This window comes from Mesoplodon densirostris, chromosome 4 (assembly GCF_025265405.1).
Source record: "Mesoplodon densirostris isolate mMesDen1 chromosome 4, mMesDen1 primary haplotype, whole genome shotgun sequence".
In the NCBI taxonomy this organism is placed as follows: domain Eukaryota; kingdom Metazoa; phylum Chordata; class Mammalia; order Artiodactyla; family Ziphiidae; genus Mesoplodon; species Mesoplodon densirostris.
This window is the reverse complement of record NC_082664.1, coordinates 152145189-152217277: the sequence shown is the minus strand read 5'-3', so window position 1 is coordinate 152217277 and position 72089 is coordinate 152145189. Positions and strand designations below refer to the sequence as shown.

At 43.9% G+C, this 72089-nt stretch overlaps 2 protein-coding genes across 2 annotated transcripts; both read left to right on the top strand.

Annotated features, from left to right (window-relative positions):
- The first annotated feature begins 26406 nt into the window (after positions 1-26406).
- Positions 26407-28014, top strand: ANKRD34C (ankyrin repeat domain 34C). The gene has a single exon (XM_060095377.1). The coding sequence runs from the start codon at positions 26407-26409 to the stop codon at positions 28012-28014; it is 1608 nt and encodes a 535-aa protein (XP_059951360.1).
- Positions 28015-40879: 12865 nt separating this feature from the next.
- On the top strand, positions 40880-52971 carry TMED3 (transmembrane p24 trafficking protein 3). The gene is given in 3 exon segments (XM_060097496.1): positions 40880-41443; positions 43552-43800; positions 52111-52971. Coding segments are annotated over 3 exon segments (1050 nt in total). The 3' UTR covers positions 52348-52971.
- Positions 52972-72089: the final 19118 nt, after the last annotated feature.

Below are 72089 nucleotides of genomic sequence, written 5' to 3'. Positions count from 1 at the left end.
CACCCGTCAATGGGCAATCGGATTGCTTCCAGTTTGGGGCTATTATGGATAACACTGCTATGAACATTCACATATGTATCTATGTATGAACATATACTTTTATTTCTATTGGCTAGATTCCTAGAAATGGAATCGCCGGTTGTCCTCATTCATTTCTACAATGGCATCAAACCCCATGGCATACTTATTCAACCAGTAACTTATTCAAGGAGTCCTCTATTGATGGACATTTGTGTTGTTTCAGTTTTCCTTTTTGCTATTGCAAAAACAGTGCTACAGGGCCTCCCTGGTGGCGCAAGTGGTTAAGAGTCCGCCTGCCGATGCAGGGGATATGGGTTCGTGCCCCGGTCTGGGAGGATCCCATATGCCGCGGAGCGGCTGGGCCCGTGAGCCATGGCCGCTGGGCCTGCGCATCCGGAGCCTGTGCTCCGCAATGGGAGAGGCCACAGCAGTGAGAGGCCCGCATACCGGAAAAAAAAAAAAAAAAAAACAGTGCTACAATAAATAGCCCGTGCATGTGTAATTTATTCCATTTGCCAGTGTATCTTTTTGATCGATTCTTAGACATGCGTTTGCTGGGTCAAATGGCAATCACATATGCAGTTTGGCTAGATATTGCCAAGTTCCCCTCACAGGGACTGTGTCATTTTTCATCCCTACCAACAGTCTGTGAGAGTTGTTTTCCATAGCCCTGCTGGCAGCCTGTATTATTCAACTCTTGTATTTTCATCAGTATGTGTAAAAGATGTTATCTCAGCATAGTTTTTAATTAGGAATGCTCTTTCTAATGTGTCATTTCATTCATTCGTTTATTCATTCATCCATGCCATACCACAAAGAGGCAATGCCCCATAGGTTGCTCTAATTGCTATTCTTATTGTCATAGATGTCAAGTAGAGCTCAGAACAAGGCAGGAAATATTCCTGCTACCCTGGAGCTTACATTCCGATAAGGAAAGGAAAATAATACAGCTAATTAATATGAACATGTTCACACAGTGGTAAGTACTCTGATGAGAACTGAAAGAGTGACAGATCGGCGGATGACATCCATTCGTTCAATTGCTGAGTCATACCTACAGTGTGTGGGGCTCCAGGTGAAGTGCTAGAGCTTTCCAGGTCAAGGTGCAGCCAGAGTCTTTTGTGAAGGTGATGGGGGTAAGTGTGTACGCTGCCTTAGGTCATGTCATATAGAGCAGTCGGCACAAGCTGACCCTCTTCTACTGGGCCCTGGGGACACAGAGAGGAGCAGAGGTGGTCTCTGTTCACAGTCTAGTGGAGGAGAAAGACATGGAACCAAGCCATTCCAGAAGAAAAATGCCTTAATAGTGCAGTGGGAGCATATGAGGAGATTCCAGAAAATTCCTCAGGGTGGTTGAGGCTCAGGGAAGGTCATGCACGGCCTCTGAAGATGAGTGAGGGGGTCTGGCAGCCTTGCAGGGAGAGGGCATGTCGGCTGCCCTGGGCACGGAGCGCTGCCCCCGTGGTGGAACTGTGAGGTCATGAGGGTCTCAATCGATTAGGCAGCGTCTGAGGGGCGGGACAGCAGCCATCAAGTGTTCTTCTCTTAGAGTTCTTAGCACTTCCCTGTTTTTTTGTTTGGTTTTAATTGGGGTACAGTTGCTTTACAAGGTTGTGCTAGCTCCTGCTGCACCGCAAAGCGAACCAGCCATATATGTACACATATCCCCTCCCTTTTGGATTTCCCTCCATCCAGGTCACCACAGAGCACTGAGTAGGGTTCCCCATGCTATACAGTAGGTCCTCACTAGTTACCTATTTCATACCCAGGGGCGTATATACATTAATCCCAATCTCCCAATTCATCCCACCCCAACATCCCCCCTTTGGTGTCCACATGTTTGTTCTCTACATCTATGTCTCTATTTCTGCTTTGCAAATACGTTCATCTGTACCATTTTTCTAGATTCCACATATATGTGTTAATATACGATATTTGTTTTTCTCTTTCTGACTTACTTCACTCTGTATGACAGTCTCTAGGTCCATCCACATCTCTACAAATAACTCAGTTTCGTTCCTTTTTAAGGCTGAGTAATATTCCATTGTATATATGTGCCACATCTTCTTTATCCATTCATCTGTCCATGGACATTTAGGTTACTTCCATGACCTGGCTATTGTAAACAGTGCTGCAATGAACACTGGGGTGCATGTATATTTTTGAATTATGGTTTTCTCAGGGTATATGCCCAGGAGTGGGATTCCTGGGTTATATGGTAGTTCAGTAGGAGGGGTTTGGGCCGGGTGCTGCATTCTTGACCTGGGCCATTGCCCTTCCCTCCCGTTTAGAAATCAGTGAGAGATGATCCCTGGTCCCTGTGCCCCTGCTGCTGAGATAGTTCTCCTAGCCCAGCTTCAGCCACTTTACCCCCATCCTTACTGAGCCTGCTTCCAGAAAACAGGCCTCACTGACCAAGCCCAGTACCTCCCACTGCCACTGAATTTCTGTCTGACATGTGGCAGAGTTTCCCAAAGTGGTTTTCCAGAACCCCTGCATCAGAGTAACCTTGGATACTGCTGGTTAAAAAGTTAATTCCTAGGGCTTCCCTGGTGGCGCAGTCGTTGAGAGTCCGCCTGCTGATGCAGGGGACGCGGGTTCGTGCCCCAGTCTGGGAGGATCCCACATGCCGCGGAGCAGCTGGGCCCGTGAGCCATGGCTGCTGAGCCTGTGTGTCCGGAGCCTGTGCTCTGCAACGGGATAGGCCACAACAGGGAGAGGCCTGCACAAAAAAAAAAAAAAAAAAAAAAAAGTTAATTCCTGAGCCCTGCACAGGATATATAGAGTCAGAATATTTGGGCGCAGAGATGGACATTTTCAATCAGCTCTCCAGGTTGTCCCTGTGTACACCAAAGTCTGAATGTCACTTTTCTAGGGTAGTGGTTCTCATCTGGGGAACTTGTTAGAAATGCAAGTTCTCTGGCCTTGTCCATGCCACCTGCATCGGGAACTCTGAGGGTGGGCTGGGCAGGCTGTGTTTTGACAAGCCTTGGGGTGATTCTGATGCATGCTCAAGTGTGAGAACCACTGGATTAAGGCAAGGGTCCTCCACCAAGGCTGCATGTTAGAATCACATTAGAGAAGTCCCAAGGAGCATCTAAAATTCCTGCTGCTCAGGCCCCAGCTCCCAGGGATCCTGGTTTAGGTGACCTGAGGTGGAGTCTGAGCATTTGTAAGCTCCTCAGGTGAGTTGAATGTGCAGCCAGCAATGAGAACTACTGGTCCAGGACAGTGGTTCTCTGGGCACAGTTTTGCGTATCACGGGATGCTTGGCAAAATCTGGAGACATTATTGGTTGTCACAGCATGGGCATGCCACGGGCATCTAGCGGGAAGAGATCAGGGATGCTGCTAAACATCCTACAATGCACAGGATAGCTCCCACAACACCTGGGCTAAAACGTCAGTAAGGCCAAAGTTGAGGCATCCTGTTCTAGGAAAACAGTCATACCCAAGAATCTTAGCTCCCAGACTTAGTCCCACCCTTCCCCGCAATAAGATATATATTTGCAGAGTATTTTTTTATTCTCAGAAACAAAAGACACTCCTTAGAGCTTAATTCTCACCTACATGACAACTAATACAGATATGCTTATACACACTAACATTCGTAAAAAGGCATCCCCGATACACATGTAGATGCATGCAGAAAGATACATGTACGTGTTTGTCTGCATAGATGCCCACACTCATATTTACTGAACCACAGACATGGAGCCATACCCCCTACGGTAACTCACAGTCCTTAAAGTACACACACACATATACACACTCACACACTGACAACCCCATTCGTTAAGTGCAAGGGCCCTAGTGTCACCCAGAGTTCTCGTGTTCTCCCCATCCCCATTCTTGCTCTGCTTTGCCTGAATGGCCTAGGTATTGACACGGTGGAGACTCCACATGCCAAGGTCATGGTTGCATGTCCTTGGGGTGGCAGATAATCAGGCGGGGTGGAAGGAGAGCCTGTAGCGAGCATGGTGCTTGGGTGTAGCACGAGGGGACAGTGAGACGGGACTTGGGGTCCCAGCCGCTCCAGGAACCTGAGAGAGATGAGGGCAGGGAGAGGAAAGGAGTCAAGACTGATGCTCAGGGAACTCCAGGGGGAGAAAGGGAGGAAGGGAGGACGAGGGGGAGGGTGGACCTGAGCCAAGGCGCCCGATGGAGCACACTGCCATCGCTGTCTGCTTCTGCTGTCTCCTCAGCGCCTACTCAGATTCAGGCAGAAATATTTGCTAAGGGTCCACTCAATGTTTCTTTAGACACTCATGCATACCTTAAAGGATGGTAGTGGAAAGCACGTGGGTCTTTGAAGACAGGTAAAGCAGATCTGAATCCCAGGCCTGCCACTTGCATGGATAAGTTTCCCAAACTCTCTAATCCTTTTTATGTATTTATTTATTTATTTTTGGCTGCGTTGGGTCTTCGTTGTGGGCTTTCTCTAGTTGCGGAGAGCGGGGGCTACTCTTCGTTGCGGTGCGTGGGCTTCTCATTGCGGGGGCTTCTCTTGTTGCGGAGCACGGGCTCTAGGCACGTGGGCTCAGTAGTTGTTGCTCGCGGGCTCTAGAGCGCATGCTCAGTAGTTGTGGCGCACGGGCTTAGTTGCTCTGCCGCACGTGGGATCTTCCTGGACCAGGGATCGAACCCATGTCCCCTGCATTGGCAGGCGGATTCTTAACCACTGCGCCACCAGAGAAGCCCTAAATTTTTTTTTTTATTGAAGTATATTTGATTTACAATGTTGTGTCAAACTCTCTGATCCTTGGGTTTCTTAGGTGAAAAGTGGGGATGACAATACCTACTCCAAATGGCTTTGTAAAGATTAAATTGCATGATACGTATACATTTCTTACAAAGTGCCTAGCATAGGGTAAGCCCTTAAGAGTACTAGATCCTTTCTCTTACCCTCCATCTCCTCCAGGTATTTTTTGTTTTTTATTGAAGTATAGTTGATTTACAATGTTGTGTTAATTTCTGCTGTACAGCAAAGTGACTCAGTTATACACATATATACATTTAAAAATATTCTTTTCCATTATGATTTATCCAGGATAGTGGATATAGTTCCCTGTGCTACACAGTAGGACCTTGTTGTTTATTCATGCTATATGTAATAGTTTGCATCTACTAACCCCAAACTTCCAGTCCATCCCTCCCTATACCCCACCGCTTTGGCAACCACAAGTCTGTTCTCTATGTCTGTGAGCCTGTTTCTGTTCCTCCAGCTACTTTGGACTCATTCATATATGTCTATTTCCTAGAATAAAAGCCTCATCATGCCTTATTGAACTGGAAAACATTTCCAGAAACATGATAAGTGAGTTAAAGGATATGATCGTTTTGATGACCTTGCAGATTACTGTCAATTGCTTTTCAAATACTATTTCTGGATATTTTTTTCCAACGGACGTCTCTCAAAGAGATGAAAAACTTATGTATGAAGGTGTTCATTTCGGTGCTATTTATAAGAACATCATTATACAACAGAAGGATAATAACTGACTTAATCCTGTTAGGAATAAGGCAGAATGTAGTCAAATAAGCAATTAATGGTTAAACCACTTGTGAATGGTACTACTTCTTGATAGATTATTGATCAGCTGTTGAAATAATAAAAACAATTACTAAATAGTAAAATTAAAAACTCTACCTGACAAAATGAAAAGAGAAAGCTTGAAATAGATTATCAATAGATTCTCAACAATTGTTACAATGTTTTAATACACACACATTCAAATACAACTTTAGATAATACTTTAAAATGAAGCTTGGCAAACTTTTTCTGTAAAGGGCCAGATAGGAAATATTTTAGGCTTTACAGGCCAGATGGTCTCTATCACAATTACTCAGTACTGCCCCTGTAGTGTGAAAGCAGCCATAGACAGACAGTATGTGAATGAATGAGCATGGCTGCGTTCTAATAAAACTTTATTTACAAAAACAGGTTGCAGGCTGGATTTGGCCCACGGGTCAGTTTGCAAACCCCTGTGTTAAAGGGAAAAGAGGGACTTACCTGGCGGTCCAGTGGTTAAGACTTTGCCTTCCAGTGAAGGGGGTGCATGTTCTATCCCTGGTCGGGGAGCTAAGATCCCACATGCCTTGTGGCCAAAAAACCAAAAACATAAAACAGAAGCAGTATTGTAACCAATTCAATAAAGACTTAAAAAAAATGGTTCACATTGAAAAAAATCTTAAAAAAAAATAAAGGGAAAAGAACTGTGTTGTAAATATATGAGAATATTTTTCTTTCTAAATTTCCCTTTATAACCTTACTATATGACCATCTTTTAAAAGTTTAAGAAAAAGGTGGACATATAATATAAAAATGGGCAAAAGTCCTGACCTGATGATTCACAGAAGGAATACCAGAGTACCATAAACACAGGAAAAATGAAGTATTCACCACTTTTGAAATATGAAATGGAACTTTTAAGAACCCCAAAATACTTAGTGCTCACAGAAGTGTAGAGAGCTAGCCATGTTATTACAGTACCAGTTGGAAAGTCAAATGGCAACCCTTCTCTAGTCAGAAAGGCATTAATATGCCAAGAGTCTGCCACCGTTCAAAGCCAAAACTTCAGAAAATATAAGTAATGAGGGGCAATTCATCCAACCAACTATGAAAACAAAACGTAAAGTTTGAATAATGAAATTAATGTGGAACATAGGAGAGAGAGAGAACAATGGAAAAGGAGAAAATGTTCAGAAATAAACACCAAAGTATGTGGGAATTAATTATATCTTATAGGTGGCATTTCTGATCAGAGAGAAAAATATTAGGACAACTGGACAGCCATTTGGAAAGAAAAACTGGATCCCTACCTCACACCTTCCCCCCAATTAATTCTATATGAAAGATTTAAAGGAAAAAAAAAACTATAAATGTACCTTTAAAAATTGGGCAGTTTTTTTAAAAGAGCAAACTCAGAGAGAGGAAGGCCTTTTAAAGTATGCTGCAGAAACCATAAACAATATGACTGTGGGATAATATTTTTCTTAAAATTTTTTTTCAGACTTAGGGCTTCACTGGTGGCGCAGTGGTTGACAGTCCGCCTGCCGATGCAGGGCACACAGGTTCGTGCCCCGGTCTGGGAAGATCCCACATGCCACGGAGCGGCTGGGCCTGTGAGCCATGGCCGCTGAGCTTGCACGTCCGGAGCCTGTGTTCCGCAACGGGAGAGGCCACAACAGTGAGAGGCCCGCATATCACAAAAAAAAAAAAAAAAAAAAAAAAAGAATTTTTTTTCAGACTTACTGAACCAGAGAATTATAAAAAATTTGATAACACACTGTGTTGGGGAGGGTGTGGGAAAACATGTCCTCTTATGCTCTGCTGTATTGAAATGTAGTGATATCTAGCTAAATAAAAAAGCACATACCCTCTGACTCAGCAATAATTTCACTCCTAAATATTTACTTTATAAATATAATTACACATTTAAATGAAATATATAAAAGGTCATTATGTCTTTCAATACTTCTTGTAACAGCAGAAGATTGGAAACAAAAGCTTAAATGTCCATCAACAAGGGAGTTAAAAATAATATTGTATACGTTACATGTATTCATACAAGTGAAAACTGTGAAAATTATGTCATTATGAAGAATGACAATGCTCTTTCCTTACTGATATGGAAATATTGTAAGACATTTGGTTAAGTGAAAAAGGCATGGTGGAAAATTGTGTTCATATCATGCTAAAATTTTATGGGAGAGAAAAGGAAAACGTATACTTATAAAAGTGTAGACGGTTTCTGGAAGGATATATGAATAACTTGTAAAAGAGGATGTATCTGGGGAGAAGAGACAGGTGGCTAGGTGGATGAAAGGGAAATAAACTTAGTTTTCATTGTATACCCTTTTTAAAGTTCTTTAAATTTATAATAAAACATTACCTATTTAAAATGTAGATTTTCTAATAATATTTAAAGACTCAGGGAAATATTTTTCTCAACAGCACCCCCTATTTTTCCACTTGGATGGCTAAGAACCATCTAAAACGCAACATGTCCAAATCTGCACTCCAGATTCCGCCCAGAATCTGCTCCATCTGCCATTCGCCTCACATCAGTTAATGGCAACTCTATTCTTGTAGTCATTTAGGCTGAAAATCACGGAACTATCAACGACTTCGCTCTCTCACATCCTACATCCAAACTCTGGCCACACTCGGTTTCTTGTTATTCCTAGAAAATGCCAAGCACCATCCAGTCTTTGGGCCGTTGTACTGGCTGTGCTGTCCCCGCTGGAGGGCTCCTCCTCGCAACCTGCATGCTTCACGCCCTCTCTTCGCTCAAGGCTGTGTCCATAAATCACCTCACTGAACTGAGAAGGAACCAGCCCTCTACCCAGCACTCCTGACCCACTTTACTTAAAAAAGTTACAGGGTATCCATGACCTTATGGCATAATGTACAACTTCCTTTTATATTTGTTGTCTATCTCTTACTAATTGACTAAGCTTCATGAGCGCATGAATTTTTGCCTATTTTGTTCATTGATGTATCCTTCGTAAGCCCACAAAACTATTCAGTAAGCCCACAAAACTATTCGCTGAATGAACGAATTCATTAATGTAAAATTTACAGAGCACAATATAAAATTGCACCTACAGTATAATGAGTTTTGTAGAAAAATGTATTTAAAATATTTAAAGATTTTTTTAAAAAGATGTTACATTATGGGCCTTTGCATATTTTGCAATATTTTTTCCTCCTGTTGCTCATGAAAGAGTATTCTGTCATTGATTGCTTGGCTTCTTCTCCTCCAATTTCTGGGGGAAGGAATGTATCTGCTTAGCTCAGATTCTTCCAGGTAGAATTGGGGAAATGGGCAGAAAGAAAAGATGAACTGCAAGAAGTGAAACAAGTTTAACTAATTTAATATTGGGAATGGAAGCAGAGTCTCTGAGAGGAAAAAGAGAAATTTGAAAAAGGTGAGGAAGGGAAAAAGGGAAGAGAAACCCCTTGATGTTGGGCTTTATGAGAGATTTTTGCTGGTCGGTGAGAGTGAGGGCTAAGGAGTTTTGGGGAAGCTGCAGGGTGTGGGAGGTGACAAGAGGATGGAAATGGGAAAGAAAATTTTAAGAAGTGTTTCTATTGATTATAAATGAGATTCCCTTTGATTTTCTTTAAGAATCTCTGGTGAAGATCTCAATGGCTTTTTAAAAAAAATAAATTTATTTATTTATTTTTGGCTGTGTTGGGTCTTCGTTGCTGTGTACAAGCTTTCTTTAGTTGTGGTGAGTGGGGGCTACCCTTCGTTGCGGTGCGCGGGCTTCTCATTGTCGTGGCTTCTCATTGTGGAGCACGGGCTCTAGGCGCGCAGGCTTCAGTAGTTGTGGCTTGCGGGCTCTAGAGCTCAGGCTCAGTAGTTGTGGCGCACGGGCTTAGTTGCTCCGTGGCATGTTGGATCTTCTCAGGCCAGGGCTCGAACCCATGTCCCTTGCATTGGCAGGCAGATTTTTTTTTTTTTTTTTTTTTTTCTGTACGCGGGCCTCTCACTGTTGTGGCCTCTCCCGTTGCGGAGCACAGGCTCCGACGCACAGGCTCAGCGGCCATGGCTCACAGGCCCAGCTGCTCCCCGCGGCATGTGGGATCTTCCCGGACCGGGGCACGAACCCGTGTGCCCTGCATCGGCAGGCGGACTCTCAACCACTGCGCCATCAGGGAAGCCCCTGGCAGGCAGATTCTTAACCACTGCGCCACCAGGGAAGCCCTCAATGGCTTTTGATTACTTGCTGGCACTGGACCACATAAATTCTTGGCTTTTTTAGGGAGAAAGACATATATGGCAATATCGTAAAAAGGAATGAAATTGTGTCATTTGCAGAAACGTGGATGGACCTAGAGAATATCATACAGAGTGAAGTAAGTCAAAAAGAGAAAAACAAATATCGCATGTTAATGAATATATGTGGAATCTAGAAAAATGGTACAGATGAACTTACTTGCAAAGCAGAAATAGAGACACAGATGTAGAGAACAAACGTATGCATACCAAGGGGGAAGGGAGTGGGGTGGGATGACCTGGGAGATTGGGATTGACACATATACACTACTATGTTTAATAGCTACTGTATAGCACAGGGAACTACTCGGTGCCCTGTGGTGACCTAAATGGGAAGGAAATCCAAAAATGAGTGGATATGTGTATATGTATAGCTGATTCACTTTGCTGTACAGAAGAAACTGACACAGCAGTGTAAAGCAACTATACTCCAATAAAATATATATATATATATATATATATATATATATATATATATATGGCAACATTATAAATGGTTTGTTCAGGGTGGTGGCTTTCTGTATTATTTTAATTTTCTTCTTTATATTTGTCTGTACCTTTCACATTTTCCTCCACTATAAATGTATTCCTTTTATAGTATAGAAGGACATGATTTAACATTTTTCTTTACCCTTCATCCTTCAAAGAGTCTCTGTAGCAGTCAGTAGCTGCCTGAGGCATCTGTCCTTTGCCTGCCTATTTTTAGGCAGGCTCCTGGACCAGGAAAGTGAGCCTGCTGTGCTGCAGCCAGAGTCTTCTCCTGACCATGGCTCTGGCCCTCTTCCCTCTGACTCTCACATGACTCACATCCTGGCTGGCTCTGTTCTGTGCTTGTCTCAGCTCCCCAGTACCCTCCGCAGCTGGCTGCTTTGGGTGGGGTCCTTTGTCTTAGCTCTGGCCCTTTGGACTGGAAACTGAAGCCGATCTACCTTCATCTCTCCCGAATATGGGGGTTTGGTTAATAGCTGTACCCATCTGACTCCTGTACATGAAATCTTTGGTTTTTTAATTTTAAATTTTATAACATTTCATCATGATACTCAGCAGGGGCTACTCTTCCACATCATAAGAGTGGTGGCGTTGGGCTGCCACCTAGGGTCCCAGTTGTTCTGGTTTGCCCAGGACTGAGAGGGTTCTTGGGACAATGGCCTTTTCAGTGCTGAAACTGTGAAAGTCCCGGGCAAATCAGGATGAGTTGGTGACTGCTGTCATCACAGGCACCAATAGGCTTTATCGCCACTGTCTTAGTTGACTTCTGAGGTTAGCCGTGAGGACCCTCTCCTCACTCTGATACAAGTATGTTCTCTCCACAACAGGTGAAGACCATGCCCACTTCTCTCCCCAATCATGGCAGGAATCAGATTAAAATGCAGGAACTTTCCTCCACATCTGTTGCTCTAAAGGGACTGACAAAAGTGTCAAAGCAGGAGAAGGGGCTCCACACCTGCCCACGCCACCAGCGGAGAAACACAACCCAAAGGAAACATAGCTGAGGGGGCTCCAAAGGGTCTTCTACTCAGATACTGTTCCTGGTACAAACAATACAGCTCTTCCTTGGGGTTCTGCAGACAAGAGCTGTACCTCTACAAACAGGTCAGCTCAGTGCTCCCAGTTCCTGGAAATTTGCATATCATGAATCTCCTTTGAGAGATAAGAAGGGTTTTCAGACAAAATTATTTTAAAAACACAAGGCTCTCACAGGACCCAAAAGCACAAACTCACAGCTTCTAACTAGGTTAGCTAAACAAGGACACTCCTTGGAGGGAACTGCCAGCACAGACTCTATTTTAGGCATTTCAGGGGAACACTGGTGATCATGACTTACGCTGGATAGAGTGGCTATTTAGGGACATTTATTTTTGCTGAAATATTTGCTGAGTATTTTTATAAAACACTTCAAATCTGAAAAGATAAAAACAATTTCTGTAGGAGACTTTAGAAGAGGGTGGGAAGGAAGATGCTGATCATAACACTGTAGCATTTATGTTGTGACACTTTCTGATACATTCAATACCATTTCTTTAGAGTGAAGCTAAAGAACCAGAACAGAGGTGACAGCATAAACTTGGCATGAAACAAATGTTGTGAGCTTGGTGCCTCTGTTGGTTTTTCCACAGCTTTCATTTTCCCAAAGGGAGAGGATAATAACTGAAGTTCCAAGGAGGCAGTGACTCCTTCTGTTGGGAGGAAATGGGCGGTTGGGAATTGTGGATGCATTCAGATTTTGGGATCTGGTTTTCAGGCAACTTGCCGGGGATGGGTTCCAGCCACCCAGACCATTGTCATCGTGCCTCCTCCAGGTGCACTTTCACCCCTGCTTCTCAGAAAGAGTTAGGGAGTCTTGGAGGAATGGGTATATCTGAGAGCCTTAGTCCTGCTTCCATATTAACATCATCTGGAGATCTTTTAAAACCATTCATGGGCTTCCCTGGTGGAGCAGTTGTTGAGAGTCCGCCTGCCAATGCAGGGGACACGGGTTCGTGCCCCGGTCCGGGAAGATCCCTACATGCCGCGGAGCGGCTGGGCCCGTGAGCCATGGCCGCTAAGCCTGCGCGTCCGGAGCCTGTGCTCCGCAATGGGAGAGGCCACAGCAGTGAGAGGCCCGTGTATCGCAAAAAAAAAAATTCATGCTTGTGTTCTCCTCCATTCAAGTAAACAACTTCTGAGGGTGGGACCCAGGTATGGATACTTTTTTTTTTTTAATACTCCAGGTAAATTCTAATGGACAGCCTGCATGAGAACCACTGCTGAAATTCAATGCTGTTCAAACTTTAATGAAATAATCACAAGCTAGGTAGGTGGATAGATAGATTGAATGATAAATAGTTGGATAGACGGGAGATGCGAGAGGGAGAGAGAGAAACAAATATATAACCCATATGAATAATAGACGAATAATAGTGATTATCTGTGGATAGGGAAATTATGAACAACTTTATTTACTTTATGTCTATTTTCTAATCAACTGTGAATCACCAACACCAACAGAAAAATGATTAGAAGATATAATGAGTAATTTTACAGAAAGACAATAAGCATTAAAAAAAATCAACTTGACTAGTAATAAAAAAATACAAATTAAAACAATGAACTGATACATTTTAAAATGATCCTACTGGCACATTTCTTTAATAATGAGATCCAGAAGGGCACCCAGGATCTCTGTGTGTTCTTTCTTACGACTGCATGTGAATCTACAATTACCTCAAAATTAAAATTTTAATTAAAAAAAAAGATACAAAAAAGAACAGATGCATACTAGAAAGACTGATTCAAAATCTTGGAAAGAGAAAATATAGCTGTGGGGAAAAGCCCGATAGATGTGACAACTTCCATTGGACAGAGTTAAGAGAATAAGTGAACTTGAACCATCAGGGACTAGGAAGATTACCTAGTCCAGGATGTGAAGATTCAGGCGTCTGCAGGAGTAGCCAGTCTCAGAATGAGTGAAGTGGGATGACCAGGGACTACAGTGAACAGAGAGGACACATCCTTTCTAAAGAGGTATCCATTAGTCACCTCCAAGACGTTTTTGCCAAGCGAGGAAGCAAAAACCCAGTGTCAGATTTTCCAAATTTTTTTAGAAAAAGTAAAATCTGAAGTTTAATAAGAAATTTTCCCATTTTTAAATGTTGGCAACTAATTGAAAAATTCCAAAATGCTATGCAGGTCAAATAAAATTAACTGTGACTTGTATTCAAACTTAAAAAAACAAAAATGAGATCCAGTGTGGTTGATGATGCATTTAAAAATGAGCAAGGGTAATGAAAATTGGTACAATCTTTCTGGGGGACACATTTGCAATCTGTATGAAAAATATTAAAAATTTGCATATCTTTTTGTGTAAAGTCTAAATATTTTGCTCTAAGGAAATAATTCTAAAATCTGAAAAAGATTAACTAAAAGATCTTCAGTGCAACGTTATTTACAAAAAAGAGAGACTACGTGAAACCTTCACATCTTTAGCAGAATTGAATAAAGAAATTATGGTTCAAGCATACATCAAAATATAATGTAGCCATTAACAATGAAGTAGAAGAACAGCATGAAATCATGTGGAAATAAGTTCTCAGAGTGAAAATATATATAATTTAAATTGATAGCTTTATAGCTGATGTTTTTTTTTTTTTTTTGCAGTACGTGGGCATCACACTGTTGTGGCCTCTCCCATTGCTGAGCACAGGCTCCAGACACGCAGGCTCAGCGGCCATGGCTCACGGGCCCAGCCGCTCCGCGGCATGTGGGATCCTCCTGGACTGGGGCACGAACCCGTGTCCCCTGCATTGGCAGGCGGACTCTCAACCACTGCGCCACCAGGGAAGCCCATAGCTGATGTTTTGAGGAAGGAAAGGATGCAGGATAAATAGAGTATATTCTGTTTAATTCTAGCTTTGTAAAATTATACTTATATTACATATTATAAATATTGTATATAGTCTGTTTTTATTGCCCATCTGCATTTTCCAAGTTTTCAGTAACAAACACTGCTATGGTCACATTATCCATTTCCTATTTATTTTCTTGCTAACAGAATTCTATTTTCATTGGGGTGGCATTAGACCATATCAAAGAAAGGCGACATTTCTTGGTCTAAGCCAACCATAGCAATCTTGCTTTCTGTTTCCCCAACATCTCTTGCATATGACTGATTTCTAACAAAGATTCAAGGAGATGTTGGCTGTGAGATGTACTGGGGAAGGTGTGCTCATCTGATAAAAGGGACAGATGTGTCTGGCTCTACTCTTGGCAGTTTTCCTGTCTGGAATGTGGATGTTATGGCTGGAGCCATAGTCGGCGGCCTTCTAGCACACTTAATGGAAAGGCCACCAGCATCACTGCTGGTCCTGAAAGTTTTGAGCCTCTGAACCATCAGTAGCAACTGCCCACCTTCAGGCATTTTGTTATGTAAGAAAACAAGTCCCTCTGTTTAGATGGAGCTTTCTGTTACTTGCAGCAAAAAGCCTTTCTAACTGATTTAAATGTGCCATAAAAACACTTGAAAGAAACTATTTTTTAAAAAAATTAAGAGGTGGAGGGCTTCCCTGGTGGCACAGTGGTTGAGAATCTGCCTGCCAATGCAGGGGACACGGGTTCGAGCCCTGGTCTGGGAAGATCCCACATGCTGCGGAGCAGCTAGGCCCATGAGCCACAACTGCTGAGCCTGTGCGTCTGGAGCCTGTGGTGCGCAACAAGAGAGGCCGCGATAGTGAGAGGCCCGTGCACCGCGATGAAGAGTGGCCCCCGCTTGCCACAACTAGAGAAAGCCCTCGCACAGAAATGAAGACCCAACACAGCCAAAAGTAAATAAATTAATTAATAAAAAATTTAAAATAAAAATAATAACTTTCTGATAAAAACGATGATCTAAAAAAAATTAAGAGGTGGAAAAAAAGGACTGGAAGAATAAGTCTGTATCTTATCTGTATTTTCTAGAATATACCTGTAACGCATTTGTAATAACAATCCAGTAAAAGTTATTTCAAATTTTATAGTAGTCTGGAACACATCCAATCCCGGCAATGCTGGTCTCCCAAGACCTGGCAGTCCTGGTATTGATTTGCTGTGTGATCTTGGGAAAGCACCTCATCATTCTAGAACTCAGCCTCCCAAACTGTGTAGTGACAAGGAATCAAATGATTCTTAAGGCTCCTTGTTAGCAGCTCCAGCGAAAGAGCTCAGTGCTCATCTCTGAGTCTGTCATTCTCTTCCCTATGGACAATGACTGATTGAACAGATACTCTATGCAGGGAAACTGCTCAAGAATGGGAAATAAACACTATACTTCCTTGTCTTAAAAACAGGGAGCAGGGACTTCCCTAGTGGCACAGTGGTTAAGAATCCGCTTGCCAATGCAGGGCACACGGGTTCGAGCCCTGGTCCGAGAAGATCCCACATGCCACTGAGCAACTAAGCCCATGAGCCACAACTACTGAAGCCTGCTCACCTGGAGTCCATGCTGCGCAACAAGAGAAGCCACCGCAATGAGAAGCTTGAGCACTGCAACGAAGAGTAGTCCCTGCTTGCTGCAACTAGAGAAAGCCCGCGCTCACCAATGCAGCCAAAAATAAATAAATAAAATATAAATAAATTTAAGAAAACAAAAACAAAAAGAGAGGGCATACTCATGGATACAGAGACCAGATTGGTGGTTACCAGAAGTGGGGAGGGCATGGGGGTGTGGGTGAAATGGGAGAAGGGGGTTAAAAAATACAAACTCCCAGCTATAAAATAAATAATTCATGGAGATGTAATGTACAGCATGGGGACTATAGTTAATAACACTATATTGTATAATTGAAAGTTGCTGAGACAGTCAATCTCAAAAGTTTTCACCACATACACAGAAAATCTTGTAACTATGTATGGTGACGATGTTAACCAGACATTTATTTCGCAATATATACAAGTATAGAATCATTATGTTATACACTTGAAGCTAACATAATGCTACAACATAATGATATAATTATATCAATAAAAAACAAACAACAACAAACCCAGAGTGCACAGGGAACTAAGGCACCAGAGATCACTTTATAATTTTCTTTGTGGTATCAGAATACCATCTAATGTGATTCTCTTCTGTTAAGAGTGGAGGGAACTCTCCCCAAATCTCCCAACCAAAGCCCAAATTCTATTAACACGTTCTTTCTAACACCTTCTTACTGAGATGCTCCATGCTTTTCCATGGTGTGCTTTCCCCCTGGCTGCAACAGGTAATAAATCCAACTTGTTCAACTACAGGTGTGTTCCTGGAGGTCTTTGATTAGAGGGCATTGACAATATTAAGCATACAAAACAATTTATTGCTATTATTAGCAATTGCTATTTTATAAATTTATTTATTTGGCTGCGTTGGGTCTTCGTTGCTGCACACGGGCTTTCTCTAGTTGCAGTGAGCAGGGCTTTTGTTGCGGAGCATGGGATCTAGGCTTGCAGGCTCAGTAGTTGTGGCGCACAGGCTTAGTTGCTCTGTGGCATGTGGAATCTTCTCGGACCAGGGCTCGAACCCATGCCCCCTGCATTGGCAGGTGGATTCTTAACCACTGCGCCACCAGGGAAGTCCCAGCAATTATTATTTTAAAAAATAATTATTACAGTAAATCCCCTACATACGAACCTTCAAGTTGCGAACTTTAAAAGATGTGAATGTGTGTTCTCATGTCCAATCACGTAAGTTAATTCACGAGTCTGGAGTACATTGTAATGTGTGTGCATCCTCTACAAGTGGTTGTGCTTTTGTGTACTTTACTGTACAGCGCTGTATAGAGTACAGTGGATGTCCAGCAGCAAAAATAAAAGCAGCGGTATATAGCTGATTGTATTAGTTGGGTACCTAGGCTAAATTTGTTGTACGTACGAACAAGTTGGACTTACGAATGCGCTCTCAGAATGGAGCTCGTTTGTATGTAGGGGACTTGTTGTATTGTTATTAATCATGTGAGTCTAGCATATAAGGTGCATCTCTGGGGATGTGGCTGAGATACCACCAGAAGGCAGACTTGGAATAGGTTGCAAAAGGCCTTTGTTTCATATTGTCTTGTATGAAATGGATGGCAGAGCCCTGATACACCCCCCACCCCCACACACACACAGATGCTGACAAATCTCAATCTTTAGAAGGTTCCTCCACAAAGGGAGAAAACTTGTCTTTCCTGTTCACAGCTGACTCTCCAGCATGCAAAGGAAAGCAGGTCACATCATATAGCCTCAACTCAGTAAATTTTTCCTGAATGAATGAATTCAAGCATCCTGGGAGACTTTCACAGTTTAATTTAAACGTTAATAGATCAGGTAGACAAACATAGCTAAGATATATATAGTGCTTACTCCCTACCAGGAACTTCACTAAACATTGAACATGTATTAACTAAGCTGTCTCTGGTCCCCATCCTATGAAGTAGATACTATTATGAACTCAGTTTTATGGAAGTGAAAACTGAGGCACAGGGCGGTTTAGTGGTTCACCAGGGATCCCATGGCAGGTAGGTGGCTGAGTGAGGATTTAAATCCAGGTAGTCTGACTTCAGAGCCTGCGCTCTTAACCAACATGCTTTACTGCCTTGCAGTACAAAATAAAGATATAGAGAGTAATAATGTGCAATTAACTTTACAGGTGGATTTGTGTTGTTTGTATCCAAAAACACAGAAAGTACATTTTTTCTTCCTTGACTATGAGGGAAAAATGCTCTTTGAGTATTTTTAATTGGTCATTTCATAGGCCACAGAGTGGAAATTACATAGATCATATAATTTGACCACAGCAAAATAACATTAGCTATAAACACCAAAAATAACAGGGGGAAAGCAGGAATGAAATATCAGGAATGAAAAAGGGGATATAAGAACAGATTCAGAGGAGATGAAAAATTATAAAGGAGTTCTATTTGTAACTTTATGCCAATAAATTTGAAAATGTAAATGAGATGGACTTCTTTTCTAAGCAAAGATAAATGACCCAAAATTGACTCAAGAAGAATCAGAAAATGAATACTCCATTACTTACCAATAACTTTGGAAAGAATAATTAAAGATCTAGCCTTCTAAAATCCATCAAGTCCAGATTATTTTGTAGATGCATTCTTTAAATCATCAACGAGCAGATAGATATCTTGATAATTTAAAAATACCAGTGTGTAGGAAAAAACCAGGATGCTTTCAAAATCATCCTAGAAAGTTAGCATAACCTTGTATCAAATTTGAATGAGAACCTCACCATCCCCTAAAAAGGAAAAAAATAATTTTATTTGTTAATATAGATGCCCCCTAAAAGCCCTAAGATAAATAAATAATTCCAATCCAACAGTGTATTTTAATAAAAGAACATACATTGACCACATAAAGTTTTTTTGGGGAATATATATGTGGTATAATTAAGGGTGGCATCTTGAATCAGTAAGAGGATGGACTATTCAGATTTGGTGTTGGGACAGCTGGCTTCTCGCCTTCATCAAATCCTTGCGCTACCTTATGCATGAATCTAATTTCCAGATGAATTGATAATCTAACCAACAATATCATCATCAACAACAACAATAACAAAAAAGTTCTAAGTTACTAGAACATTTAAGCAATTATTCTTGCGATTCTGGGTCTCCTTAAGCAAGGTAGGAAATCTAGAAGCCATGAAAGATAAAACTTACAGATTTGAGTACACAAAACCTTGTAACTGCTTTACAGAGAAAGACCCCCCCCCAATATTATTCAGTACTTAACAAATAATGGGTGCCACATAAAAACACTTCCATAGGTTACACTATGGAAACATTAAGTGGCAAAGGCAAATTACAGAACAATATTTATATTTTTAAGATCAATAAAATCAATAACCCTCTGGCAAATTTGGTAAGAAAAAAATTGGCATGGGGAGGGAGAAAATACAAATCAACAATATTAAGAATGAAAAGGGGGTATAATTTTAGAGAAAAGCAAACACTATAAGGTAATACTAGTTGTAGCTTTGTGCCTGTGAACTTGAAATTGTGAGATGGACAATTTTCTAGGAAAATGTAAATGACTAAAATTGACTCAAGAAGTAGGACCTTTTTTGTAAAGGAAAAATAGAACTTTGTGTGTGTGTATAGATAGACAGATACAGATATAGATAGATAATATATATCAGTGGGTTTGTGGTTTGAAAATGCAGGTTACCTTGGGGAATGGGACTAATAATGGAAGGAGGTGACCAGCTAGGCGGAGGGGGGGCAGCTGCTTTCTAAATATAATGCCACGTGCTTTGAATTCTATACGAATTACTTCTGTTAGAAAGGGAGCAAATATTGTTGGTGAATGGCTCCCCGGGAAGTCCTAGGAACAAGCAGGAGGTGGGCTAAAGGATGGAGTTGGAATGGAATCCAAAGATTTGTCTGTGATAATCAGATTCCTCCCAGGTCTTACAGTCTCACTCGCCCCCTTTTCTCTCCCTCTCCTTCCCACACTGTGGACAGACATCCTGAGATCCGAGGGCGTTTTATGAAGGAAGGCAGAGCCGCGGAAAGAGCAAAGGAGACAGAAGTTCAAATCCCTACCCCGGTCTGGGATCTGCAGTGTCAGACTTTGGGAGCGTCCCCTCACTTCTCCTGATCCAAGCGTCGCCATGTCCCATCTGCACCCACCCTCTGGGGCTCCTAGAGGCTCAAGTTAAGTTGTTAAGCGAGTCTAATCCCTCAAGAGCTGGAGATGAGGGGGCGGGGTGGCCGGCGCCTCTGCCCGCAGCTGCAGGTAGGCACATCCCCACCCCCGCTGCCCCCTCCTTCCTCCTTCCGCCCCAGCAAACACACCCACACAAACCGCTCGCGTCGCGGCTGGAGAGATGCTCTCAGGCGCCAGCGGGCAGCAGAGCCTCAGCAGCCAGCTGAGCGGAAGAAAGAGCTGGAGAACCGGGGTTGCGCAGGAGATCTGCAAACCACAACGGGGGACAATTCTTATCTTTCTTTCATGCTTCTTTCTTCCTCTTTAAAAAAAAACCTCCCTTGTCCCCACTGAAACTTGGAGGAACAAGGAGTGGTTTGAAGGAACTGACGCAGAAGTTTTATTTATAAACCTTAAAGAAGTTCTGGGCAAGTCACTCAACAGGACCTGCGAGGCCCCAGGTAACCCCAGCTCCCGGCGCTGGTTCAGCCTGGCAAGCCAACCCACAGCCTCAGGCAAGGGTGCGGGGTGCCCTCTGACTTTGCTTTTGGAGTAATGACAGGACCCGTGACCTGGACCCAGGTGGCCTCGCTTGGTGAGCGTCCCCACCAGGTAAGCGCCCTCCCGGGGTTTCCACTGGTCACCTGGGTGGGACCTTCAGCTCCTAAGAAGTAAGTCTGCACAGTTTAGCCACATGCATGAGTGGGAGGTTGGTAGGAGAGAGTCTGCTTTTATCACAGGAAATTGTGGGAGATAGGAGTGAAACATGGTTAAAAAAAATTCCTTAAAAAATTTTTTTTTGCATTGACGCGCGGGGATGAGATGCATAGGGGGATGAATTTTTGTAGGAAATGGTTGTGGATCGGGGCTGGAGACAGGCGTCTGAATTTCTGCAGGGACTGAAGGGGGAGCAAAGTCCACATTATTGCAGAAACCTATGATGAACGGGAGGTGAGAGGTTATGAACCGGAAAATGTGCAAGAAATGGTAATGAGTATGAATCTAAGCATTTTAGAGAAATGATGGGAGAAGCACTTACCGTCCTGGTTTCACCTGACCCCTGTGCTCTGCCTTCTCCACGAAGATGCTCACAGACACTGGCAACAGTGGACTCCCTCACGCACTGCCCGCGCGCCCGGAGCCCGCGGCGTTCAGCACCTCGGACAGAGCCCAAAAGGTATGCGCGCGGCGCCCGGTGAGCACAGGGCATCCTGTCTCCTTCGCCCCAGGCCACCGCGGCTTGCCTCTGAGGGCGACTACCTAACCCCGCCCCTAGAGCTGGGAGAAAGGATTTTCGAATCGCAAGAGCAAACGTGGAACTCAGTTTCTGATCCGCTTCTAACTGCTTCCCGTGACTGCAGAAGGAAGAGGCGGAGTATAAAGATAGCCCCCAAGCTTCCGCAAATACTACAGCTGAACGGGGTGGCCTCCTGGATTTGGAAAGGTGTACCCAAATTTCTTCAAATTTTAACATTTATTGAGCGCTTTCCATGTGCCAAGGCTCTGTGCTAGGAGCTCTACCTGAGTTATTTTATTGTTATAGCACACCACAAATGTGTCTGTGATTATCCCCATTTTACAGATGAGAAAACTGAGGCAAGAGAGGCTGAGTAACTTGGCCCAGTTTATACAACCACCCAATGGTAGAGCTGTGTTCTTAAACTCCACTCCCGGCTGCAGTAGTCAGGAGATGTGCCCGAGCAGAATTCTCACTGTGAAAGAGCTCTGAACTTGGGCTCAAAGGAACAAAGTTTGAATCAAAGCTGTACCACTTACAAACGTGTGCTCTTGGGCAAAATTACTTAACACGTCTGAACTTCAGACTCTGTATCTGTAAAATTAGGATAATAAAGCTTCCCTTGTAGAAGTGTGAGGGGAGGGTGGTCAAAGAGATCATGAATGTGGAAAGACTCAGCAAACTTTGAATTGTGGTTGGGTGGTGGAGGCAAGAAAGGAGGCAGCAGGTGATTGGAAGAGAAAGAGGACTGGTAATGACATTAGTGGCACTCTGCAGGGTGCTGGGAGGGCTTAGAGGTAGGATTCTGGATGAGCTTAATTCAACATGATAACCCCTTGGCTCTTCAGAGGACTTTGTAGATAGTGTTCACATATAGCCTGCCCTTTGATCCTTATAACAATCTTGTAAGGCAGAATTGGAGTTCTATTCATTTGAAAAGACAATGCTTGCCCTCAATTACTCAGCTACCTAGTAGCAGAGCTGAGGTGAGAATCCAGATCTCCTGCTTCTCTATTCTGTAATCCTTCCACCATGACTGGTGCATCCTCCAGAGCTTGGATTATGGAGCAATTACAGCACTAAAATATAGTTAGATAAGCACTGTAAATATCAGGTTGGACCATGTGAAACTGATGATGGTTTGACCATTTTTTACCTACAGAAACAGTAACGTCATCTGGATCAATCTAATAAGCCATCATTTTCCAATCTAATAAATGTTCATTGATTATATTCTATATTCTATTTTGTTCCACAAAGAATTTAGAACAACTTATAAAGATCCACAACATGCCAGGTTTATATATATTAGAAGCAGTCAAGAAAACAGAGGAGAAACAAGATGAAGGCTGTAGCCTCCATCCTGCTCTCTCCTTAGGGGCCAGGGCAGTGCTGACTGGGGACAAGCCTGGGCTCAGCCGAGGAGGTGGCCACTGATTCCAAGTGAAGGGAGAGAAGCATCTCCCAGATATTCCATCTTCTTCCCTGCTTTCCTTTTCTCTTTTGTTCCCTACCTGCCTCCCCTACTCCCTGCACCCCCTCCCCAGACTTCGAGGTAGTCCAGAGCTATGTGATTTGCACCACACACAACATAGAGAGATAACCCAATGATCCACCCACGTCTCCTTCCCACCTTCCTTTCCTTTTTCTCTTCCTCTCTTCCTCCATCTTTTCCTTTATCTTACTTTCGAATTATCACACAGCTGATAGGGGAGAAGAGATAGTTTTCGTGCCTCGAGGGGCTCAGAGATATGGGGAGGAGGTGGACCCAGATGATTAACCAGATCAATACTTCAATTGAGAAAGCTGAACCCAGGGGGTGCAGTATCCACTTTTTTCTTTTGGTATGTTGTATGTGTGAGTGTGTGTGCGTGTATGTGTGTTTGTGTGTGTGAGTGAGAGAGAGAGAGCACACACACGAGAGAGCGAGAGAGAATGTAAAGATGATGTATAATATTCCAGTGTATGAATACAAATATATTACAATTTCTTTATTTTCTTCTTGATGGGTTGTTTCTAGTTTTCACTGCCAGGATCACTTTTTTTTTTTTTTTGCGGTACACAGGCCTCTCACTGCTGTGGCCCCTCCCGTTGCGGAGCACAGGCTCTGGACGCACAGGCTCAGTGGCCATGGCTCAGGGGCCTAGCCGCTCCGCGGCATGTGGGATCTTCCCGGACCGGGGCACGAACCCGTGTCCCCTGCATTGGCAGGCAGACTCTCAACCACTGCGCCACAAGGGAAGCCCCAGGATCATTTTTGCACACCTTTTGCTACGCATATTTATCAGTAATCTATTCCTGAGAACAAAGCATCCCAAAATGAGTGGCTTAAAACAATAATCATTTATTTGCTCATATTTCTGTGATTTGGACCAGCCTCTGGGAACTTCTGCTGGCCTCACCTGGGTTCCCTCACGCAGTTGCAATCATCTGGAGCTTTGGCTGGCCTGAGATGGCCTCGTGCACACTCTGATGTTCGCTGGGGCTGTCAGCTGAAGAGCCCTGTGTCCTTTCTGGTTAGGGATACCCCAGACTTCTGCACATGGCAGTTGGATTCCAGGAGAGCAAATCTTGAAGCTGCAAGGTTCACTGGGGCTGCAAGGTTCACTGGGGCCATGCCTTGAATGTCACATTCATTTTATTGGTCAAAGCAAATCACATGTTGACACCTACTCTCCATGGGAGGAGAGGCAAGACCTCATTGCAAGTGGTGTGCACACTGGAATGGCAGGACTTTGTGGCCATGCTTTTCAGTCTATCACACACCTAAACCCAGGCATGGAATTACTGGGTCAGAGTGTAGGCATTAATTGAGCAGAGCCAATTCATGTTCCCACCAATGTGTTCCTGAATCTTCCCCTCCATCCTTGGTACTGTCGGTATAATTTTAGCTGTGCTGGAGGGTGTAGTGGTATCTCATTGTGCTGTAATTTGATTTTCCTTGATTACTAACAAGGCTGAGCACCTTTTTCTGTGCTTATTGGCCATTTGTGTATCCTCTTTTGGAGGAAGTGATTTGTAGGAGTTCTTTATATAGTCTGGATATGAGTCAGTTGTCATTTTATTCCTCTTTCTCCCGTCCATCCTGAGTGATTTTTCTCTTGATTAAAAAGGAAGTAACATTTGAGCTGAGATTTGAGGGATGATGAATAATTAAAGAAGAGCAGGGAGGTCTTAGAGTTAGAAACATGAACAGGGTTAGAAGGAAGAAAAATAAAAAGTGGGGCATTTGAGAAATGACCAGATTTCAAGATAGATGGAGTATAAAGAGAACAGGAGTAGCAGGGCAGATGCTGAAGAGGTGTGGCCAGGAGGTGAAGGGCCCCTTGGATGGAATGGAAAACAGAATGTTTTCACTGCACATTGCCTTTTCTTTATTTAGCCCTTGAAAATTCTGCTTTAGATGTCCGGAGTTTGGGGACCAACAAGCTTATAGACACATAGAACTGTAATAAAATGATCATATGACCGCAGAAGAGTTAAAATGACAGAAACAGAAGAGAAAGAATGGCCACATTTGGGGGGCACAGGCGGGTGGAGAGAGAGAGGGAGAGAGGAAGAAGGACTCAGTAGGAGATTGAAGAAAGAAGCACAGAGTTGAAGAGACAGAAACGAACTTCTTGTGAATACATTTAATAATATACAGTGTCTTTGGATGGTAGGGATTTTACAGAAAATCTTATAGGAACACACAAACACAACTGCAACAAGATCAGACTGAGATGGCATTATTAGAATAATGCATTTGGAAGAAGCAGAAAATGATCTGAAGCAGAAAGATACAACCTAGACTGTTAACCACAGTTAATTCTGAAGAGATGAGTGGCTGCAAGGTGGGCTGGGGGCGTGTAAAGGGTACTCTTCTTCTTTATATACTTAAGTGTGATTTGGCCTTTTTTTAAAAAAAAAAAACAAAGTATCTATTCATGGATTAAGAGTTTTAAAAGGCAATATACCCATCTCTCAACTTCAGCCAAGAAAAGCTGTTGACTTCCCGTTTAATAGAGGAATAGAAATTGATCAATAACTGCTCAGGGTAGTGGGGTAAGAGGAAGGATGACTGCATCAGAGAAGGAAAACTCAGGCGTTGTGACACCTGCTCAGCGGAACCTGAGGGACAAAAAGCCCACATGGAGGGGCCGTGCTGGCAGAGCATGGCCAGTGAGGAACCTGGGGCTGGCAGGGCATCAATTCTGGGAGACCATTTCTCCTCATCCATGGGAGACCTCGTGACCAACACCCATTTTGGAGGCTCTGAGTCCAGGAATTAGGTAATTGACATGAGGAGAACCAAAGCAGAAAACTCAGGTTTGACAGACCTCAGCGGGGGGAGCTCTGGAACGAGCTTTATTTCCTAACATTCGTGAGCAAAAAGGCAATGCCCTTGTCCATCCTCTGCCTCAGATCTGTTCAACCAGAGAGGAGGATGTAGCATTGCATTATCTGAGCTATTCTGAGAGTCTGAATGAGGAGGATGAGAACTCTGACATCTGCTTGAATAGTGGGGACGACAACCTGGAAATGGACAGCTGGATTGCTTTTGTTTTACAATATTTCCCCCCTACGACAATGGTGATACATGTTTCGTTTAGGAAGTACAGCAAAAAGGAAAACTCTTCATAATCCTATCACCATTTTGGTGTATTTCCTACTGGTCTTTTTGATACACACCTAGAACTACACTGCATTAAACCATTATTTATGAGGTAACCTATTAAGTGTGACTCATTGCTAAATGCTGAGGCTACAACAGTGAACAAGATAGACTCAGACCTTTCCTTATGGAAACTTAGACTTTAATGATGCCGACAGACAGAAAACAAAGTTTCTGTTATCACAGAACTGCATTTGTGATAAGTCTCATGCAGTCAACGCAGTAAGAGCTTGCACGTTTTATTGCTTGCTTTCTCCCAGGCGTCATGCCAACCGCCTTACATGTGTTTACGTGTTTTATATACACTGTCTCATTTAATCTTCACAAAGTCAGGTAGTTTGCCACTATCACTACAGTCACCCCTGCCATGTTACAGATGAAGAAATAAACCCAGAGAAGTTAAATAACCAAGCAAGGTGGCATAACTTGGGATCAACCTGGGACACGACTGTATCCAGACTCTGTAACAGCCTTGCTGCTCAGATCAGCTCTATAGAATACATGACCCTTTTCTCTCTTCTTCCCTTGCTAGGTCTGATCGCCACTGTGGCTCAGAGACTCTAAGCTGTAGCCAGTATGATGGATGACGACACCGAATTAAGGACTGATGGAAACTCACTTTTAAAGGCCGTGTGGCTGGGGAGGCTCAGGCTGACCAGAATCCTCCTGGAAGGGGGTGCTTATATCAACGAAAGCAACAACAAAGGTGAAACGGCTCTCATGGTGGCATGTATCACCAAACATGTGGACCAGCAAAGCATCAGCAAGTCCAAGATGGTGAAGTATCTGCTGGATAACAGGGCAGACCCCAATATTCAGGATAAGTCTGGCAAGACCGCCCTCATCCATGCTTGCATCAGAAGAGCTGGGGGAGAAGTGGTCTCCTTGCTACTGGAGAATGGAGCAGATCCCAGCCTCGAGGATCGCACAGGGGCTTCAGCTCTGGTTTACGCAATAAATGCAGATGACCAGGATGCATTGAAACATCTCCTGGATGCCTGCAAAGCCAAAGGCAAGGAGGTGATTATTATAACAACGCATAAATCATCTTCAGGCACCAAAACCACCAAACAGTATCTTCATGTCCCTCCTTCACCCAAAGAGGAAGATAGACAGTCACCTCCACTGTGTGCATCTCCCTCGGATATTGAACTGAAGGTTCCAGGCCTGGGATCTCCACCCAGTGAGAAGGAAGATGACTTCTTTAGCCTCCAATCAGGGCATCCAGGTGGTTGCAACACCTCCAAGGCTCCTAATGAACCGGGGTCACTCACTAGGAAAGTCAGGAACCTCAAAAGGGCCCGTTTGCCTCAACTGAAGAGGCTGCAATCTGAGCCCTGGGGCCTGACCGCGCCCTCTGTGCTGGCTGCCTCTGTGCGCCAGGATGAGACCCATGGTGCAGGTGCAGACAGCGAGGTCATCAAGAGCATCAGTGACATGTCCTTCCCCAAAAGAGGCCCCCTTTCCAGAACCAACAGTATTGATGGCAAAGACCCCCGCCTCTTCCTCACGGTCACGGAGCAGGTTCTGAAGATTCCAGCCTCTTCGGAACTGGCCTCGTGGAAGGCAGCCTACGAGAAAAGTCAGCCTCCCCACTCACGTCTGGCCAGAAGAGGAACTCTCCCTATTGACCAAGAGAAGGGTGGCATTGGCCCATCAGGCCCCTCTGCTCTCAAAGATGCAGTGTCCCTCAAACGGCTGGAAAATGACCTCTATGATTTAGATTTACAGCCAGGGGCCGATCCGCCCAACTCCATTTCCCTTGAATCAGGCAAAGGACCCTTAGATCGGAAGAAGCTCAACAACTCCCACTTGTCTCTTTTCCAGGGCTCCAGGGAGGCCCTGGATGCTGTGCCCTGCACATGTCCCAGCTCAGTGTGCCACAGGCCACCCCATCTTCTAGAAAGATGGGGTTCCGGAACTCTGCTACTAGACCGAATTTCCCAGACCAGACCTGGCTCCTTTCCACCTTTAAATGTAAATCTGAACCCACCTATCCCGGATATTAGATCGAGCAGCAAACCTTCCTCTCCACTTGCTAGTGGCTTAAAATCCATGGTACCTGTTGCTCCAAGTTCACCAAAGAGAGTTGACTTGAGAAGTAAAAAGAAGCTCCTCAGGAGGCATTCTATGCAAGTTGAACAGATGAAGCAGCTGTCTGACTTTGAAGAAATCATGACCTAGAAGCTTTTTCAGTGAGGTTTTTTTTTTTTTTTTAATCTATGTAGTTTATGAAAAGTACCATAATCTAGACCAACATGGTCATGCAGAGTCTCTGCATCTTGATCACTCCTTAATGCTGGTGTGTGGCTGCTTCAGAAGAGATGGAAACGGTGCTGCTTCCCTTCTGAAAGAACATCTGGGTTTTTATAGGCCTACTTGAAAAGAGCCCAGTATAATTGGGTTTTGGACATGAAATTGCCAAAAAAAAAAAACCTCCAAAGGAAGAAAACCTTGGAGTTTGAAAGTCACACAGCAGGTACAATGATCTAAGCTGCTGACACCCATTATTTTCTATCAGACAAACAATTTAAATCACAAGATGGTATTTGGAGGAGGTCATGTGTAATAAAGCTATCAAGTGCCTACAAAGAAAACGAGGCTTTTTTGAATGTGCAAAAGTTCAAAACCAATCTTTGGGCTGTTAAATATGGGTATCTGTGTGACATCTGGAGGAACAGAAGTAGAGTTCTCCCATCAGAGAGGTTCTGGTATTTGGGTCCTGCCTCTTACCATGTCATGGGGCACTGGCTAGTGTAGCATAGTTGGGATCTTTCAGAACTCCGGTAACAGGCTTTATCCACGTACTAATTCGGGTGTGTTTTGAGTTCCCAAATATTAGATCTAAGTGTCCCCCAAATTCTGTTGTGTGACAGTAGCTGGTGCCTCAGAGATGAATCTTGCCCAGAAATGAAACTGGCCTTGGCCTCCTGCCCTGACACAGGTTCTGTGTTGAAATCTTGTGAAAAACAGTCAGGGGCTATTAGCTAATTTGGAGTTTTGTATTATACAACTCATAGAATAGACCCATAAGAAGCGTTTCCTGATTATTCTTAAAAGAAAAAAAAAAACTTGGTAAGATCTCCCCAAACTAGAATGATACATGGTGATGGGAGATGCACATATTACAAGGTAGAGTAGATGGTTCTCAGGCCAGAGGCAGTGGGGACCACTTGTAGCCTGAAAATTTTAAGGGATGCAAACTGTCACTTCCCCTTCACTTTTCTGGGAAATTCAAGAACATCTGGTTTCTTCTTTGCCTGAATTATCTACGTGATGGGAGATTTGTAGAAATAACCTGTACAACCTTTTCAAGCCACTTTGTACGAACCCAAGAATGGAAGCAGACATTTAGCACGTTTGGTGTAATGTAGTCACATTCTAGATGAAGATATTTCTTGTTATTTTCCCATTTATTGTTTTCTTTCATGCTGCTTAGATATGTTTGCTCTATGGTTAAAAAAATTCAGTAGTCCTTGGGGATAGCATCACATAGAGGAAAGAGGAAAGACTGAGATTTGGGTTTGTATCTCTATTTCATCATTTACCAGCTGCGTGACCTTGAGGAAGTGGCTTAACTTCTCTAAGCCTCCACTCCCTCATCTGTAAAATGGGGTTAGTAATGCTTCACCTGACAAGTTTGTGGTGAGAATTAAATGAGATAATGTATGAAAGTGCCTGTAACTGTGCCTGGCACAGGTAGAAGTAATTGGAAAAGAGGCAGCTGCTTTTAATACTCCTTTAGACCTCCGAAGCCTCAAAATCTCAAATAATACCTAATACCCTACACAAAGTGAAGCAAAGTCTAGCTGAAATATTCAAAGGGCCCCTTGAGAGTCTCAGGGGTTCTGGAAATACTGAGCCTCAAACATTTGTAGAGTAAAAGAGATTCTGCCACAGAAGCTCTGCATATCAGACCATTTCTATAATGACATTTGCTAGAAATGTATCTGTATATCCCAATCAAAAGTGCTAATGATGGCTATAAATACACCGAGTGTTTGTTTTTTAGTAATTCCTTTAGGGCAGGCACATGCTCAGCCTCTGCACTATGGATCTTTCGGGCTGGATAATTCTTTCCTGTGGGAGACTGTCCTGTACATTGTAAGTTGTTTAGCAGCATTCCTGGTCTCTACCCATTAGATATCAGTAGCATCCTCATCCTAAATTGTGACAACCAAAAACGCTTTCAGACATGGCCAGACATCTCCTGGAGGTGACGTCACCTTAGCTGATCACCACTGCTCTAGGATAATGATTGTGTACATGGTAGAAATGTGTCAAGAGCAACCAAACCGCATGAAGGTGTAGGTCTGGCTGGCTGGCTAGGCTGTCCCACTAACTTAAAGGCAATTCAAACTGTAATTTAGTAAGATGACTCCTATACAACGTGGCCCTTCAGGATTCTTGACCTGAGTGCTAATGGCCTCTTGTACTTGGCAGGAAGGAGAGAAAATGAGAAGAATAATACATAAGCTGGTGAAAATCTAGGGCTCATGACCTTGGTTGAGTGTCACAACCCATATGTTTTTCAGGACCATTTAGATGGTAATAGTTCTCACCAAGTGGACATGATTACAGGCAAAGCAACAATTCTGATGTATTAAAGAGAGAACCAGACAACCACTGTTCTCAGCAGCTCATTAAAGGAACACACACACACTACACATTTTAAGTACTTTTCCAATGGTCGTTAGTGTCAGTTAAAACTAACCTCTGCCAGTATTTATAGTATCTAACTGTGGCGGTAGCAAGACACTGCATAAGAGAATTTTTCTAAACCTTTAGCTAAGATTTGAAAGCCTAATTTATCCTAAGTAGTGAATGTGGTACATTCATAGCAATTAGCTTAGGTGAAACACTAAACATGATGAGTTGCCCATTTGGAATAGCCTGTCCATCCATCAAACAGATGGGTAACAGCAGGTATGCTCATGCCACTTGCTGCGTGCATCCATCAGTTGTGACCTTTCCATTGGCCTTTCTGTAGATGGTCATCAGGATAGTACCTTGTTTCATCACTATCTGATGATGCATTAGTTGAATTAGACTGTTCCAAACTAGTACAACCACTGCAATATTTAATTACGGTTAATGCATACATGGGCAATTTTCTGAGAAAACTGCCCTCAGAGAAATGCTTCAGAGAAATGCTTTTTAAAAGCATATTTAGATTGAATCACGCTTCCTAGATCCGAGATTTGGAGGAGCCTAGGGTCACTACAGAAGATAGCCACAAACTAGTTTCAATAACCCATCTACTTAAGACTCTCTGGAATGTTTATCAAAATATATTATAGAATGTGAGTCTAAAGTTTCAAATCTGGAATTTGGGTTCAATTTCTAGACATTCTAAAGCCCTTGTTTGTTTGCTTAAGTCCATTGTCGAGTCTCTTAGAATTTCATCAAGTAAACGCAGGTTTCGTCTGACCTTCCTCCTTTGTGTGTGTTGGTACTTCAGACGTATCATGTGTTGCTTGAACTGGTTCTCTACAGTGTTCTGTCCTAGTCTCGAGCTGACAATGTGCTCAAGGATGTATCAAAATCCATGTAATGGAACTATTTAGATATTTCTAATATGTCAATAAAAGATATATTACAATCCTTCAATAGTAAGTATTTCCCATTTTTCTTAGTGAAATCTCAATTATAAATATTACCTTTTCCTTAAGATGGGTTTGGCATGACTGCCTGGTAACATCGACCTGAGCAAATACTATTTTATGTACACGTGATTTAAAAAATGAATTTTTAACTACACAGGTATTATAGTTTCTTTTTTGGTTAAAAATAAAAGGCTAAGAATGAGAAGGTGCATTGCCGCAATGGGGGTGAATTCTTTTCCTCTGGCCCTGCTGCTCGGTTCCCTCCAGGGTTGCACCTGCCATCAGCTACTGGTAGGGTCCCTGGATATCCCTCCTTGGGCCCTATTTCTAATGTCGATGAATGTTAATATAAGCTGATTTCTCTTAGCTCTTACTCTAGGGCAGGCTGGTAAGTATCAAATAAACCAGGTGGATGGTCTCTCTTAAACTCTAGAATTCTGTGATTCAGACTTCATCCAGACTTCCTGATTCCCTGGAAAGTTCCAAACCTTACCCCTAGGTTCCTTCCTAGACGGTTGAAATAAATTATATTGTTTTGTGCCCGTCTCAGCTTGTTGATAACCAATGTTATGGCTGGACCAGCCCTTGTGGTTCTTATTGTGGTTGCAAGAAGCCCTCAGCAATAATCATCAGGAAACTTTGAAAAAAAAAAAGGTTTGTTACTTACAGGTCCTGGAAATTACGTGGCACACCTGGGGTCACTCAGTGAGGCTGCGGGTAGACAGAGGGCCCAGGCCTGGGGTTCTGCTTTTATTGGGGTCCAAGCTGAGGACCTAGGGTTTCATGGGCTTGCTCTTTATTAGTGAATTTAAAACATAAGAGAAGGAATTTAAAGTGTGAGAAGAGAAAAAACAAGGGGCCCAAATGGTCAGTCACTGAAATCAACCAAGATCTCTAAAACAAAGTTGGGGAGTGGGGGGGGGGCATGACCTGGCTCTTTATTTAGTCCTTTGTGGCTGGCAATGTGTATTTATCGAGACAGCCATCTCTGAGGTGGAGGCCACCTTTGAAGTGGATGCCTCAGCCATCAAAATTAAGTCAGGCACTTGCATGACAAAAAGAAAAGCCAGCTGTCGGGCTTACACTACAGTTAACAAGGGGGAGAAAAGAGAAGCAACCTAAGTGTCCATCAACAGACAAATGGATAAAGAAGATGTGGTATTTACATATATACAATGGAATATCACTCAGCCATAAAAAGAAACGAAATAGTGCCATTTGCAGAGACCTGGATGGACCTAGAGACTAACATACAAAGTGAAGTAAGTCAGAAAGAGAAAAACAAATATCGTATAATATCGCTTATATTTGGAATCTAGAAAAATGGTACAGATGAACTTATTTGCAAAAGTGAAATAGAGACACAGATGTAGAGAACAAACTTATGCATACCAAGGGGGGAAGTGGGGGTGGGATGAATTGGGAGATTGGGATCGACATATACACACTACTCTGTATAAAATAGATAACTAATGAGAACCTACTGTATAACACAGGGATCTCTACTCAGTACTCTGTGGTGACCTGAATGGGAAGGAAATCCAAAAAACAGGGGATATATGTATACGTATAGCTGATTCACTTTGCTGTACAGCAGAAACTAACACAACATTGTAAAGCAACTATACTCCATTAAAAATTTTTTTAAAAGCGGGGGAGGGGAAAGGACTAGTTTCAGCTTGTCTTTTCCTCACTTCTATCTCCAGGAAAGGGAGGTCAATGTTGTTTCCAGCTCCTCTGAGGAGAGATTAGGAGGGACCCCCTGGGAGGAGAAGAAGGTGCTGGGGGAGGTGGAGGTGTGATGAGGGACAAGGTCCCCCCGAGTGAGGGAGTACATTCCCAAGATTATAGGAGGCTCAGAAGTTGGGGTCCCTTGTGTGGAACTTGCTCCTTTCCAGAGCAAAACCTTAGGAGGGGAGTGGCTAGATGCGTGTTGACTTAAAAAAATGTACAACGTGAGAGTTGCGAGTTAAGTTTTATTTGGGGCAAAATGAGGACCGCAGCCTGAGAGACAGCATTTCACATAGCTCTGAGAAACTGCTCTAGAGAGGCAGGGGGGAAGGGGGGAAGGTCAGTATATATGTGATTTTGGTGAAGGGGGTGTACATACAATGAAGCACATATATATATTTTTTAACATACTTGGCAGTTTGCACTGGTTTTTTAAAAAATAAACTTATTTGTTTTCAGCTGAGTTGGGTCTTCATTGTTGCACCCGGACTTTCTGTAGTTGCGGTGAGCGGGGGCTACTCTTCGTTGCGGTGTGCGGGTTTCTCATTTCGGTGGCTTCTCTTATTGCGGAGCATGGGCTCTAGCACACAGGCTTCAGTACTTGTGGCATGCGGACTCAGCAGTTGTGGCTCACGGGCTCTAGAGCACAGGCTCAGTAGTTGTGGTGCACAGGCTTAGTTGCTCCGCGGCATGTGGGATCTTCCCGGACCAGGGCTCAAACCCGTGTCCCCTGCATTGGCAGGCAGATTCTTCACTGCACCACCAGGGAAGTCCCTGCAGGCACTTTTATAGAAATTAACAAACTGATTCTAAAATTCATTTGGAGGGACTGCCCTGGTTAAGACTGTGCTTAAGTGGTTAAGACTCCACGCTTCCACTGCAGGGGGCACGTATTTGATCCCTGGTAGGGGAACTAAGATCCTGCATGTAACTCGGCGCAGCCAAAAAAAAAAAAAGTCAATTGATTAGTAACTGTAATTCCATTGGCAAACTTAATTATTCTTTGCCACATAACAAAATATAAAAAATAAAATAAAATGACATAAAATTCACTTGGAAATGCAAAGGATCTATAGTAGCCAATACAGTGTTGTTTTCTTAATATTTATTTATTTATTTATTTGTCTGCTTTGGGTCTTAGTTGCAGCACGCGGGATCTTCATTGAGGCATGCGGGATCTTCCATTGCGGCACGTGGGCTCTTCGTTGTGGTGCGTGGACTCCTCTCTAGTTGTGGCATGCAGGCTTCTCTACAGCTGTGGCATGTGGGTTTTCTCTCTCTAGTTGTGGCACGTGGGATCCAGGGAGCGCAGGCTCTGTAGTTTGTGGTATGCAGTCTCTCTCACTGAGGTGCAAGAGCTCAGTAGTTGTGGCGCACGGGCTTAGCTGCCCTGCAGCATGTGGGATCTTAGTTCCCTGACCAGGGATCAAACATGCGTCCCCCGCATTGGAAGGTTGATTCCTCACCACTGGACCACCAGGGAAGTCCCACCAATACAACTCTGAAAAAGAATAACAGAGTTGGAGGACTGGCATGACATGATTTCAAGGTTTTTTCTAAAGTCACAGCAATCAAGAGAGCATGATATTGGCACAAACAAGGACAAACAGATCAATGGAACCAGTTAGAGAGATCAGAAATAAACCTATGCTTATGTGGACTAGAATATTGCTCAGCAATAAAAAGGAATGAACTATTGATATACACTTCAGCATGAATGCATCCTAAAATAATTGTGTTGAGTTTAAGAAGCTATACTACAAAGAGTGCTTTTGTATGATTTCACTTATATAAAATTCTAGAAAATGCTAATGAATGTATTGTGATAGAAAGCAAATCAGTGGTTATGGGGATGAATGGGGAGGTTAGGGAGGTATGAGAGGGATGGATTACAAAGGGCACGAGAAAACTTTTGGGGGAGATGGATATGTTCACTATCATGATTACGACGATGGTTTCACAGGTGTATACATATGTGACAACTTATCAAACTGTACCCTTTAAATAGATGCAGGCTGTTGTATGTCAGTTATACCTCAATTTTTAGCAAAGTTCCATATGGAGCTCTCCTGATATAGAAGAATAAAAGAATGATTATATAAAGTGAGAAGGTAAGACAACACAGGCTGTAAGAGGAGTGTATTAGTCAGGTTCTCCAGAGACGCAGAACCAATAGGATATTGTACATACACACAAACACACACATATGGAATTATATATATTATATATATCAATAGTGTATATACATACACATGGAATGTATAGGATATATGATATACATGAGGCATATATATGAGATATCTATCTATCTAAAGATTTATTATAAGGAATTGAATTATGGAGGCTGGCAAGTCCACAATCTGCAGGGTGGGCTGGCAGGCTGGAGAACCAGCAGAGCATCCAGTTCAGGTCTGAAAGCTGTCTGCTGGAAAATTCCTCTCGTTCAGGGGAAGGTCGACTATTTGGTCTATTCAGGGCTTCAACTGATTGAACGAGGCCCACTCACATCCTGGAGGGCAATTGGCTCTATTTAAACTGCACTGATCCCAATGTTAATTTCATGCAAACGCACGTTACAGGAACACCCAGAATAATGTCTGACCAAATATCTGGGTGCCCCATGGCCCAGCCACATTGACTCTTTTTTTTTTTTTTTTTGCGGTACGCGGGCCTCTCCCTGCTGTGGCCTCTCCCGTGTGGAGCACAGGCTCCGGACGCGCAGGCTCAGCAGCCATGGCTCACGGGCCCAGCCGCTCCGCGGCATTTGGGATCTTCCCGGACTGGGACACGAACCCGTGTCCCCTGCATCGGCAGGCAGACTCTCAACCACTACGCCACCAGGGAAGCCCCACATTGACTCTTTACAAGTAGGTAGAGGTTTTGTGGATGGTGTGGGGGACAGGGTCTCCAGATGGAGCTGGCAGACCTTTCCAGGCTTACAAACAACACAGGCAAATCACAGAGTTGGAAATGACTGTCACAGGACATGGGCTCCAAACAGAGACTAGCACAGAGGTGAAGGTCTGAACCGACTGGTATAATTAGGATCGGGGGGACTGTGATGTTTCTGTGAAGTCAGTTGCACGTGGTCGGTGTGGGTGATGCGTGGCAGCTTCTGAGAAAGAAAGTGGTATCATGCGCCCCCAACACCCCTCTTCAGGCTCTGTTTTCTGCCCACTCTCCCTGTGTGACTGTAAACATTCAAATTAAATATTTTCAGAATTGGCAAATGCCCTCGTGGGAAAAGTAGCATTTGGGAACGCCTCTGTCTCCAGGTGACTGTTTTCCCTTCAATTTTGGCTTGATAATTCTTTACAATCTTGTCAGCTCTTTGATGCTTTCTAGAAAACATTTAAAGTTGTATTTTTAGTTGTTTTCAGGGGGAACTTAGGTTCAAATGATCTAACCTGCCTTTACCAGACACTGAGTCTTTGTTATGTTTTTTTTTATTATTTTTTACTGTAATGCAATAGATATAGATAGTATTCACTCATATTCAGTCCTCCTCTCCTTCTGGACACATGGGAGACAAATCTTCCCATTCACCTTGTCATTGAGCAAGGCCATGAGATAACTGAGGAAAATAGGCTGTGAGTGGGATTAGTGTATGTGTCTCTTCTGTGCTACAAACACCAAAAAATTTGAGAAAATCTACTTCAAAGCATCCTCCTGATCCTATGCTTCCACAACACACAATTATACAGCCAGTTTATTATTATTTTTTTTTTTCTTTTTGCGGTATGTGGGCCTCTCACTGTTGTGGCCTCTCCCGTTGCGGAGCACAGGCTCCGGATGCGCAGGCCCAGCGGCCATGGCTCACGGGCCCAGCCGCTCCGCGGCATATGGGATCCTCCCAGACCGGGGCACGAACCCGTATCCCCTGCATCGGCAGGCGGACTCTTAACCACTGCGCCACCAGGGAGGCCCTACAGCCAGTTTATTGATAATCATAAAAAGATTATTTTATTCTAAGCATTGCCTTCAAAAGCACTTCATGGAACTTCCCTTTCCCATTCCTTCTTGACATTTTAGGCAAATCCTATAGCTTTCTAGCTGCGTTGGGGTAATGAAAAATCCAGGCCCATTCTACTTCAGTTGAAAAAATCTCAAACTTTATAGAGCCAATGAGAAGAATGGAAATTGACTCATAAAAGGGGCAAGACTTAAGAAAAGCTAAGTGGCCAAGTTCACTGCCAAAATCATGTCATAGGAAGCTTCCGCTCAGGATGAACTTCTGCTCCTGGGCACTTGCTCTCACACCCTGGAGTCTCCATCCTACCACTGCCATCAATACTCTTTGACGTCTCCATGTCTTTGGATACCCTCTCAAGATTCAGATGCAAGAGCCTCTGGTTGGTGGAGCCTGGCTCACATGCCCACGTGTCTTGGGACCTACAAGCAGGGAGAGAGGGAATATCTGGCCCTCTTGGTGCTGTGACGCGAGGTGGTGTGTGTCATCTTTCTCTGGTTTGTTTGGGGAAAGCCTGGTATTGGTATAGCTCCGTGGCAACATATGTAGTTTACTAACTTTCTATTTGCCTCAGTCAGTCCACAGTGACTACATTGCTTTCTTTCCTCACCATCAATTACATGTAGAAGGCGTGGATAAAAATGGATTTTTGGGCTTCCCTGGTGGCGCAGTGGCTGAGAGTCTGCCTGCCGATGCAGGGGACATGGGTTCGTGCCCCGGTCTGGGAAGATCCCACATGCCGTGGAGCGGCTGGGCCTGTGAGCCATGGCCGCTGAGCCTGCGCGTCCGGAGCCTGTGCTCCGCAACGGGAGAGGCCACAACAGTGAGAGGCCCGCGTACTGCGAAAAAAAAAAAAAAAGGATTTTCTTTCAAAATCCTAAAAGCATGCTGGGCAGTGCTCCTGTTGTATGCAACCATGAAAAATCCTGCTTCAGGGGACAGATGGGTCCACCTTACAATGCCTATGTCATTATAAGACACTCTCTTTTTAAACCTTTTAAATTGTGAAAGAAAACACACACACAGAACATAAGTGTGCAATTCAACAAAGAGTCACAATGGGAACATTTCTGAGTCCGTCCCTTGGGTGCCCCTCATATTCTGACTTTCATATTTCCTATTCTTATCCTTGTATTTTTTTTTTCTTACCTTATTTTACTGCTTAGAATTTCTGGAACAATGTTAAATAGCAGTTGTGATAGCAGGCTTTCATGTCGTATTTCCAATTTCAAAGGGAAGGATTTTAATGTTTAGTCATTAACCATGAGGTTGGCTCTTATTTTTTAATAGATATTTTTATAGACACTGAAGGAAGTTATCTATTATTTCTGGTTTGCTAAGAGTTTTTACTGTGAGTGGATGTCATGTTTTTTTTATGATGCTTTTTCTGAATCTATTAAGATACTCATTTTTAATTTACTGTTTTAAAAGGCAGCCATGGAAGTGTACAGGTAATGGTTTTGCTTTTGTTTTCCAAGTTTCCTTACTTTTGGAAGTTTCTACCATATATCATGGAAAACAAAGCTTGGAAGGAAGCTTAAAGGTCATCAACCATTACACTCCATCGCTCAGTTCACAAATCTTCTCTACAACATCCCAAGAGGTTGGCTGTTTATACAGTCGCTGCTTAAATATTTTAAGGGATAAAAGAAAATCATTATCTCTGCTCATCAATTTTTGGAAAGCTCTGGTTGCCATAAAGTAATTTCTTACGTTAGTTGAAATGTACCTCAGTGTCAGATTCATCCCAAGTCTGGCAGATGGAACATGCAGGACAGATGTACCCCGAGGAATGGGTAGCGCAGTGTGTGTGGTGAAAAGCACGTGGCCTTTAGAATTAGGAAGACCTGGGTTCAATTGCTGGCTTAGCCATTAACAAGCTGAGCGAATTTGGGCACTATGGCAAATTGTGTAATGATCACAGATTCCACCACCCTAGTATGCTCCTCCTTTGAATGTGACTTTGCAGCTCCTCCAATCCAGAGACGGATGGAGTCTATTTCTTCACCTCGAATCTGGACTGGCCTGGGGACGTGCTTTGACCAACAGAATGTGGCAAAAGTGATATTGGGCAAATTCTGGAATGTAGTGAGCAGGGGGCGCGGGGAGGACATGGGGAGAAGGGCCAGGCTGTTTCAGGCTCTCTTGAGATGCTGCCCTGAGCCTGCCATATAAGGAAATCATCTAGCCTACAGGAGGTGAGAGGATGCATGGAGAATTAAGGTGCCCCAGTCAACAGACTATACCAGCTGCCAGACATGTAGGTGGGACCATCTTGGATTTCCCAGCCCTGAAGCCCAAGCAAAACCAGCTAAAGAACTGAGCAGCCGACTTACAAAATCATGAGAAATTATGTCATTGTTCGTTTAAGCCACTGAGGCGTTACACAGCAAAGGCTTACTGAAACAAATGTTATTCAAACAGCCAGAGCTTCTGTTTCTTCGTTGTTATAAGGGAAAACAATAATAATTCCATGGTTGTGAGTGAGGTTTAATTAGTGTAAAATATGTAAAAGTGTATCAGTAGCAAGCACTGTGCTGGTTCATTGTAACTGCTAAAGAAGGGTAGCTACTACGACTGCTGTTACGCAAACTTTTAAAGCGAACACTCTCTTCCTTCTTAGTTTCTACTCTTCCAGGTTAAATCCTGTTTCCTTTGACTTTACCTTGTGAGTACTCCAGCTGGCCATGGTAATCTCGGTCTTACATCTGTCATTTGTTTCTCCACTTGCTGCATCAAGATTAGATGATTACTACTTACATGTTTTCTACTAGTTACTGAAAAATAATGTTTAACAGGACAGAGCCATGGAAAGAGCCTCAAAACACACTATATACCTTGCCAAGTCTGGTACAGAGCCAGTAAATATTAATAATTACATTATGTGTGCATGTTATTTAACAGCCAACAGACTGCTTTCACATCATTTACCGCCTTAATCCAACGTCAAGTATGCCCAGTGACAGGACACTTCGGTCTTATCCACGTGGAGACCTATATAGGCAGTAAAATTCTTTGCTAAAATCAAGATACACCTCATCTAATGATGTTTTGAAAAAAATTCTTTACTGAGTAGCGAGACTACAATCGTTTTTTTCTCTTTGTCTTTACCTGATCATAGTGAATATAAAACGCTATAGTAATGATTATACAAGATATCTTCTTAGGTCAATGGTAATAGCTAAGACAGTAAATTAATTTATCTGCTTTCAGCGCTTTTGAGAAGTCAAAGGGAAAAAAAAAAAAGATTGTTTTGTCCCAGAAGAAACTTCAACTTATCCAGACAACCAAGAGATACCTGAAATCCCTGAGAGACCTGTATTCGTATCTTCAGGAAGCTTCAGGAAGCTCTGTGTGTGAGCACGCCTGCCAGTTTTCCCCAGAACAGATGTAGCTGTGGGGTTTTACTTACTCTCACCAATCAACCCCCCTGCCCCGTGGCATACTTTTTCACCTTGGGAAGGGGATGGGAATGAGAAAGGGGGTGTTAATTGGGTCCCCAGAGTTTGCATATCTTTCCTCTAGCCTTCCTTGCTATTGTGGATAGTAGGTTTGGGCACACCCAGTTCTAGACCAGGAGACTGATTCTCCAGAGAAGCGTGAAACAAGCTACAGAGCCAGTCAGAAGCAGAGCCTGTACCTTGTAAAACCCCATGGGCTTCGTGCTGCTGCAGCCAGAGAGGATGGACTGCGTGGACCTGGGCCAATTCCGGGTAATACTCAAGCCTGCGAGTCCCAGAAGATGCAGAAAACGTCTGTCGGGGATGTTGGCAGAAGGCCCTTCCGAGGAGGTGCCCGCTTCGAGTGGGAGTCCCGCCTCACCTTCGGCGAGACGCCCCAGTAGAACAGCGCGGGGCGGGGGAGGGGGCGTGTCCCCTTCGCCAGCCCAGCCAGCGCGCAGGCGCAGCGGGCAGAAGGGGCGGGGGGAGGCCGCGGTGCTCTCTGGCCTCGGTCCCGGGACCACCCCCGAGCTCGCGGCTGCGCGCTGAGCCTCCCGCCCTCCCGGAAGCGCAGCGTCCCGCGAGCGCCACGTCTGTCCCTGCGCCTTATCCCTGGTCCCCCAGCCACCGTCCCACCCGCGAGGAGCGCACGCCCGAGCCGCGGCCCACGGGACTGGACCGGGAGCATCATGGGCAGCGTGGCCTCGCGCTCCGCCTGCGCGCTGCCCCTTCTGCTGCTGCTGCTGCTCCTGCTGCAGGCGGAGCGGCCGGAGGGCGCGGAGCTCACCTTCGAGTTACCTGACAACGCCAAGCAGTGCTTCCACGAGGACGTGGAGCAGGGCGTGAAGTTCTCCCTGGATTACCAGGTGAGGCCCTGGCGCCCGGCAGCGCCTCTTCTCCCCCTTCCACGTCTCCACTGGTCACTCGTACGCCCCAGGCTGGAGTGGCTGGAATTAGCCAAAGAGGCTGAAGGGGGCGGGAATGACCAGAGACCAGCTGACTTCCCCGCGAGGAAGTCAGAGCCCACTCGAGACAGGCCCGACTAACCAGGGAGGGAGGTAGCGCCGCAGGTGCACTCCCTGGATGCGTATGCCCGGGGGTGGGTCCTGCATCCTGGTGAGTTGTCCTCAATGACCTGCAGGCCCCTTGACTCTAAGGAATGCCATGTCTGATTAGCTGGACACAGGCTCTCTGTCCCAAGTTTTTTGGACCAGTTTGTCCTCGCCTGTACTGAAAAATGGCAGCGAGAGGAAATGGGTTCTTGGGTTTATTTTTCCCTCTCTCCAGTGTTTGAAGTCAAGTTGGGGTGAGAGCGGCAAGTGATGGGAAATGGCGCTTGGGAAAGGAGGTGTCAGCGCAGGCTTTGAGCCCTGGCAGTGTTTCCAAGGAGTGGTGTTGTGGCTGCTGCTATATGGCTCAGAAAAGCTCCTAGCTCCTGCAGTCCTGGCTCCTTTGAGAGATCTCATGGCTCACAGTTCAGGGGAGCAGGTCTTTTTTTTAAATTCTATTTTTAATTTATTTTATTTTATTTATTTATTTATTTATTTTACATCTTTATTGGAGTATAATTGCTTTACAATGGTGTGTTAGTTTCTGCTTTATAACACAGTGAATCAGTTATACATATGCGTATGTTCCCATATCTCTTCCCTCTTGCTAAATGAATGCTCCCCCTTAGAGATTACATTTTTTTTGGCGGGGGGTTACACGGGCCTCTCACTGTTGTGGCCTCTCCCATTGCGGAGCACAGGCTCCGGACGCGCAGGCTCAGCGGTCATGGCTCACGGGCCCAGCCGCTCCGCGGCATGTGGGATCTTCCCGGACCGCGGCACGAACCCGTGTCCCCTGCATCGGCAGGCGGACTCTCAACCACTGTGCCACCAGGGAAGCCCGGGGAGCAGGTCTTGAGCGAGAGATCTGCCCCTAAGGTTTAGTCAGCAGATCTAAGAGTAGGGAGCTGAGTGGGAATTATACCCAGACCCGTGTCTGCTTGTGGACACATACTGACAGGCATTACAGAGATGAGTTGGCACGGGAAGCAGGAGTAGGGGCAGGCCACATGGTGGGCCCTCTCTGACCAAAGCCACTAAAGGAGGCATGTGCTTGGGGACAGCACTATGTGTGATGACCTCCGAGTCACTGATGTGGCCACTTTCACATGTCCGTGGACAGTGTGGAAATTGTAGCTGGGTTAACAGGGGTAACCTAGATACAGTCACCAAAACATGATCGTTGTGAGGATGGAGGGGCCTGAGAGGTCATCTGGTCCCTGCCAGGTCAGGAACCCCTGCTAGAGCAGGTTCAGCATAAGTTTACACACCTCCAGCATTAGGAAGCTCACTCATCACAAAGCAAATTCTTCCATCTGGACAAAAGGAAATTTTAACATTTGGAAGCAGATGGAGGCCATTGACTGTGTTCTTTGATAGACCTTAGCTGTAGTCATTGACCACCTCTGTGATTTCTGCCCTTTGCAGGTCTTATCTTTCCTGTGTTGACAAAGAGAGTTTGAACTAATGATTCCCGAGGACTCTCCCACCTCTGGTAATCACTGATTATGTGAAGGCTTCGGTCTATATTTGCTTTCCCCTTGCATTCCATCAGCAGTAATATTAACGTTTACCAGACACGTTCAGCAGTTTACTTAACCTCGGAGCCTCAGTGACCTCTTCTGTAAAATGGGGAGGATTAGGCTCTTTGCACTCTTGCAGAGCAAAACTTTGGGAGTCGGGCGACATGGATTTGAGTCTTAGCTCTGTCACTTTCAAGCGGCATGACCATGGCCAGTTAACGTCAACTCTCTCAGCCTCAGTGTCATCCTCTGTAAATTGGGGAGTGTCAGCCTTTAGAAGGCTGTGAAGATTAAGTGAAAAAAATGTTTGTGACATGTCATCACAGTGCCTGGTCGGCCTTTGGGAAGTGGTGTTTGCCTCTCTGGTAACAGCAGACTGTGGGTGTCTTTTGTGGTTGTCAGGTCATCACTGGAGGCCACTACGACGTTGACTGCTATGTGGAGGACCCCCTGGGGAACACCATCTACAGGGAAACCAAGAAGCAGTATGACAGCTTCACACACCAGGCTGAGGTCAAGGGCGTTTATCAGTTTTGCTTCAGTAATGAGTTTTCCACCTTCTCTCACAAGACCGTCTACTTTGACTTTCAAGTGGGCGACGAGCCCCCCATTCTCCCAGACATGGGGAACAGAGTCACGGCCCTCACCCAGGTGAGTGGACACTAACAGGCTGAGATGAACCCCCTCCCCCCAAGCCTGCTCCTCCTCGTCTGTGCCCGTCTTGGCTGATGAGCGACTAGTCACCGACTATCCAGCTCCAATCTGAAGTCTCAGTATTGACTCTGCCCCTCTGTTCACATCCAGTCCTACAAGACCCTATGTTCTCCTTTTGGTCTTCCTCTCCATTCTTTAACTGGATCCCTGCAGTGCTTTCCTCTGGGATTCCTGCGTTCCCATTTAGTCTTTGACACAGCACCACTTTCAAAGTACACATAGTACACATAGTAGCATATGCCTCTCTGCTGATATGATGTATCTACATGAGAGAGACCAGTCCTACTCTGTGTGGTATATATTAGTTAAGGTAACAATGTCTGGCTGTTATAACAAATAAACCCCAAATATCAATGGCTTAGCACAATGAAAGTTTTTTTTTTTCCTCACTCAAATAATAATCCAGAGAGTGGGGATATGGGTGGAGGACTTTCCCCCATGGAGCGACTCAGGAAGCCAGGCTCCTTCTTTCTTGTCATCTTTCTGATGTCCCTTAGGGCTTCAGAGTCCTCTGTTTCTAGCCACCAAAAGAAGGAGAGAATGATAAAGTCCCATCTGCTTCTTAAAAGCCCTGGCCCAGAAGTGACGCCATCACACCCACTCATATCTCATTGTTGAGAAATAGGCCTGTGGATGAAACGAAGGCGGCAAATACAGTTCAGTTGGGCAGTCAACTCCTAGCAACAAACTTCACAATCTGGAAGAGAAACGGTGACACTTTTGGAGGACAGATAGTCATCTCTGTCACCCATGGCTGTCACAGTTATCTATAATCCGACCCCAGCCTCCTCCATCAGTCTTCCCTCCTGCTATTTAAGCTTCTCCCTCCCTCCCATATGCAGGCTCTGAGGCTAGGACTCTGTATTACCCCTGAATACCCAGCTCCCCAGTGCCTGGGGTGTGGCATAGAATAAGAGCTCACCAAATAGTTGTCAGATGACTGAGTGGCAGGACCCAGGGAAACCTGTGAGACAGGAATGACCCTCTGTGGCCGCACCTGTTCCAGGCCCAAAGCCAGAGCATCTGAGTCTCCAGCAATGCCAGATTACCTTCTGGGTTGCCCTCCAAGGTGACCACAGGCTCCATTCCTCTGTGGCTTTGACCATGGGCTCATTCTCTGAGCAGTTGGAGGTTAGCACTGCAGTGTCCAGTCAGTAACAGCTATCTACATATGGCTGTTGACATTTAATTAAAATTAAATAAAAAATTCCCTTCCGGCCTTCCCTGGTGGCACAGTGGTTGAGAGTCCGCCTGCCGATGCAGGGGACACGAGTTCGTGCCCCGGTCCGGGGAGATCCCACATGCCACGGAGCGGCTGGGCCTGTGAGCCATGGCCGCTGATCCTGCGCGTCCGGAGCCTGTGCCCTGCAGCGGGAGAGGCCACAACAGTGAGAGGCCCGCGTACCGCAAAAAAAAAAAAAATTCCCTTCCTTGTTTGCTCTATACCAACATTTCTAGTGCTCAGTAGTCACAAGTGGCTGGTGCCCACGCATGGAGCGTTCCACTGGACAGCAGTGCGTTTGAACTTAGCGGCGTGACTGCTGATAGAAGTTCCAGCCCAGGGTGTGTCTTAAGTGTAGGATCTTTCATAACCTATCCTCTCAGGAGGTCTGTTGGTCATTGATGAAATAGCTTCTGTTTTGAAGATTTTGTGAGTCTCCAGAAGCTGAGCTGAAGGATTTCTCTCTCTAAACAGTGGAAAAGAAACCAGTAGAGAAAAGGCTTTGTGGATTAGCGCACTAGAGACGTTCTTTCCTGGAGCCTTAGAATTAGAGTTTGGTTTTGTTGCAGGAAGGAGTGATTGCACTTCCCCCCTTCTACATCTGGGAACCTCATCCTTCCTCCTGCCCAGCTGCAAAAGAGCTGTTTCGTTCTCCTTCTGTGCCTCTGACCCCCCTGCCTGGTCTGTGCCTGTCTCAGACAGCTCCCGCTCGCCTGTGGTGGGCCCGTGCTCAGTCTGCACCCTGTACCCGGTGGTGGGAGTATGAGGTCAGAGGGTGCTGTCCCACCTGTCAGGAGCCCTGCGTGGAATGTGACCCTGTAACCCACGGAGCTCCAGGATGCTCTGATCAGAGCTGAGATTTAAGGGTGAGGGTTGTCAGGGGATGGACCAATTGACTCTTCCAGGAGGGTCAGGGAAGTCTTCACAGGGAGAATTTTAGCTTAAAGCGACACTCTGGGTGCTTGCCTAGGAGTGTGTCTGGCACGGGAGGAGGAAAGGCCTCCTGGGTGGGGAGAACAGCAGGTGCCGGTATTCAGGGCATCACTTTACTTTCCTCACTGGCCCTGATCTTATTTTGCTTGGCATGGATCCCCTTTCTACCTGAAGCTGTCTTCTCTCTTCCCCTGAAGCTTCGTCCGGCTCAGTGCTGGGCCAGAGGCTGTGTGTTCTGGCACCAGTAGCAGCCCTAGGGTGAAAGAATAGGATCCAGAGTGACCGCATCCCAGGACAGGGCTCCAGGCGAGAGGGACTTGTCTTCGGCCTGAGTTCCAGCACGACCAGGCTCCTGGCAGAGGACATGGGCTAGGGATGCTGCTGAGGGAGGCCAACCTTGAGGTGCCCTGGGCATCCTGAGAGTCTGGGAAGATCCTAGCGGAGGCTGAAAGTTCCTGACGGAGGTCCAAGGTCCGGGGCTGCCTCAGTGGTAGTCGAGGGAAGATTAAAGGTTTTCCTAACTCTACTCTGAGGCCAGCTCCTGCGACGCTGCCTTTGAGCTCTTGAAGAATTTAAAGAGCCAAGCGCGGACTTCCCTGGCAGTCCAGTGGTTAAGACTCTGCGCTTCCATTGCAGGGGGTGTGAGTTCGATCCCTGGTTGGGGGAACTAAGATCCCATGTGCTGCGCGGCCAAAAAATAAAATAAAGAGCCAAGTGCTTCTATCCGTGGAGGTCCTGATGAGGTGAGGCTGCAGGGATTTGCTGCTGGTTACACAGTGAAGACCTGGGCATCAGCAGGTGGTAGAGACGGGATGGGATGTGGGCATGGGATGGAGGAAAGGGATGGTCCTGGGAGGGAGACAGGTCAGGGTGTCTCCAGAGACTACCTGTCATGATGGAGCGGTGCCCACAATCCCCGTGAGGCGCCCGGACACTGGGAACCAGCCAGGGCTGGAGGTCTCAGCGGGGTGAAGTTCGCACTGCAGGAGAGCTGGGGACCCATGGCCCTGGTAAAACAGGGCTCTTTGCAACAGAAGGGCCTCTGCTGGCTTCCTGCTGGGTAGGAAGCAGGCTGGCTGGGTTGCCTAACTGAAATTTTGTGGGAACAAGCTGAAGCGGTATCTTAGACTAACGCCAACGGCAGATCCCAGTGGACGGGGAAGTAGCGTGTTTTTACGGTAAGGGGATGCTTCCAGGTGTCTGTGAATCTTGGTGATGTGTGGCCCTGGGGTCTCCTGTGAGGCCCGTGCCAGGTTCTAAAGGTGTCTGCTGGTGTTAGACGCCAGGAAAGCCGTAGAGTACCACCTCCTGCTCTGTTACCTCCTGAGAACTGGCTTCCTTCCCTGTCACTGATCGGATCTGAGGTTGTTCCTGTAGAGACCTCAGGTTCTCTTCATAGAAGTGCAGTGCTTTTCTCTGGCTGGTGATATCTGATCCACATCTTTGAAGTGATGCCTTACGTGGCATATCTGATGTGTCCTCTGCCCAGGGTGTTGGCACCCGTGGTTTCTGTGTCCTCCTCCGTTTCTCTTCCCCTCCACCTCCCCACCCCCACCCCTTCTCCAGTGATTCTGGACCCTGGGAGGAGGCTGGAGGCACCAGCCTATACTGCTGAACACCTGGGCTAGGGCTCAGGGGTCCCAGGAGCTCCCAGTTGAAGTGAGTGTAATGTACATCTTCAGTTTCTGAATGAGCTTGTGATGGAAATAAACAGAGGGTGGAATTCTAGCCTGGAAAACCAGTGAGCCCTTCCCTAGTGTTTAAAAACAAAGCCTCTGGGCTTCCCTGGTGGCGCAGTGGTTGAGAATCCGCCTGCCGATGCAGGGGACACGGGTTTGTGCCCCGGTCTGGGAAGATCCCACATGCCGCGGAGCGGCTGGGCCCGTGAACCATGGCCGCTGAGCCTGCGGGTCTGGAGCCTGTGCTCCACAACGGGAGAGACCACAGCAGTGAGAGGACCGCGTACCGCAAAAAAAACCCAAACAAAACAAAGCCTCTGTGTATTTATACATTCTAAACGTGTGTATGTATGTCTATGTGTACACATGCACATGCATGCATATACATAAGGGCATGCATGTGCATGTATACACATGTATATGTGTATCTCTGTTCATCCCACTAATTTCAAGAATGATCTTCTCTACTTTGTTACCGAGTCTCCTAAATCGCTCCCAGATCCGCTCTTCTTCCCCCACTTGGTGACCTTCTTAATTGAGGGCCTCGTCTTTTCTTCCCAGCAGAATTGCAGCCACCAAAGTGGTTTCCCCACCACCAATCCCCCGCTGCATCATGGATGGCAGGGAAGTTCTCTTAAAGTGGGATCCTTGCCTTGCCATTCTTCTGCTCACAGAGCTTCGTGTTAAAGTCTTGACTCTCAAGGCCTTTACCGTGAGCTTCCACCTACCCATGACTTCCTTCCCACATATCCCCAATGGGATGCACATACTGGGCCCTGAATGTGGTCTTTGCCATGCTTTTCTTTCCTTTTTTAAAAAAATAAATTTATTTTATTTATTTATTTTTGGCTACGTTGGGTCTTCGTTGCTGCGCATGGGCTTTCTCTAGTTGCGGTGAGCGGGGGCTACTCTTCCTTGTGGTGCGCGGGCTTCTCATTACAGGGGCTTCTCTTGTTGCGGAGCACGGGCTCTAGGCACGCAGGCTCAGTAGTTGTGGCTCACGGGCTATAGAGCACAGGCTCAGTAGTTGTGGTGCATGAGCCTAGTTGCTCCACAGCATGTGGGATCTTCCCCGACCAGGGCTCGATCCTGTGTCCGCTGCATTGGCAGGCAGCTACTTAACCATTGCGCCACCAGGGAAGCCCTGCCATGCTTTTCCTGCGTGGAATGCCTTCCCCTCATCCTCTGCCTGGTGACATGCTGCCCATCTGTCAAGGTTCAGTTTATCTCTTCCCTGTGTCAGGTACGCCTCCATCTCTGGCAGGATTAGCAGCTTTCTCTGAGGTGTTCCCATAGCTCCGCTCACCCCTCTGTTGTTAGCTCTTTTGGCATTGCAGGAAGCTGATTACATTCTCTAAATTATGACCTTCTTGAGACCCAGGACTGTGTCTGACTCTGATTTCATCTCTCAGTTCCCAGGGCCCAGCACAATGTCTGGAAGGCGAGTAGGCACTTAATACATAAACATTTGAAAGAGTGAATTAGTGTAGTTTGGGCCATCAAAGAAAACCGAGTATGATTTGGAATTCCTGTAGTGTCATTTTGAGAGGTGTCTCTCCTGAGTTCCCCAGCCCTATCTTCAATAACCGTGGTCTTCTGAAGATCACCAGGGTGCTATAAATATAGAACTAATTGGCCTTACCAAATCTTCCTGTGTCATGGTCATAGGGAGTGACTGGAAGGGCATAGTAGGGAAGCGTCTACAAATGACATACTTTGGTTCCACTTTGACACAGGTTTACATAGGTTAAGCCTGACTGCACCCTGTGACCTCTTTCCTGGTTCCTTCACAGTTTAGTTCTCTTCCTTCCTCTGTGACAGTTGACATGCCTTCATCAACTCTGGAAGCATTACCAGGAGAGCGAGGACGAGCAAGCCTACAAATGCCACCATTGTTTCCAATGCAGAGGTCTTTACCCTGAGAGGTCTCCTCTGGTGGTTGGCATCTGAAGTCAGTTGTCACTTAGGAGTCCCCTTTGGAATCAACTTCTTGTTGTCAGGAACCCTTCTCAGGATCATTTGTCCATTTCTTAACATCACACATCTGTAGGTACAGACGCACCTTGTTCTACTGCACTTCACAGGTGCTGTATTTTTTACAATTGAAGGTTTTGGGCAACACTGTGTTGTCAGATGATGGTTAGCATTTTTTCAGCAATAAAGTGTTTTCTAATTAAGGTATGTACATTAATTTTTTTTTAGACATAATGCTATTACAGTCTTAATACACAACAGTATAGTGTAAATGTAACTTTTATATGCACTGGGAAACCAAAAAAATCCCTGTGACTCACTTTATTGTGACATTTGCTTTATTGTGGTGGTCTGGAACCACACCCGCAGTATCTCCGAGGTATACCTCTACACCCTACCTACCAAATGTGGGGAAGGTGAAGAAGCCCCATGCTAACTGCAGTCGCAAGAGAAGACCGTAATATAGCCCAAATAATAGGGCACGCAGGCGTCACTGAGAAAGCAGGATCAAGGTTCCCCTTGGAGAAAGTGAAGCACAAACGACCTTGTTCTTTGCAGTGGATTCTGCCCCTTAACCTGATGCCTAGTCGAGATCCACTAATTCCATCTCATACACAGTGACCTTGTCAATTGTCCCTCCACATGACATTTCACCACCTCTTCCCTATAGATCAGAATGAGGGGGTCAGCCAACATGTGCAGAGGAAACCCACACCCCTAGGAGGTAGACCAGTTGTCAGACAGAAGATGCTGCCTTGTCAACACAGAGGCTAAAGGGGAGCTTTTCTCTTTCCTCGTGTAGTCTAGTTTAGCTCCTAGAATGGCCCAGCGTTAAGAATATCTATGAAGCAAGTAAGGGCAACATGGTTTTTTTGGTCATGGTCTCCCCTTTGCCGTCCAGAAACTGTTCAATTTGTGAGGGAAATGAGGGTTTCACAGGGGTCCATCAAGGTGGTGACACAATGGTTTGGTCCCTTCTAGCTTACATTGAGCTTTATAAGTAGTTCACCTTTGGAATTTGGGAAACAAACATCTGTTGGATGCTTAAGAACTTCCGTAGCACAAGAACTTATTGTTGGGATAGAATTTGCCGGGTTTTGGATTAAATGATTGCTTTAGAGGTTGCCTGTGAGTGAGAACACATGTTCTTTCACAGGCATAATATCTTAGTTTTCTTCTGCTGAGTCAATAATTACTACTAATGGCTGAAAACAACAGCCATTCATTATCTCACAGTTCTGTAGGCTCTAAGCCTGGGCCAGCTCGGCTGGGTTCTCTGCTCAGGGTCTCAAGGCTGAAATCAGGTTGGGTTGGCCTCTTCTCTGGAGGCTCTGGGGAGGAATCTACTCTCACACTCATTCAGGTGGTTGGCAGAATTTTGTTCCTTGCAGCTGTAGGACTGAGGTTCCCGTTTCCTTGTTGGCTGTTGTGCTGTCCACTCCTAGAGGCCTTTTTCTGGTCCTTGCATGTGACCTTCTCTATCTTGAGAGCCAGCAACGGTGCACTGAATTCTTTTGAATCCAGCCTCTGACTTCTCCTTCAGCCACCAGCTGGAGAAAGCTCCCTGCTCTGAAGGGCTCCTGTGATTTGGTCAGGCCCACTGGATGATCTCCCTCTCTTAAGGTCAACTGTGACATATAACATAATCACAGGAGTGGCAGCTCATCATATTCACAGCTTCCTGGGATTGGAGCAGGGGACCTTGGTAGTGGGGGTGGGACGTATTCAGAATTCGGCATGCTACACGTAATAGTTTAGCAGGTAAAGGAAGTTGTGAAGTAGTATGTGTTATGTGTGAGTATATGCATGTGTGTGTGCACATTCATGTGCACATGTCTATGTCTTTGCACATGTTTGTATGTGTGTATGGGTCTATGTACATGAGAAATGTATGTCTTCATATGTTTCTGTGTATACATAGAAGTGTAGGCAGCAAATTTAATAGAATGAACAGTAGATTCAGAGTCAAACACAATTGTGGTTTACTTCACGCCCTGCTGTTCATTAGCTGTGTGACCTCGGGAAAGTCATGTAGCCTCTTTGAGCCTCAATTTCCTCATCAGTATATGCAGTAAGCAATCAGGCAATCCTCCTTAACATTGGGAGTAATGATCCCTGCCTGTCAGGGGTATGGTGAGTATTAAATAAGAACACAGGACAGTATTTGAAAGCATAGGTTCAGGACTCAGACAGTTGAGTTTAAATCCTGACTCTGCCATCTACTGCCATAACTATGTGACTCTGAACAAGTTACTTAACCTCTCTGAGCCTCAGTTAGGCTTATTATGAATACAACCGTGTCAAATCCTTAGCACAGACACATAGATAGCATCCAGTAGAAATTACCTAGGATGTTGAAGATCACATTTGCTGTGTGTGTGTGCTGGATCCTGTTCTTTTCTGAGGGTTCACGATGACTGCTTTTCTCTTCCTGCCTAGATGGAGTCCGCCTGTGTGACCATCCACGAGGCTCTAAAGACGGTGATTGACTCTCAGACGCATTACCGGCTCCGGGAGGCCCAGGACAGGGCCCGGGCCGAAGACCTGAATAGCCGAGTCTCTTACTGGTCTGTTGGTGAGACGATTGCGCTGTTTGTGGTCAGCTTCAGCCAGGTGCTGCTGCTGAAAAGCTTCTTCACAGAAAAACGACCCGTCAGCAGAATGGTCCACTCCTAGTTGGGGCACTCTGCACCCAGGCCCCTCACACCCCAGGACGGAGCAGCTCCCTTTGGTCACAGGCTCCTGGGGCTGGTGGGTGTGACCCAGGAGCTGCCTGGAGAAGGGCACAGGGTAACATGTTCTCACCTTGCCTTCTATTCAGATGCTTGGTCCTTGTACTCCAGCAGCCAAAGCTCATAGAGCCCAGTAAGCGGAAGGCATCCAGCTGCATTATGTGTGCAACACTGAATGCAGAAAGGGTACAATCAGGCTAGGGATTGGCCAGTGTGGGAGGGCAGGCAGGCAGCTATCCAATGGCCTGGCTCGTAGGAGGAACCCCAAGGGCCCAGGCCTCCAGGGAGCAGCTCAGGGCTCTCTTTTTGCTCCATGACGCATGGCCCATTTGGCTTGTGTGTCCTGTCCCGTGTGGAGGAGACAGGGCCCTGTCTGGCCTTTCCTCACATGGAGCTCTCTGTACCTGTGGAAACCAGGCCTTGAAGCAGCTTTGCAGAAATCCCCATCCCAGGTGAGCCATGGAGTCAGCCATGCAAGCAAGAACAAAATGGTAGCTGGGTGCCTTGGTTGGCTGTGTATCTCCTAGAAGGCAAGACTCTGGCTAATAAAAACTGTCTGTGAGCACCATGGAGACTTGTGCCATTATTTCTTTGCTCTAGAGGAGCTCATGGCTTAATGGGGAGCATTGGTGTACATATAAATAATTACAGCATAATAGACCAAGTGATGCCTCAGAGATGTGTATGTGTAGGCATTTGTGGCGGGAGTAGTAAATAACTCTCAGTTGAATGAAAACAGTGAAATAGGGAGTTGGTTATTTTGTGTTCTCAGACCCTAGTGCTTACTGTCAACAACTGACTCATCATTTAATCCAAATAGAGGGGCTAAGAACAGAAAAAGAAAAGACTGAGTGATGATGAGTGGCTCTCCCAAGGCCATTTCCACAGCAGCTACAGTGGTCTCTTTAAAACTTAGTCAGACCCTGTCACTCCTGCTCAAAACCTTCCGAAGGCTCTGCATGTCATTCACGGTTCATGAAAGTCCTCACCGTGGTCTCTGAAATCCTGCATCTGGCACCCCAGCCTCTGGCCCTGGACATCCCCTACCCTACTCCCTCCACTCTCTTCTCCCATGTCTTCCAGGTCCTGCTGTTCCTGTCACACCAGGCCATGCTTCTGCCCCAGGGCCTTTGCACAGGTTGTTTCCTCTGTTAGAACACCCTCTCCCTGATAGCTGCATGACCTGCTCCATCATTTCCTCCTAACCAATGTCACCTTGTCAGTGAGGTCTCTCCTAACCACTCTATTTAAGATGGCATCATCTCACCTGTCCCTGGCCCTCTGTGTCTCTGTCTCTGCTTTACTTCTCTGTATGTCATTTATTACCATTGACAGATATGTTTACTTGTTTGTTTATTGTCTAGATGTAAACTCCATGAAGGTAGGGACTTTGTTCACTGCTGTATTCTTAGTGTATAGAATAATGCCTGATATATACTAAGCTCTTAATAGATATTAGTTATTAGATGAACAGCCTTGCCCATTAGTAAGAAATTAATGCATACAGATCAAGTGTGTGTATAGTAGGTCTTGAGGGAAGATGATATGACGTCTGTCCTAAAAAAAACCTACCAAGAAACCTGAAATCCTGAGCTGTCTAGCAAGCGTTAATAGTGCATTGTAGGGAACAAAATAAACAGTCCCATGAGAAAGAAACTCCATAAGCCTTACTTAGCTTGATAGAAAGATAAATCCTACTTATACCTGTTCATAGAGTTTTGATGGTATTTCTTCTCTAAGTACCAAGTATATATAAAAGATTTTTTATGAAATATGTTTGCAGTATAGTGAAAAACAGTACAGCACATCCTTATGTGCCACTACCTGGATTAAGCAATATAATGTAACTGTTTCCTCTTAGAAGCTGACATTCTGTGCCTGCCTCTCCTGCATTTTGCCTTGGGGCTACCATGGCCCCCCTCCTTTGCCATGATTTGAGTGGCAGCAGCCAGGCCACAGGTGCCTGTGTAGGGCACGACCAGGGCAGAGCAAAGGCCCTGTCCCTGGGTGGTGAGCAGTGGTTGACCAGCTGCCCCAGGGCATCTACTCTTCCCTGTCCTCCCCTCCCTAAGATCCATGGCTGGTGGATTAAAACCTAAGGCCACTCTCTCATCCCAAGGCTGTTCTTTCTGAGTGTTTAAAGTGAACATTAAGGGACTTCCCTGGTGGTCCAGGGGTAAAGAATCCGCCTTCCAATGCAGGGGATGTCAGTTCAATCCCTGGTCGGGGAACTAAGATCCCACATGCCGTGGGGCAACTGAGCCCGCGCACCACAACTTCTGAACTCACGCCTCTCAATGAGAGAGCCCACGTGCAAGCTACAGAGCCCACGTGCTCTGGAGCCCGTGCATCACAGCTAGAGAGAGAAAAAACCCCACACGCCACAACTTGAGAGGAGCCCACGCACCGCAACGAAGAGCCTGTGAGCCACAACTAAGACCCATTGGAGCCAAAAATAAAATAAAAATTAATTAATTAATTAAAAATTATAAAAAAATAAAGTGAACATTGAACAACAAGGCTGGCAAGTATTAGCAAATGAGGGTCACCCATTGTGATTCTCCATCCTGGGGCTCCCTCCCCCACCACCTCATTAAATCCTCTGCAGAGACACCAGCTAGGTCCTAGACTTTAGCCCTTGTCAATACACATTCCCAGACCCCAGGGGAACATGAATACCCAGGCAGAAACAACCAGACCCCCAAGGATACCAAAAAGATAAAACACCTTGACCACCATTCAAACATGTCATTTGAAGCAAAGTTGTTGGAACGTGTGGACCCCAATTTTTAAGTAACAAAATGAATATACTCTAAATGAGAAAATATTAATAATATTTAGCTGTAGCAAGAAGTTGTAATAAAGAACCAAGTGAAAATGTTATGGATGAGGAATATAAAAGTAGTAATGAAGACTACTCCAGAGGAAATAAAAGCATGAGATAGAGCTGATCTGTTTGAAAAACCATCCTAGATGGCAGCAGGAAAAAAGGAGAAAATATTAAAAGAAAAAAAAAGCTAAGAGATAGGAAAGGTGAAAATAGAAGAGATAAGAGATGGATAATAGGTGAACGTGAAGTAGAAAAAATATATTTGAAGAAATAATAAAAATACATTTATTGGAATGAAAGAAAGGAAAGATCTCAGAGCAAAAGCCCCACAGTGACAAAAAGGGTTGAGGATTGACCAGGTGAATCCCCATATGGACACATAATGACATTTAAGAATACCAAAGGCAAAGAGAGAATTCCAAATGCCTCCAGAGAGAAAAACAAATCCTCTTGTCAATCAGACTTAAGTTAGATTTTGCAATAGCAACATTGCATGCAAGAAGAAAATGAGGGCACATTTTTTAAATAGAAAAGGCAAGAATAAAATAACCCCGGAGCTTAGCCAAATTGTAAACATGAAAACCCACTGAGAAATCTCAGGCATGTAGGACCACAGCAGAGGAGAAGAGAACTAAACCTCAGAGGCAACTGTAAAACATATGAGAACTGATATTTATTGTCTAAAACTCTTGGGCCAGAGTGAAGGAGGAAAGAAAATACATGCCAACCAAATACTGCCATTCTGAACAAGGTCCAGAGAGTTTAAGATGCAGGCAGAGAGACTAAAGAGAATGAGGGTATACTAAAAGTTCTTGTCTCGTTTGGGAAAAGAAACTGATATTGATGATTTTAAGAAATCAATAGAGGGCTTCCCTGGTGGTGCAGTGGTTAAGAATCTGCCTGCCAATGCAGGGGACACGGGTTCGAGCCCTGGTCTGGGAAGGTCCCACATGCTGCGGAGCAACTAAGCCCGTGTACCACAACTACTGAGCCTGCACTCTAGAGCCCGTGAGCCACAACTACCGAGCCCACTCGCCGCAACGACTGAAGCCCGTGCACCTAGAACCTGTTCTCCGCAACAAGAGAAGCCACCGCAATGAGAAGCCCGTGCACCACAACGAAGAGTAGCCCCCGCTCGCCACAACTAGAGAAAGCCCGCGTGCAGTGATGAAGACCCAACACAGCCAAAAATAAAATACGTAAAAAATAAATTGAAAAAAGATAAAATGGAAAAAAACCAAAGAGCTGGAAGTTATCAGGGAAAAACCGAGAGATCTGTATAACAAAGGATATCTGTCATGCAGATAATTGGCATCCTTAAAGAAGAAAGTAGAACCACCACAACAAATCTAAAGACATAAAAAAAGAAAGCTTTAATAAAAATAAAGGAAGACCCCAATCCTTGGTTTAAAAGGGTACCTTGCATTTTAGGAAAAATTGAAGCAGAATGATCAACACAGACATATCCTAGTGAAGTTACTGAGCTTCAAAAAAAAGATAAGGAAACTATCAACATCTATGTTACATTAAAAACAAAGACAAAAAGCGCAAGCAATTGACAAGAGGAAATCATGTGCTTTCCAACTTTTCTGACATTTACTGTGAGACAGATGGAAAAGTAGCGTCTACAAGGAATTTAGGTAAAGAGAGTGTAGACCAAAGAAGGTTATAAACTACTAGCTTGTCATTCACGTACAAAGGCAGCAGGTGACCATTCTAAAGCTGGAAGGAACTCGGGACAGAGCCCTCGTGAACCATTATTGAACAAGCTGCCCTCCTGGAAAGCTCTAGAGAACCAGGAAGTAAAGAAGCCATCATAGAAAGGGCAGATGGTCAGGAAGTGTTTCATCCATTAAAATAGACCCCTGAGATGAGACAACTATGGACAATCTAGTTAGAATAAATTTTATAAACTCTAATGATTTAAAAATAACAATACAGGCAATGGGGAAGATAGGAGAAAGTGTAAATGCTAATCTTCTTATTTTTAAGGTTTAAGAGAGAATACTAATTATAACAACTACAAAAGAAATTCTATTGAGCTCTTGCTATGTGCACATTTCTAAGTGCTCTCTGTGTATCATTTCAGTTGATTCTCACAACAGCTCTATGACATAAGGATTATTAATATTCCCATTTTATAGATGAAGAAACTGAGGCACAGAGAATTTATTCAACTTGTCCCAAGGCCATACAGCTAGGAAGTGTCAAGTGAAAAAAGCTATTTGATCATCTCAAGAGGCCTTGAAAAATAAGTTAATAAGATTAGTAAAATCCATTCCTGATGGAAACTTCTGATCAAGGAATAATTGGTCAGGGGTGTGTAAGGGTGGCAACTGGAGTGTGGCTGCAGGCTGGAGCTGATTCTGTCCTTTGTGATTCTGGGGCCCCTGAGGTGGGACATTTCTTCTAGACTGGAGTATTAGTCACAGTTCTCCAAGGAAAAAGAACCAATAAAACCAAAGAATTTTATTTTAGGAATTGGCTCACGTGGTTATGGAGGCTGAGAAGTTCACCATCAGCCGTCTGCAAGTTGGAGACCCAGGAAAGCTGGTGGCATAACTCAGTCTGAGTCCAATGGCCTGAGAACCAGGGTATCAATGGTGAAAGTCCTGGTCTGGGTATGAAAGCCCAAGAACAAGTGCTGACAGAAATCTCTTGCATTCCTATACACTAATGATGAAAAATCTGAAAGTGAAATTAAGAAAACACTCCCATTTACCATTGCAACAAAAAGAATAAAATATCTAGGAAGAAGCCTACCTAAGGAGACAAAAGACCTGTATGAAGAAAATTATAAGACACTGATGAAAGAAATTAAAGATGATACAAATAGAGAGATATACCATGATCTTGGATTGGAAGAATCAACATTGTGAAAATGACTATACTACCCAAAGCAATCTACAAATTCAATGCATTCCCTATCAAACTACCACTGGCATTTTTCACAGAACTAGAACAAAAAAATTCACAATTTGTATGGAAACACAAAAGACCCCGAATAGCCAAAGCAATCTTGAGAAAGAAAAACAGAGCTGGAGGAATCAGGCTCCCTGACTTCAGACTATACTACAAAGCTACAGTAATCAGGACAGTATGGTACTGGCACAAAAACAGAAATATAGATCAATGGAACAGGATAGAAAGCCCAGAGATAAACCCACGCACATAGGGTCACCTTATCTTTGATAAAGGAGGCAAGAGTATACAATGGAGAAAAGACAGCCTCTTCAATAAGTGGTGCTGGGAAAACTGGACAGCTACATGTAAAAGAATGAAATTAGAATACTCCCTAACACCATACACAAAAATAAACTCAAAATGGATTGAAGACCTAAATGTAAGGCCAGACACTATAAAACTCTTAGAGGAAAACACAGGCAGAACACTCTATGACATAAATCACAGCAAGATCCTTTTTGACCCAGCTCCTAGAGAAATGGAAATAAAACCAAAAATAAACAAATGGAACCTAATGAAACTTCAAAGCTTTTGCACAGCAAAGGAAACCATAAACAAGACGAAAAGACAACCCTCAGAATGGGAGAAAATATTTGCAAATGAAGCAACTGACAAAGGATTAATCTCCAAAATTTACAGGCAACTCATGCAGCTCAATATCAAAAAACCAAAGAATCCAATCCAAAAATGGGCAGACGACCTAAATAGACATTTCTCCAAAGAAGATATACAGATTACCAACAAACACATGAAAGAATGCTCAACATCATTAATCATTAGACAAATGCAAATCAAAACTACAATGAGGTATCACCTCACACCAGTCAGAATGGCCATCATCAAAAAATCTACAAACAGTAAAGGCTGGAGAGGGTGTGGAGAAAAGGGAACCCTCTTGCACAGTTGGTGGGAATGTAAATTGATACAGCCCCTATGGAGAACAGTATGGAGGTTCCTTAAGAAACTAAAAATAGAACTACCATACGACCCAGCAATCCTACTACTGGGCATATACCCTGAGAAAACCATAATTCAAAAAGAGTCATGTACCAAAATGTTCATTGTAGCACTATTTACAACAGCCAGGACATGGAAGCAACCTAAGTGTTCATCAACAGATGAATGGATAAAGAAGATGTGGCACATATATACAATGGAATATTACTCAGCCATAAAAAGAAACAAAATTGAGTTATTTGTAGTGAGGTGGATGGACCTAGAGTCTGTCATACAAAGTGAAGTAAGTCAGAAAGAGAAAAATAAATACCGTATGCTAACACATATATATGGAATCTAAAAAAAAAATGGTCATGAAGAACCTGGGGCAAGACGTGAATAAAGACACAGACCTACTAGAGAATGGACTTGAGGATACGGGGAAGGGGAAGGGTAAGCTGGGACAAAGTGAGAGAGTGGCATGGACATATATACACTACCAAACGTAAAATAGATAGCTAGCGGGAAGTAGCCGCATAGCACAGGGAGATCAGCTTGGTGCTTTGTGACCATCTAGAGGGGTGGGATAGGGAGGGTGGGAGGGAGGGAGATGCAAGAAGGAAGAAATATGGGGACATATATATGTATAACTGATTCACTTTGTTATAAAGCAGAAACTAACACACCATTGGAAAGCAATTATACTCCAATATAGATGTTAAAAAAAAAAAAAAAAAGAACATGTGCTGATGCCCTAGGTCGGAAGTGGGATGTCCCAGCTCCAGCAGAGAAAGCAAATCCCTCTGCCTTTTTCTATTCAGGCCTTCAATGGATTGGATGATACCCACCATATTGGTATACAATCTTCTTTACTCAGTCTACCTATTCAAATGCTAATCTCTTCCCGAGATATGCTTGCAGACACACCCACAAATAATATGTTACCTGCTCTCCGGGTATCTCTTAGCCTAGTCAAGCTGACATATTAAATTAACCATCACACCTGGGTTGGAAATATCCCCTTCCCTGAACTTCAGCTCTAGCAGGCAGATGTGAAAACGTCAAAAAAAAAAAGAAAAAAAAGAGCCCGCCCTAGGCTGGCTTGTCAGCTGGACTTTAGGCACTTCCTACACTTTGAGCCATTGGCAAACCACATGTTACTCTGGGTGGATCAGATCCTGAAAACTCTACATACCAGAGTGGATTGATTGGTTTACAGAATCGAGGGACATGGACATTTCCACCAACTTCTGAGTATCGAAGCATGATTAGTGACTAACACAAGTTGCTTTGGGAGTCTGTCACCAAAGCAGAGGGCTGGCAAGCTCTGTTAGGTGTTCCATCCGGGCTGTGGTGGACCCTGGAGGACCACGCCTCACTATTACCAAGGCTGTATCTTGACTGACTGGAATCCAAAGTATCTACCCCCGTTAGCTGCTCTCTCTTGCAAGCTGTATTAGTTTGCTGGAGCTGCTGTAACAAACACCATAGACTAGGTGGTGTAAACAGCAGATTTATTTTCTCATGGTTTTGGAGGCTGGAGGTCTGAGATCAAGGTGTCAGCAGGGTTGGTTCTTTCTGAGGCCTCTCTCTCTGTCTTGTAAATGGCCATCTTTTCCTTGTGTCTTCACACAGTCTTTCTGTGCATGTCTGTGTCTAAATTTCCTCTTAAAAGGATGCCAATCATATTGGATTAGGGTCCACCTCAGTGATCTCATTTTAACTTAGTTACATCTTTAAAGGCCTTGTCTCCAAATAGAGTTTCATTCTGAAATATTGGAGGTTAGGACATAAATATGAATTTGGGAGAGATGCAATTTGGCTCATAACAGATGGAATTGGATAAATCCAACTCTTTTAATTTTTGCTACTTAAAAAAAATTAAATTACGTTCTTTTCAGAACCTCTATTTTGTCAAGATTAGATACATTTCATAGCTTGAATCAGGCACTTTTTTCCCAGCTTCTTTTATGAGATATTGGTCCTACTCCAGTCTCATCGGGAACATGCACAGAAGATGCCTGGAGTGCAGAACAGTTTGGTAGCAATTGCGTCCTGACTGCCATCTGGGAGCTGTGCAAGGGTGAGCAAATCACATGGTCTCCCCACTCAGAGCCTCTGCGTTCTCATTTGTGATACAATGTGATATTAAGGAACATGGATAATGATGTTCATTGCAGCATTTTGTGATGTTCATTGCAGCACTGTGTGTGGTGATAAAACATTGGGTATAAACTAAATGTCCATCAGCAGGAAAAGAGAGGAGCAAAATGTAGTATGTGAGAATACTTTACAATGGTTAGAAATAAATGGAATAGCTCCCTATACAGCAACATGAAATGGTATTGAAAACATACTGTTGAGTGAAAAAAAAAGTTGGAAAATTGTTCAGTGTGATACTACTTATGTATCACTAAAAACACACAGAAAATAGTATTCTGTATGGCTTATGGAAACATATGAATTTATGTCTGTGTGTATTAAATATACTATAAATGTACATACTAAGATGATAAAGGCACCCAATGAATACAAAATTGTAAAACAAATGGTTACCTTTGGGAATGGAGGATGGGAAATGGGGATGGGGAGGGATGGAGTGGGATTTCTATTTTATCTTGGGGTATTCCTTTTTCCTTTTTTTAAATTAAAAAATCTCAAGTATATATGACAAAATATTAGCATTTGTTAATTCTGGGTGGCACATATGTGGGTGTTTGTTGTATTACCTTTTGTACTTTTCTGTATTAAAAATTTCAAAAGCAAAGTAAATACAAGGATGGTAATAGCACTTACTTCACCTCTCAAGGCTATCGCAAGGTTTCCGTAAGAGTATTTGTGAAAATTCTTTGCAAAATGAAAAGCTCTCTACAAATATTAGGTTTTATAGCTAATCTGTTCCATTTGCTGTTGATTCTGTTAACTTCCATTTCAAAAGTCTACATAGGGCTTGCCTGGTGGCGCAGTTGTTGAGAGTCCGCCTGCCAATGCAGGGGACACGGGTTCGTGCCCCGGTCCGGGAAGATCCCACATGCCGCGGAGCTGCTGGGCCCATGAGCCATGGCCGCTGAGCCTGCACGTCCGGAGCCTGTGCTCCGCAACGGGAGAGAAGTCTGCATGGTCTGATAGCTTCAAACTTTGGGTGGTGTTGGCAGTGATTATGGTGGTGGTCATGATGGAGGTGACGGTGGTGGTGATGATGATGGTGGTGGGGGTGGCGTGTGCAAGGTGTAAAGTCAGATCTGTGATCCAGTTCTGTGCCTCACCACGCACTGCCACAAAATATAATACACTTCTGGGCAGAGTGTCTTACTTCTACGGAAAGAGTAAAGTCTACAGAGGCAAACTGCATGAATGTGTATCTCCCACTACTCCTAGCAAACACTGCTCGATGTACTGTATTTAGCACTGTATTTTTTTTTCCTGTAAATACCAGATGAATTCCATCTTTTTCTTAGAACTGCAGCAATATGAGGAATGACCACAAGAGGGCAATAGAGAAACATCAATAAAGTTTACTTTTGCTTGGAGGGTTGGGCTGGTTAGTCCTTTCTTCGGAGCAGAGACAGGTGTGCTGCCGAGGAACTCAGTTTGTGGGAATTATTCAGGGCTATTCACTGCGTCACAGAATGCCATGGAATTTAAGAGTTGTTGAGAACTACCTAGTTCAACTTCCTCAGCCCCAGCCAACATCTTGACTGCAACTTTATGAGACTCATCCAAGGAGATGAGGAGCTGTAGGCTGGGGTATAAAGTTTTAAAGGAGTTTTGCTCTAAAGCTTTGCTGTGTTTGAGCTGTAGCCAGAAGGAGATGTGGGGTAGATTGTTTTTAAAGAGGGTGGGTAGTGCAACATATGGGAATCTCATGGAAATACTCAAGTAGAGAGAGAAAAGGGGGAATATTAAAGAGAGAGAGGGAAAGCTACAAATTGAGATGAAAAAGGCTACCAACTCAATGGAAAAAAATGGGTCAAGTGTCCAGAAAAAAATCTTTAATTACTAGTGCTTCAAAATAGGTTCCTTCTCCTCTCTTTCCGAATAAAATACTTCATAAAATTAGATGGGGAAATCGGGTTTAAAAATCCTCTTTGACACACATTTATGTGGCACAGACCATTGGTTCCATTTTTGGACAATCAATAGACATTCCTGGGCTTCCCTGGTGGCGCAGTGGTTGGGAGTCCGCCTGCCAATGCGGGGGACACGGGTTCATGCCCCGGTCCGGGAGGATCCCACATGCCGCGGAGCGGCTGGGCCCGTGAGCCATGGCCGCTGGGCCTGCGCGTCCAGAGCCTGTGCTCTGCAAAGGGAGAGGCCACAACAGTGAGAGGCCTGTGTACCGCAAAAAAAAAAAGACATTCCCTTGACCCGGCTTCACCCCCCATTGCTGGCTCTCCAGAAAGCACAGGTCAGCATTCAAATTAGCTCTGGTACTTGGTGAACATTCAAGGCTCTCTACTCATCTGTCACAAGTCTATGGTTATTTTTTTGGAGACAAACTCTGTTCAGCCCCAGAATGTAGGGTGTCCTGTGGTCAACCCCAAACAGGGCTGTCAATACGATTTCAGATACAGCAAAGCAGGGGGATGCTTACAAGGTTTACTTATGTGCCATGTTCCTTTGAAAATTGATTTTTCTTTATGCACTTAAGCTTTCAAAATAAAATAAAATAAAAGTCATAATTTAAAAATAATCTTTATTTGTAGCCAAGACGATTCTATATGTGGAAACCCCAAGGTAATTAATTAAAAATCTATTAGAACTAACAAGAGTACAGTAAGGAGGCTGGTTAAAAATATATACAAAGTCAATATTTTCTTGCAAACCAAGAGCTGGTTAGAAAATTTAATGGAAAAAAAGATCCCATTTACTATAACAACACAATTATATATATTATACCACTAGAGGAAAGAGCTTTCTTAAATGTGCAGGAATATTATGAAGAAAATAAATTCCTTGAGTTATAAAGCATTATCCATAGTACGGTCCCATTTGGGGTTAAAATATACAAACACACACACAACATACACACATGTTCTTGCATAGATAAAACACCCAGAAAGAATATCATAAAAATTTCACCATGTATTTTTTTTTCTTGATGGCAGATCAAGTGTGATATGTAGGGTTTTTTAAAAAAAAATATTTAAATTTTATTGGAGTATAGTTGATTTACAATGTTGTGTTAGTTTCAGGTGTACAGCAAAGTGATTCAGTTATACATATACATATATTCATTCTTTTTTAGATTCTTTTCTCATATAGGTTATTGCAGAATATTGGGTAGAGTTCCCTGTGCTATACAGTCCTTGTTGGTTATCTATTTTTTATATAGTGGGGTATGTATGTTAATCCCAAGCTCCGGATTTATCCCTCCCCCCAGGTTTCCCCTTTGGTAACCATAAATTTGTTTCCAATATCTATAAGTCTGCTTCTGTTTTGTAAATAAGTTCATTTGTATCTTTTTAAAATTAGATTCTACATATAAGTGATATCATATGATATGTGTCTTTCTCTGTCTGACTTACTTCACTTAGTATGATAATCTCTAGTTGCACCCATGTTGCTGCAAATGGCATTATTTCAATTTTTTATGGCTGAGTAATATTCCACTGAATATATGTACCACATCTTCTTTATCCACTCATCTGTCGATGAACATTTAGTTGCTTCCATGTCTTGGCTTTTGTAAATAGTGCTGCAGTGTAATTTTCAGATTTTGTTTTGGGTTTTGCTTGTCTATGTTTTCTACTGAAAAAAAAAAACTGAACACATATTCTATAATAAAACAAAATCTAAAAAGGAAAGAAGCCACACTACCTTCAGCAAAATGGTGCCACTCCTTCATTTTTATTGATTCTTCCCATTGTGCAACAGTTGACCTCTTTGGGAGGACTGAGTGACCCCAGCTTTCCCATCACAAGCAGGGCTCCAGTCCTGGGAGTGGCTGGAGTTTCAAACCAGACCTCCATCATAACCAGTTATCTGACATGACTCGACCACTCCATGCACCCTTCCCTGGCTTGGTGCACACACTGTGACCCTCCCCAAAGGGATAGCAGATTAGAGAGTGGGAGAAGAACAAGTGCCCGTCTTTGCCCCTTGGTTCAGGTCTGGCTCAGCATCTGGGGTGGACATGCTGGCAGATGTGAGCCTTCAAGAAATCCAGCTTCAGGGCTTCCCTGGTGGAGCAGTGGCTGAGAGTCCGCCTGCCGATGCAGGGGACACAGGTTCGTGCCCCGGTCTGGGAGGATCCCATATGCCGCGGAGCGGCTGGGCCCGTGAGCCATGGCCGCTGAGCCTGCGCGTCCGGAGCCTGTGCTCCGCAACGGGAGAGGCCACAACAGTGAGAGGCCCGCGTACTGCAAAAAAAAAAAAAAAAAAAAGAAATCCAGCTTCAAGGAGTCAGCCTTGACCCTCACCTGCCTGGCTTGTCCTCCCTTTCTCTGAGACCGTCCTTTACCTTTTCCATCTGTGATTTTCTGGGAGTCAGCTACTGCCAACTTTACAGCTAGTTTTTAATGGATTGACTGATGAAAAGTTCAAGAAAGTGCAATTTGATATTAAATTTTAAAGTGAGAGGTTTAATTTTAGATGTTTTGGCCCAATAAAACATCATTATTGTAAATTAAATGTCAGAGATGTCAGCAAAATAATAGTTTTCTCATCTAGCTCTTTGTCATTACTGGGAGAGCTGGCATTAATGGAACATTCTGATGATCTGTTTGATCACCCCCCGGCACGTGTCTGGTGTGGCAAGTACACAGGAAGAGACCACCTCTAGACCTAGAATCAGTGTGAGTCTCTGTGATGCTTTCCCGCAGGGATGCGGCAATTCAACAGAATCTTGTTAGACTGGGGAGGAAAACCAGTCTGCTCTGAAGAGTTCAAAGTGTTCTCCAGCCCCAAATATTCCCCCACTAGAACGAGCCCTTCATTCACTGAATAACAAGGTGGGATTTTTGTACGCTTTCATTAGCGATGTATTTCCAGTGCTTTAGAACAGTGTTGACATGTAATAGGTGCTCAATATACACTTATTGAATGAAGGAAGGAATAAATGAATGAAAAAATGTTTATTTAACACCTATTATGTGCTAGACACTGTTTAAGACCTGGATCACACCAGTGAACATCTGCAGTTGTGAACTGACAGTGAAAGCCCCTCCTGTCAGGAGTTTCCAGAAGGGAAGATGAATGATAAACAAATAAATGTATACCGTCTCAGATGGAGAACCAAAAAAAGCAGGATAAAGGGATGGAGAAGGTCAGCGGATGGTGGCGGGCTAGAAAAGGAGATCAGGAAAGCCCACTCTAAAAAATACAATTTAAAATGCTCATCTCCCTTACCTTGCATTTCCACTTTTAGAAATTCATCCTACAGAATCTCAGTAGCTCACAGAGATCTATATGGAGATTCTCACTGCAGCATTCTTTATAACTTCCTTAAACTAGAAACAAAGCAAATATCCATCAATAAGTTAAATAAGTTATGATATATCAACACTATGGATTACTAAGCAGACATTCAAAAAGAGGGGCATTTATATGTGTTGACATAGACAAAATGTACTGAATACATTAAGTAAAGCAGAAAAGCAAATCTCAGAATGGAGTGTATAATATGAGCTCTCTTTTGTGAAAAAAATATATGTATCTATATGTGCATTTGTAAATAAATATACAAACGTATACAAATATGTGTATGTTTATTTATGGATAAAAATGTTTGAAAGGATACACCAGCTTAATAGCGAATGCCTCTGGGGAAGGGAGAGCTATTTTCCATGTTATACTCTTCTATATTTAAAAAAAAAAAAAACATGCATTAGTTTTAGAATTTAAAAAGTTTTTTTTTTTTTTTAAACAAAACACACTCTTCTTGAACTAATGTTATACCTCCTTCTCCTTAGGGTCCTTCTGTCTGTGAATGTGTCTTCATACCCCTCCCCCACCCAGCTCCTGGGGCATTCAGAGCCCCCTCTGATTTCAGTTGGTATCTGAGCCACTAAGAAAAGCACTGGCCTGGAAATCAGGAACCATGGGCTCTACTTCTCCATAATGATGGAAAAGCATTGCAAAAGTCACTTCCCCTCCTGAGTCTCAGTTTCCCCATCTAGAAAACGGATGTGCTGGTCTATAGCATCACTGAAGTCCCTCCATATGCTGTCATATACCCTAAGATTCTTTGATCCTGTGATTGTAAGTCCAAATGTCATGAAAATTCTGTATCAACATCCTTCTTGGGAGATGAAACACTTTGTTAAGCTACTGGTCAGTCCCAGTTTCTACATGAGCACAGGTTGGTTTACCAGATAAAGCAGACTACAGACCCCTAAGGGAATGGGCATGTGAAGGGTGCCTGTTTATGTGAGGAAAACCAGAACATGGGGACAGACCTAGGGGAACAGCCCTGCCCATTGTCCTCCATCGGGGGCCCAGGGCACTGGAGAGTGGGCTGAGGGGTGCCAGGCTGGGAAAGGCTGTGCTGGAAGAAGGTGGCCCGTCTTGGAAACCCTGCCATCAGCTAGGAGGGTGGAGGCATTGAGGTGTGACGGACAGAGGTCAGGACTTGAAGCTAGGACACTTAGGTGTGACACCCATCTTGCCGCTTCAAAGCAGAAAACTTTAGGTGACTCACTCTTTCTTTCTGGGGTTTCAGGTATCAGACCTACAGAGTATGTCTAGGCAAATGGTCCACCAGTGGGCCTGACTGAAGAAAGTTCCATTTTGTTGGCCACGAATTGCAGTTTAGACTGAGCAGGCTGAGAGTGACCAGTACCTGGCTGGGGTGGAAGGTGGCAGGGATGGAATGTGTCTTTTATGACAGCCACCTGAAGGAGCCAGCTTCAAGGTCAGGAGGTCAAGGACAAAGGCATCCCCTGGCCTGGCCCAGAAAAGGTCATGGGTCCACACCAGGCCCTCTGACCACTGCCTCCCCACTCCATCAGCGGGAGTTATATTCAGCTAAGAAGAATTACTTTCAAAGATCCCAACATTTCCTTATCTGTCAAAGCTCAGAAGGAAACTTCTCAGGAAGTAGGCCAGCTCTATGCAGCTTTCCCTGGGTGTAAGCTATTTGCATCTTGAAGGAGCAGTTTGCTGAAAACTTCTTAGGTAAGTGAGTAACAGATAGCGGGGCAGGAGGGCTGTGATCTGAACAGGTCTCTGAAGGTCAGTCTGGATAAATAGGGGGAGCAGAGAGAAGAGGGGATGTGGGGGGCTTTTCTTCCCACCTTGTCTGGACTGCACACCATCTCTGCACTTACTAGGGGTACAGGGGCTGGAACCCGAGAGTGAAAGCAGCAATCCCACTTGTGGCAGGAGATAAGCCATGGACGCCCCAGAGAGAGGTTCTCAGACAAATAGGATTTTGCCCAGGAGCGGGACACAACGTGGGGAAGGAGGCTTATGTAGCCAGAAGGAAAAAAAAGCAATTCAGAACCAAAGCACTGTATTTGCATCTGTACACTTAGAAGTGGCATAATTTATTTAAAGGTGATGGATCCTTATACAGAAAAATCACCTAATGGACCTCTGAGTTGAAGAGGAGGCTTCCCTTCCAGTGGGCATGAGGGGAAAGAAAAGAGGAATAAATGGCTCCCTAAATAAAGGATACAGAGTTTGGAAGCTGTTTTCTGGCAGCTGGAATGACTGAGGGGATTTCAAGCACAGAAAAGAGAGAGAAGGGGAAATGAGAAGACGCGTGTATCAAAAAGGTGACAGTCAGCTGATCATACCCAGCAAGAGAAATACATGCCTACATACATGTAAAGACCTTATTATAATACCTGGAAGGCCAGGAGCCTCAGGAGTGGCTGTTATTTCCCCTTAGGTGCACACAGAGCAGGTCTCTTCCTTACGATTCACGAAGGCCCATCAGAGGAATATTTGATACATTTTTAGGACATTAAAATCTAGTGTTAGATTTGATTAAATCTAAATTGTTGCCTGTACTTTGCTGTAATCTCCCTCCATTACTCCAAACCTTTAGCAAAATCTGGTAAAGCCAACCAGTGATGGTTAGTGAGACTGCACGAAAATGGAGTTAGGAGCTGGGGCTAGGGTAGGGGGCGGCGAGTGGGGAGAGAAGAAGGTAGCCCCAGAATCTGAGAACAAGAGTCCAGAGAAAGCAACAGGCTGCAAGTAGGACCAACCGGAGTATTGAATCCACTTGGAAATGCCTGGGACTGTTGGGGTGGGGCCGCACTGGGCGGGATCCACACAGAACACGGGATGAGATTTGAGGCATCTTATATGGATGCTTCAGTAGAGGGTCTAATATGGATGCTAAAGTAGAGGGTCCAACATGGATGCTAAAGTGGAGGGTCCAATATTTAAAGTGTACATCTTAATGAGTTGTGACATATGTATACATCCATAAAACTATCACCATAATCAAGCAAATGCACATAAAATCACCTCAAAATTTCTTCATGTTCCTTTTGAATATTTCCCACCTCTTTTGCCCTCTTATCCCAGACAACCACTGTTCTGATTTTTACCACTAGAGATTAGGTTGCATTTTTAAGAATTTTATTAAAAAATTAGTATTCAGTATTTATTCTTTTTTATCTGGTTTCTTTCACACAGAATACTTATTTTGTGATATATCCATGTGGCTGTATGTGTCACTAGTTTACTCCTTTTCATTGCAGTAATTTTTCTGTTTTATGAATATACCATTATCTATTCCTTTAAGTGTTGATTGACATTTGGTTTGTTTCCAGTTTGGGGATATTACAAATAAATCTTCTATGAGCATTACAAAAAATAAATAAATAAAGTAGAGGGTCCAGGTTTGCATGGCATGTACTTGATCATGCTGTCTGAAGAACCAGTGCTGTTTAGGTGGGTAAACAGAATCTTCTGGTGCACACAGTTACTTTTTTATTTTATTTTTTTGATAAAGGACGTTCCTGAAACATAAGAAAGAGGCCTGCTCTGTACAGACCTAAGGGCGGAAGAAAAGGGGCAATAACAGCTACTACTGAGGGCGTTTGATATTCCAGGCATCATAAATAAGGGCTTTACATGTTTTTATTCATTTATTCCTCACAGGGACATACTGTGGTGTAACACTGCAACATGGGTGTCTTTGCATGTCAGTCATTCAGAGCATCCCAAATGCAGTGCTTTAAATGGGTTATAGATGTCCTGAGACATAGGTGTCTAGAGGGCCAGAGCTGCAAGCTGGTTGTCCACTTAGCCCCATACAATATTATACAATATTTTCATTTTCTATGTGTGCTGTGAAGTGAAATACAGTACAGAAGCACTAAATTAGACAGTATTCTACAGAATCACGTACAATAAATGTATAATACTCCGTATAAATATATGTAATTGAGATTTTTAACCAATCCCCTGCGTTCAGTTTCCAATTCTGTCATTTGCCAGTGATGTAGACTCAGCCTGCATTCCTTCATCTGTGAAATAAGGACACTAAATTTTATCTCATATAAGTTTTGTGAGAATTAAATGAGGTAATCCATGTGAAAGTATTTAATTTTAAATAATAAAACTATTTAAACTTTCAATTATAGTTATAATTTTTACATATTTTGCCTTAATAGCTAATTAACTGATGACCCCAAGTTACCTCAAGGGAATCAAGTGAAGCACTTAGAACTAAAAGGAGATTTCAAAATGTGTCCTGTTATAAAATAAATATACCAAACCTAATTATTTTCCTTTATAAGATCATTAATAACTTGGATAATATAAAGAATAAAAGATCTCATTAATTATTGAAAAATAGATACCATAGGAATTAGACATTCTAGGGTCTATGAGAATAATAAAACATTCTAGGGTCTATGAGAAGGAAAACAAAGTCATGAACAATGACTTACAGCAGTAGAACGACATTATTTATGGTCCTGGATTGCAAAACCAGTCAATTTATCAGAATTAGTTAATACATTTACTATAATTCCAATTCCAATTTCAGTGGGATTTTTGGGAGGGAAATTTACCAAACTATTTAAAGTTGATATAAAATATTTATTTACGCATATAAATGGTTGTAAAAATTAAAAAGGGGGAAGGATATGGGACTTCCCTGGCAGTCCAGTGGTTAAGACACCGAGCTTCCAATGCAGGGGGAACGGGTTCAATCGCTGGTGGGGGAACTAAGATCCCACATGCCACTCCTCGCAGCCAAAAAAAAATTTTTTTAATTAAATAAAAACACAACATTCTTAAAAAAAAAAGGGAGGGAGATAATGTGTATCACCAGACAATATAGTATTTCAAAATTATAGTATGAAAATTATGTGATCAGGTGCAGATTGATCAATGAAATAGAATATTCCAGATCCAGATCAAGTATATATAAAAATTCATTAGGTGACAAAAGTAGCATTTTATGTTGAAGAGGAAGAACTTGTCAATAAACAGATTAGGAATAACCAGATAACTATTTGAAAAAATAGTTAGATTTTGTGATCTCCTCCCATACATTAACATAAATTTCAGGTGGATTTAAATGTAAAAACCCCTCAAACAAACCCTTAAAATCACTAGAAGGAAATATAATTACTTACATAACTTTTATTTTAGAAAGGGCTTTTTACTCATAAAACAAAGGTAGAAATTATAAAAGAAAAGGTTGATAGACCCAGCTAATAACTCGTTCAAATTTTGTGTGTCAGATACCAAATATGACAAATAACAATCTAGGAAAAATGCTTGCAAGCTGTATCACAAAGAAATGGCCAATAACTTTAATATGTAAGGAATGCTTACAATTTCCTTTTTAAAACTCCAAGTGGAAAATGATAGCCAAAGGCAGGAAAAAAAATCATTCACAAACTACAAATGGCCAATAAATATATGAAAATGATTTCACCCTCTCTAACAATATATATTCATACTAAAAGAATAAGTTTACAACTGGGCAGTAAAAACAGTAATTTAAAAAGAAAATTCTCAATTTTCTTCAGTTGTAATGT

Excerpts from the sequence above, each read along its gene's own strand:
- ANKRD34C (XM_060095377.1), top strand. The coding sequence starts at position 26,407 with ATGATGGATGACGACACCGAATTAAGGACTGATGGAAACTCACTTTTA.